Below are 72,089 nucleotides of genomic sequence, written 5' to 3'. Positions count from 1 at the left end.
TAGTGGTTGCTTAGGGTGGGGGATAATAGGGAGATACAGGAGTGATAGCTAAAGTATATGGGGTTCTTTTCGAAGTAATGCAAACATTCTAAAATTGATTATGGTGATGGTTGTGAGTATACGAAAAGCCACTGAATTGTACACTTTGGGTGAGTTGTACGGTATGTTAATGACATATCAATAAATCAATTTTTAAACTATGAAAAGATATTCAACTTCATTCATAATAAGATAAATGAACATTAAAACAACAGTGAGCAGTGCTCGCGTCAGCAGCACATATGCTAAAATTGGAACGATACAGAGAAGATTAGTGACATTAAACATTTATGTAAAAGAAAACCCAACAGTGACCAACCATTTTTCACTCATCAGAGTAGCAAACATTTAAAAGTCTGAAATATTTATCCTGGGCAAGAGTGTGGGAAAGTTGGTGCTCTTGTGCACCACTGGTGGGAGTTATAAATTGTGGCAGCTCTCTTAGAGGGAAGTTTGCTAAGATCTCTCTTTTTTTTTTTTTTTGATAAAACCTTTTTGTTTTTTGATAAAACCTTTTTTTTTTTATTTTTATTTTTTTGAGATGGAGTCTTGCTCTGTTGCCCAGGCTAGAGTGCAGTGGTGTGATCTTGGCTAAATGCAATCTCCGTCTCCCGGGTTCAAGAGATTCTCCTGCCTCAGCCTCCCAAGTAGCTGGGATTACAGGTGCCCACCACCATGCCTGGCTAATTTTTTGTATTTTTAGTAGAGATGGGGTTTCACCATGTTGGCCAGGCTGGTCTTGAACTCCTAACCTCATTATCCACCTGCCTCAACTTCCCAAAGTGCGGGGATTACAGGTGTGAGCCACCGGGCCTGGCTGCTAAGGTATTTTATGATTCAATATACATGTACATTTTGATTTAGCCACTCCACTTCTAGGAATTTATCGTACCATGTATTTATCAAGCATGAAAATGATTACTGCAACATTGTTTGCAATAACAAAAACTGAAACAACCAAAAGTCTATCAACACAGAATTGAGTAAAATAAATTATAAATCCATTTATAAAATTTATAAATAAATAACACTATGCTGTTAAAAGAATTAAGGTGCAGAACAGTTTGTACAAAAAGGGAAGAAAATGAGAATAGGAATATATATGGGCCGGGCATGGTGGCTCATGCCTGTAATCTCTGCACTTTGGGAGGCCGAGGCAGAGGGATCACAAGGTCAGGAGTTCGAGACCAGCCTGGTCAACATTGCAAAACCCCGTCTCTACTAAAAATACAAAAAATTAGCGGGCATGGTGGCAGGCGCCTGTAATCTCAGCTACTCGGGAGGCTGAGGCAAGAGAATTGCTTGAACCTGGGAGGCGGAGGTTGCAGTGAGCCGAGATTGCGCCACTGCCCTCCAGCCTGGGTGACAGAGTGAGACTCCATCTCAAAAAAAAAAAAAAAAAAAAAAGAATACATATGTATGGCTGGGCGCGGTGGCTCACACCTGTAATTCCAGCACTTTGGGAGGCCAAGGCGGGCAGATCATGAAGTCAGGAGTTCAAGACCAGCCTGGCCAACATGGTGAAACCCTTTCTCTACTAAAAATACAAAAAAAATTAGCCGGGCGTGGTGGTATGCACCCGCAATCCCAGCTACACAGGAGGCTGAGGCAAGAGAATCGCCTGAACCCTGGAGGCAGAGGTTGCAGTGAGCTGAGATCACACCATTACACTCCAGCCTGGGCAACAGGGCAAGACTTCGTCTCAAAAACAAAAACCAAAAACCAAAAGAATATATATGTATGTATTTGCACAAAGGATATGCAATAAACTAATGGGAACGGTTACCTGGTTGTGTGAGAACTAGACAGATGAGAGATAGAAGTGGATGTGAGATTTTTCACTGAATACCTTTTCATATTGTTTTTTGAGCCATGTGAATGTGTAACACAAAGAAAATCAAATTTAAAACATTAAGGATATGACTGAAATAAAGCTTATCCACATATAGTAAAATATAACTTGTATAAGATTAGGTGAAAAATACACGTTGCAGAATAGTACAGAGAGCATTCTTTCATTCATTTCTTTCAATTAATAGATGCTTTTGAGTTCTTAATTTGTGTTCTAGACACTTGGGATATGGAAGTAAACAAAGCAGCCAGGCTCCTGCTCTCATGGAGGTCACATTTTAGCAGTGAATAAGTAAGCAAGCACTTAAATGAACAAAGCAATCTCAAACATAGTGATGGAGAGTGACTTAGATTGGGCAATAGTTTCTTGATGGGTGTCACTACAGGCCTCTGTGAGGGAGTGATATAGGAGCTGACATCTAAGTGAGGGAACCTGGGAAAAGAAAGTGGTCCAGGACCCAGCGCGGTGGCTCACACCTGTAATCCCAGCACTTTGGAAGGCCAAGGTGGGTGTATTGCTTGAGCTCAGGAGTTCAAGACCAGTCTGGGCAACATGGTGAAACCCCATCTCTACAAAAAATACAAAATTAGCTGGGCATGGTGACATGCGCCTATATTCCCAGATACCAGGGAGGCTGAGGTGGGAGGATCCCTTGAGCTCAGGAGGCAGAGGTTGCAGTGAGTGCAGCAGGGCCACAGGTGAGACCCTGTCTCAAAAAAAAAAAAAAAAGAAAAACGAAAAAGAAAGACTAAGTGTCCAGGAAGATAATGTAGTGAGGGCAAGGGTCCTGAGGCTGGAACAAGTTTGACAAGTTTGAAGATCTGAATGGTAGAAGATGAAGTTAGAGTGGTAGTCAGGGGACACATCATGGGTTTGAATTAAAGATTAAACATGAAAATATCTGGAAAGATACACAAAAATCTTATTAACAGTGACTATTTTGTGCGTGCGAATTGGAGATGAGAATCAGTAGGACTCTTTAATTTCCTATATTCTACTAGAGTTTGAATTTTTAAAGCATTTTAATATGCATAAAACAGAAATATGCTTCAAAGTAAAAAACATTAATACAATATTGAGCAGCAATCAGTGAAGGTAAACACTGTACCTAGCAGCTTGATAATTCCTTTGGTTCTGGTCCCCCTAGTGGTAATGATGAGGTAGTGCTGGTGATTATGGCCCAGCACAAACATCCTAGAGCGAGAGCTAAAGTATCCTTAATACAACTCTGAAACACTCGGTCGGGCACGGTGGCTCACGCCTGTAATCCCACCACTCTGGGAGGCCGAGGCGGGTGGATCACCTGAGGTTGGGAGTTTGAGACCAGCCTGACCAACTGACCAACATGAAGAAACCCCGTCTTTACTAAAAATACAAAATTAGCTGCGCGTGGTGGTGCATGCCTGTAGTCCCAGCTACTTGAGAGGCTGAGGCAGGAGAATCGCTTGAACACGGGAGGCGGAGGTTGCGGTGAGCTGAGATTGCACCACTGCACTCCAGCCTAGGCAACAAGAGCGAAACTCCGTCTCAAAAAAAAAGAACTCTGAAACACTCAACAGAAGTTTGAATTCTTGAAATTGTGTAATCCTTGCCAAATGATGGTTGGGAAAAATCATAAAATTGCTATTACAATCACAGCAGTTATCAACTGTATATCATGAAGCAGGGGCCAGCAAAGTCTTTAGTTTTTAAAATTAAAACATTAGGAAAACTCTCCACTGGGATTGTCTTGAAATGGTATGGCTTAAATGCCCAGGACCTGGTCCCTATCTCTTCTGAGGCTTTGCTCGAGCCTATCCTGCCCTGTCTTCTCTCCACTTTGGCAAAACCGCCTTTGCCTCCCTGCTTGGTCAGCTACATAGCTTCTCCAGCAACTCACTTTGCCCCCCACATTAACTCGCCCTTTAGCACTCCCTGATGAGGATAATAATAGCTGACATTTATGAAGCTGTTATTGGGTACCAGATACCATAGTAATTCATGCTATCTTGTTCAATCCTCAAACGAACCCTGCGAGGGAGGTGCTATTTTCATCCTCCCTGTACAGATGAAGAGGGGCAATCTGACACACAGGACCATTCAGTGGGATCCCACAGCTGGTAAGTGGTAGCTGACCAAGAAGAAAGGAAAAAGCCACCCTTTCCTCCCTGCTTGCTCAGCTACCACTTACTAGCTGTGGGATCCCACTTAATGGCCCTGAATCCTTGTCTGACTGTAGACCACATGCATTTAAGCAGCAAGCTGTATTTGAATGTGCTGTTTTTATTTGGATACTGAATATATATTTTAATAAGTGTAAATCATGGGTCATCATAAATCCAAATGTCTATAGGGGCCAGAATGTGAGTCCAGAGAACTTGATATATTATATATATATATATTTTATATATGTGTGTCTATATATATGTGTGTGTGTGTATATATATATATATGTGTATATATATATATATATTTTTGAGACAAGGTTTCATTCTGCCACCCAGGCTGGAGTGCAGTGGTGAGATCATGGCTCACTGCAGCCTCGACTTCTTGGGCTCAAGTAATCCTCCCACCTCAGCCTCTTGAGTAGCTGGGACTACATGTGTGTGCAACTATGCCTGGCTAATTTTTTTTTTGAGATGGAGTCTCGCTCTGTTGCTCTGCCTCGTGGGTTCATGCCATTCTCCTGCCTCAGCCTCCTGAGTAGCTGGGACTACAGGCGCCCGCCACCACGCCTGGCTAATTTTTTGTATTTTTAGTAGAGATGGGGTTTCACTGTGTTAGGCAGGATGGTCTCAATCTCCTGACCTCGTGATCCACCCGCCTCGGCCTCCCAAAGTGCTGGGATTACAGGTGTGAGCCACCGCGCCCGGCCACATTGGATTCTTTTCTATCTTTTGAGTTTTTACTATGTGAATGTATTTTTCAAAAAAACATTTTAATGATCATAGAAAACTACTTCCAGAAGTTGAGGCCAATAACTTACATATGTGGTCTGATAGGGTGTGTTATAACATCCTCACTGGAAGGAGGACACTCCATGTTCTTATCACAGCAAAACATATGCCACTCACATATGTTCGGAATCGTTTCAAAGCTACATAACTCTTGGTGAAGTTAAACGGATACGTGACAATGCCAGAGTGACAATGCTCTCCTGCAGACCAATTAAAAGGGAGTCTCAGGGCATGGGTATAGGTTGTTTTGTTTTGTTTTGTTGGGACAGAGTCTCGCAGTGTCACCCAGGCTGGAGTGCAGTGGTGCAATCACAGCTCACTGCAGCCTTGACCTCCTGGGCTCAAGCAGTCCTCCCATTGCTCCTGAGTAGCTGGGCCTACAGATGCATGCCACCAGGCTAATTTTTTTTTTTTTTAATTTTTTGTAGAGATAGGGTCTCATTATGTTGCCCAGGCTGGGTCTCGAACCCCTGGGCTCAAGAGATCCTCCCATCTCTGCCTCCCAAAATGCTGGGAGTGTGGGCCACTGTACCTAGTCAGCATGGTTTTTTTTTTTTTTGGCTCCCCTCAATGATTCTAATGTGCAGCAAGGTGTCACGTAGACCAAGGATTAATCCACAGGAAATATTAATGGAATAAAAACAAGAACTTGTAATACATACTTTCTATGCCCTAGGCCTTGTCCTCTGTGGTAAATTCAGAGAATCCATTTGATTCAGTGATAGATTCACAAATGCCATACAATTCTGTGATAGCCCAAGCTTGCCAAATGAATGTCTGCCAAAAGGAAGTGAAATAAATAAATATAGAATAATATTCATGAGCAGATTGATGGCTCAGCAAAAGTTCCTTGAGAACATGGTATATGCCTAGTGCTGCGGGAGGTGTAAAAGGAATCTATTTTAGTGGTTCTTTCCATAAGGAACTTGGATTGCAATTAAAGAGATAAGACGGGGGCTGGGCGCGGTGGCTCACGCCTTGTACTAGGGGCATCTAGTCCCTCCCCCTGAAGGCAGCTACTGTTATGGGTTGCTTGTGAATCCTTCCAGAGACATTATTTTTTATTTTTTTGAGACGGAGTCTCGCTCTGTCACCCAGGCTGGAGTGCAGTGGCACAATCTCGGCTCACTGCAAGCTCCGCCTCCCGGGTTCACGCCATTCTCCTGCCTCAGCCTCTCCCGAGTAGCTGGGACTACAGGCGCCCGCCACCACGCCCGGCTAATTTTTTGTATTTTTAGTAGAGAGTCTGGATCTCCTGACCTTGTGATCCGCCCGCTTCGGCCTCCCAAAGTGTTGGGATTACAGGCGTAAGCCACCGCGCCCAGCCCCAGATGGGAGTTTTCTTTAATCACTCTCTTTTTTGAGAGTTTCCTTATATTTCCTTGATAGTAACGGAGCTACGGTTAGAGGGAAAGACTGATTCATTGTGTTAGAGTGTAAAAGGATCTGGAGGTCATCCTGTCCTTTTCTAATCCAAGTGTGGTCCTTGGATCAACATGGAGCTCACCTGGGTGCTTGCTAGAAAAGAAGAGTCTCGGCCAGGCGCGGTGGCTCACGCTTGTAATCCCAGCACTTTGGGAGGCCGAGGCGGGCGGATCACGAGGTCAGGAGATCGAGACCACGGTGAAACCCCATCTCTAGTAAAAATACAAAAAAATTAGCCGGGCGTGGTGGCGGGCGCCTGTAGTCCCAGCTACTCGGAGAGGCTGAGGCAGGAGAATGGCATGAACCCGGGAGGCGGAGCTTGCAGTGAGCCGAGATTGCGCCACTGCACTCCAGCCTGGGCGACAGAGCGAGACTCCGTCTCAAAAAAAAAAAAAAAAAAAAGAAAAGAAAAGAAGAGTCTCAGACCTCACCCAGATATCCTGAAGCAGAACTTGCAGCTTAACCAGACCTCCAGGTGATTTGTGTGGACCTCTAAGTTTGAGAATCATTGTTTTTGTCCAATCTTAACAAATCAAGGAAGCATGGTTCTGCAAGGAGCCAGTGCAGAAATGGTATTCTACATCAGGTCTTCTGACACCTCGTCTAGTGCATTTCTTTCTTTCCTTTATCTCCCTTTCCTTCCTTCCTTCCTTTCCTCCCCACCACCCTTCTTCCTTTTTTTGAGACAGGGTCTTGCTCTGTCCCCCAGACTGGTGTGCATTGGTGGTGGAATCATAGCTCACTGCAGCCTCGAACTCTAGGGTCCAAGAGACCCTCTTGCCTCATCCTCCCGAGTAGTTAGGACTACAGGCACATGCTATCATGTCTGGCTAATTTATTGTATTCCATTTTTAGTAGAGATAAGATCGCACTTTGTTGCCCAGTTTGGTCTTGAACTCCCGGCTTCAAGCGATCCTCCTGCCTTGGGATTACAAGCATTTTCTAATATGCCACAATTCTGGCCAGATAATTTGATGTAACATTTTAAACATTTTCTTCATCAGGGACTTTGGAGTCAGACACAGCAGAGTTCAAGTCCCAGCTTTATCACTGGCACATAATAAGAGCTCAATAATGGTGTTAAATAAAATTTATAGGCCATTGGTTTGAACTGAGCTCCTGCACTAGGCCCAATAGACAAAACCAAAATGAAGTTACTCATGCCGAACTACCATGTCACCAAACCAAAACTAAGTTGCTTATTCCACCTTCCAAGAAATCAGGACAGAGACCCACACAGGCCAGTTTCAGCTGGCATGATAAGAAAGTCGGCTGTGCTTTAACTTTACAAGGAAAGTAACTTTGAAACGACCAATCTGCTTTTTGTTATCTGTTTCTGCTTTCTTCAGCCCCTTTTTGGCTTATAAAGCCAGCCTCCTGCCCAGATCAGCAGAACACTCAATTTATTTTACCGAATGAGGTGTTATGATTTTTTTATTGCAAATAAAAGCCAATTAAGATCTTTAAATTTGTTGTAATTGTATCTGATGAGTGGTAATTATACTTTTAATTTTTTTTTTTTTTTTGAGACAGAGTTTCGCTCTTGTTGCCCAGGCTGGAGTGCAGTGGTGCGAGCTTGGCTCACTGCAACCTCCGCCTCCCGGGTTCAAGTGATTCTCCTGCCTCAGTCTCTGGAGTAGCTGGAATTACAGGTGCCCACCATCACGCCCAGCTAATTTTTGTATTTTTAGTGAAGACGGGGTTTCACTATGTTGGTAAGGCTGGTCTTGAAACTCCTGACCTCAATTGATCCACACGCCTTGGCCTCCCAAAGTGCTGGAATTACAGGCGTGAACCATCGTGCCCGGCCTATTATACTTCTTATTGTTACTTAAAAACAAACAAACTACTTTTAGAGCAGTTTAGTTTCACAGCAAAATTGAGCGGGAAAGTACAGAGTTCACATACCCCATCTCCCTTCCTCCCAGAATAACCTATTAACATCCTGCACTTACTATTCTTAATAATGGCATTAATAGCATTCATCATCGCATCTGATTATAACTTGAAAACGCTATTTCTTTCTTTTTTTTTTTGAGACGGAGTCTCCCTCTGTCCCCCAGGCTGGAGTGCAGTGGCGCGATCTCGGCTCACTGCAAGCTCCGCCTCCCGGGTTCACACCATTCTCCTGCCTCAGCCTCCGGAGTAGCTGGGACTACAGGCGCCCGCCATCACGCCCGGCTAATTTTTTGTATTTTCAGTAGAGACGGGGTTTCAGCGTGTTAGCCGGGATGGTCTCCATCTCCTGACCTCAGGTGATCCGCCTCGGCCTCCCAAAGTGCTGGGATTACAGGTGTTAGCCACCGCGCCCGGCCTGAAAACGCTATTTCAACAGCCTTTCAAGAATCATTTACGAATTTCTAGGTATTCATATATTCTATATCTGACTCAACAGTAACGCCTTTTGACTCATCCGGTTCTTGGACCAGGACGCTGTTTTGCTCTGTAAGCCAGGGAGAGATTTTGTTAGGCTATTTTACAAATGCAGGGTCTGAAACATAAAAAAGGTTATGGTCCGGGCAGGCTATGTTTTCTGTCTACTGGATCTTAAGCTGGACCGGATAAGTAGATTGAGGAGCAGGCTTTGAGAGCCCAGTGTCTATCTGGAATCGAAACCCTTCTATCAGAGCGCAAAACTCGTGTCCAGGACCCCAGCCTTAGCGGGGAGCAGGGGCCCGTGTGTCGGGAAATAAGGACGAATGGTTGCAGGCACAATTTCTGGAACCTGCGTTTTGTGCCTCCTTTGCTCGTATTTGGAAAAACCGCTGGGGAAAGGCGCCGATTTCTTTCTGCAATACAGAACTTTGAAGCGAGACTGGAAGGAAAAACGAGAGGCGGAAAGGGTCAAGTCAGAGTGCGACTTTCGGGGCCGCGCAGAGCCCACCTGTGGGCTGGCGAACTTTCATCCTCGCTCGGAGCTTCTGGAGCTCTGGCCTCTTGTTTTCCAGCCTTTTTCCTTTTGATTTGAGCTTAGTTGTAGTTTACCTATTTCCAGACTAGGGCATTCGATGTAAAAATAGCACTTACGGAGGCCGGGGGACGAAGCGGGTCAGTGTTCCTGAAGTATGAAAGTAACTGGCTTCTTTCCGGTTCCTCTGTGGTGCCGTTCTCGCGATGCCTTATGGGAGTTGTAGTCTCGGGTGAGAGACGCTTCCCGGGAGGGAGCAACAGGCCCCCAAGGCCTAGGATCGAGCATGGGACTCTCCGTGTCTTGTGTGTGTGGTCCTCTCCTCTCCCCTCTGCCCTCTCCCCTCTGCCCTCTCCCCTCTGCCCTCTCCCCTCTCCCTCTCCCCTCTCCCACTCCCCTCTCCCCTCTCCCACTCCCCTCTCCACTCTCCCCACTCCCCTCTCCCCTCTCCCCTCCCCCGTCCCCTCCCCCCTCCCCTCCCCCTCTCCCCTCTCACCCCTCTCTCCCCGCCGCCCCTCTCCTCTCCTTTTTTTTCTGACAGAGTGTCACTCTGTTGCCCAGGCTGGAGTGCAGTGGCGCGGTCTGCAACCTCCGCCTGCCTGGTCAAGCAATTCTCCTGCCTCAGACGCCCGAGTAGCCGGGACTATAGGCGCCCGCCACCACACCCGGCTAGTTTCTGTATTTTTAGTAGAGATGGGGTTTCACCATTCTGGTCAGGCTGGTCTGGAACTCTTGACCTCAAGTGATCCACCCACCTCAGCCTCCCAAAGTGCTGGGATTACAGGCGTGAGCCACCGCGCCCGGCCTCCACAGAGCTTTAACTCTGTTAAAAAGGTCCACATAATTTCTACTATACACTATATTCTTCCATACAGAAGAAAAATTATGGGATGACTACATTGACTTCACACAGTTTAAAAAAGTATAAAAGGAAATGAAAATCTTCTTTTGAGTACCTGCGCAGTTCCTCCCCTAAAAGAATACTGTTGCTTGCTTTTTTTTTTGAGACTGACTTTGGCTCTTGTTGTCCAAGCTGGAATGCAATGGCGCGATCTCGGCTCACTGCAACCTCCGCCTCCCGGGTTCAAGTGATTCTCCTGCCTCAGCCTCCCTAGAAGCTGAGATTACAGGTGTGCACCACCACTCCCAGCTAATTATTATTATTAGTAGTAGTAGAGACGGAGTTTCACTATGTTGGCCAGGCTATTCTCGAACTCCTGACCTCAATCAGGTGATCCACCCGCCTCGGCCTCCCAAAGTTCTGGGATTATAGGCATGAGCCACTTCGCCCGGCCTGCTGCTTGCTTTTTTTTTTTTTTTTGAGACGGAGTCTCGGTCTGTAATCCAGGCTGGAGTTCAGTGGCACGATCTTGGCTTACTGCACCTCCACCTCCCGGGTCCTGGTTAAAAAAATTCACCTGCATCAGTCTCCTGAGTAGCTGGGATTACAGGAACGAACCACCATGCCACGCTAATTTTTGCTTTTTTTTTTTTTTTTTTTAGTAGAGATGGGGATTTCACCCTTTTGGCCAGGCTGGTCTTGAACTCCTGACCTCATGATCTGCCCACCTCGGCCTTCCAAAGTGCTGGGATTATAGGCGTGAGCCACCGCTCCCAGCCTGTTGCTTGCTTTTTAAAGGCAGTTCTCTTTAGAAAAAATTACAAGTGCAAATGTACATACTATTAAAAAGTACACAATAGAGATAATACTGTGATACTCTTCTCAAACCTGTTTTTTCATTTGATAGCACTCGTTAGACATCCTTCCATACTTGCACATAAAAAGCTATCTTTATTCTCTTTTCGCTGGCAATACAGTAGTTCATCCTACAAATAGCATAATTTATTCATCTCCTGCCCTCCTCCACTCCACCGATGAACATTTTGTTGTGTATATATTTTTTCCTGTTGCAAACAAAGCTGCAGTGGTCCTCTTGAACATATTTTGGTGTATAACCACAAGCTGAATTTGTAGAGACAAAATTGCCCTGTCAAGGATAGATATGCTTTATAAAAGGTGATAAATACACCAAATTGCCAAATTGTACCAATTTACACTCTCATCTAGCAATGTATGGAAATGCTTTCTTCCTCATTTCTGTTTTCTAGCATGGATATTATCAAACCTTTGCTAATCTGAGAGGTGAACAACTTTATCCTCTTTGGATTGATTTGCAGTTTCATAATTATTAGTGAGGTTGCACTATTATTTGTATGTTTATTGGCCGTTTGTATTTCTGAAAGTAGTTGTATTTTTGGCTTAGTTTTCTTTTCTTTTTTTTTTTTTTGAGACGGAGTCTTGCTCTGTCGCCCAGGCTGGAGTGCAGTGGCACCATCTCCGCTCACTGCAAGCTCCGCCTCCTGAGTTCACGCCATTCTCCTTCCTCAGCCTCCCGAGTAGCTGGGACTACAGGCACCTGCCACCACGCCCGGCTCATTTTGTTTTTTTGTATTTTTAGTAGAGACGGGGTTTCACCATGTTAGCCAAGATGGCCTCGATCTCCTGACCTGGTGATCCGCCCGCCTCGGCCTCCTAAAGTGCTAGGATTACAGGTGTGAGCCACCAAGCCCAGTACTTTTGGCTTAATTTTCTATTGTGTTGTTCATCTTTTTAAAATTGATTTGTCTGCACTTGTATATTAAGGAAGTTAGTCTTTTGTCTGTTATGAGAATTATGAAATTTTTTTCTTTGTATATTATTTGCCTTCTGATTTTGCTTTTGTATTTTTTTGGTCACATGAATGTGCTTACTTTTTTTTTTTTTTGAGACAGGGTCTTGCTCTGTCGCCCAGGCTGGAATGCAGTGGCATGATCTCAGCTCACTGCAGCTTGGGCTTCCCCAGACTCAAGTGATCCTCCTGCCTCAGCCTCGCAAGTAGCTAGCTGGGATACAAGTGCTTTTTTTTTTTGTAGAGACTGAGTCTTGCCATATTGCCTAGGCTGGTCTCAAACTCTGGGGCTCAAGCAATCCACTTGCCTTGACCTCCCAAAGTGCTGGGATTACAGGCATGGGCCACCGCGCCAAGCCACTTAATTTTTATATAGTTATGCTCATGAGATTTTTTTCCATGGCTTTTGAGTTATTTGATTTTTCTGTAATTTATTTTGGTGTAAGGAGGAGTGGCTCTAGCTTTATTATTTATCACTTCTCCAAAAGATTAGCTAGTGGTCTTGTCATGATTTTTGTTACCTCTATATAGATGGGGAGAAAATCCCAAAGAATATTAAAATTATACCCTACCATGAGATGCTGCAACAGGTTTGAAGGTTAGTTTTGGGGAAAAGAGCAGGAATAACAAAGTGGCACTCCAACTTTCCTCAAAACATCTGCTCATCTTGTATTATTGCTTTTTCTGAACAATATCCAATGCCAATATTTATTAAAATAAGTAATGAAAATTTTCTAATCCATACGCAACTTAAAAAAGACACTGGTTAGGCCGGGCATGGTGGCTCACACCTGTAATCCCAGCACTTTGGGAGGCTGAGGCGGGCGGATCACGAGGTCAGGAGATCGAGACCACACTGGCTAACACAGTGAAACCCCTCTACTAAAAATACAAAAAATTAGCTGGGTGTGGTGACACGTGCCTGTAGTCCCAGCTACTGGGGAGGCTGAGGTGGGAGAATCACTTGAACCCAGGAGGCGGAGGTTGCAGTGAGCTGAGATCGCACCACTGCACTCCAGCCTGGGCGACAGAGCGAGACTCCATCTCAAAAAAAAGACACTTAAATAAAGTATTGTATGACCAGGGTGGAATGCTGTGCAGATGTTGAAAAGAATGAGACAATCAAGTGAAAAGGAAAAAAGAGCACTAAGATTCAGAAGTGTATTACTATGGTTTGAGTGTGTCCCTCCAAAATTTATGTTGGAATTGAATCCTCATTGTGATGGAATTAAGAAGTTGGGCCTTTTGGGAAGTGATTAAATCACGAGGGCTCTGTGTTCATGAATGGGATTAGTGCCCTTATAAAAGGTTGAAGGGAGCTGCCCTTTTCATCATGTCAGGACACAGTAACAAGGTGTCATTTATGAAGCAAAGAGTAAGCCTTACCAGACACTGAATCTGCTGGCACCTTTATCTTGAACTTCCAAGCCTCCATAAATGTATGAAATAAATTTATATTATTATTATTATTATTATTTTTTCAGATGGAGCCTCGCTCTGTTGCCCAGGCTGGAGTGCAGTGGTGTGATCTCAGCTCACTGCAACCCCTGCCTCCTGGGTTCAAGTGATCCCCCGAGTAGCTGTGATGACAGGTGTGAGCCACCATGCCTGGCTAATTTTTGTATTTTTAGTGGAGACGGGGTTTCACCATGTTGGTCAGGTTGGTCTTGAACCCCTGGCCTCGTGATCTACCCGCCTCAGCTTCCCAAAGTGCTAGGATTACAGGCGTGAGCCACCGCGCCTGGCTGACCAGACTAATCTTAAAAGCTCTAAGTTTAACATGTTATTCACGTGCTCAAGAACCTACAACAGTTCCTGATGCATCCATACTCACTCAGTGTCTTCCACCTGATCATCAAGGCTTTCTACATTCTGGCCCAGGTCTTCTGTTCAATCCCAGCATTAAAGGCATTCTCTCCAACATACCTTGCCATAAGGTCATTTTCCTTACCTTTAACTGAACATGCAATGGACATTTCCATCTCTGTATGATAGCTTTGGTGTTTTGCTCCTTCCTCCTGCTTTTCGTTTGTTTTGTGACTGCTTCTGTGAATTCCTGGGTTAAAATGTTCCTAAAAGTCACATTGTCTTAGGCCTTACTTGCATTGCTATGAGGGAATACCTGAACCTGGGTAATTTATAAAGAATATATATATATTTTTACTTTTAATTGAGACAGGGTCTCACTCTGTCACCCAGACTGGGGTGCAGTAGCGTGATTGTGGCTCACTGCAGCCTTGAGCTCCTGGGCTCAAGTGATCCTCCCACCTTGGCCTCTGGAATAGCTGGGACTACAGGCATATGCCACCATGCCCAGCTAATTTTTGTATTTTTTGTAGAGATGGGGTTTTGCCATGTTGCCCAGCTGGTTTTGAACTCGTGAGCTCAAGTGATCCACCCGCCTTGGCCTCCCAAAGTGCTACAACTACAGGCATGAGCTGTGGCACTCAGCCAAGAAGAGTTTTAATTGGCTCATGGTCCTGAAGGCTGTACAAGCATGGAGCCAGCATCTGCTTGGCTACTGGGGAGGGCTCAGAGAGCTTTTACTCATGGCAGAAGGCAAAGCAGGAGCAGGAATGTCACATGGCAAGAACAGGAACAAGAGAGTGAGGGGGAAGATGCCATGCCACACACTTTTAAACAGCCAGATCTTATGAGAATTCACTCACTATTCTGAGGACAGCACCAGGAGGATGACACTAAACCATTCATGAGAAATCTGGCTCCATGATCCTATCATCTCCTACCAGGCCCTATCTCCAGCATTGGGGATTACAATTCAGCATGAGATTTAGAGGGGACAACATCTAAACTGCATCATTCTACCTTGACCCCTCGAATCTCATATTATTCTCACATTGCTGAATACAATTATCTCCTGCCCATAGTTCCCCAAAGTCTTAATTCATTCTAGCATTAACTCAAAGGTCCCAAGTCCAAAGTCTTATCTGAGACTCAAGCCAAGTTCCTTCCACCTATGAACTTGTAAAATCAAACACAAATTATTTACTTCCAAGATACATGGAGATACAGGCATTGGGTAAACATTCCCTTTCCAAAAGGAAGAAATCAGCTAAAAGAAAGGAGCAACAAGCTGGGTGCTGTGGCTCATGCTTGTAATCCCAGCACCTTGGGAGGCTGAGGAGGGTGGATCACCTAGGTCAGGAGTTGGAAACCAGCCTGGCCAACATGGTGAAACCCCGTCTCTACTAAAAATACAAAAATTAGCCAGGTGTGGTGGCACATGCCTGTAATCTCAGCTACTCAGGGAGGATGAGGCAGGGGAATAGCTTGAACCTGGGAGGTGCAGGTTGCAGTGAGCCAAGATCGTGCCACTGCACTTCAGCCTGGGCAACAGAGCAAGACTCCGTCTCAAAAAAAAAAAAAAAAAAAAAGGAAAAAAAAGAAAGGAGCAACAAGTCCCAAGCAAGCCTGAAACCTAGCAGGACACTCATGAAATCTTAAAGCTCCAAAATAATTATTAACTCATGTCTCACATCCTTGGCAGACTGCTGTGAGGGGTGGGCAGCCCTGCCCTTGTGGCTTTGCAGGCTGCTCTCCTGGGTTGGAGTTGAGTGCCTGTGACTTTTCCAGGTGCAGGGTGTGAGCTGCCAGTCGATCTACCATTCTGGGCCTGGAAGGTGGGGGCCCTATTCCCACAGCTTCACTAGGCAGTGCCCCAGTGGGGACTCTGTGTGGGGGTTTGTATTAGGCCATTCCCACATTTTTATAAAGAAATACTTGGCCAGGTGCGGTGGCTCACATCTGTAATCCCAGCACTTTGGGATGCTGAGGCGGGCAGATCACAAGGTCAGGAGTTCAAGACCAGACCGGTCAGTATGGTGAAACCTCGTCTCTACTAAAAACACAAAAATTAGCTGGGCATGGTTGCGTGTGCCTGTAGTCCCAGCTACTTGAGAGGCTGAGGCAGAAGAATCACTTGAATCCGGGAAGCGGAGGTTGCGGTGAGCCAAGATTGCGCCATCGCACTCCAGCCTGGGTGACAGAGCGAGACTCCGTCACAAAAAAAAAAAAAAGAAATACCTGAGGCCAGGTGCATTGGCTCATGCCTGTAATCCATCAATTTGGGAGGCCAAGGTGGGTGGATCACGAGGTCAGGAGTTCAAGACCAGCCTGGCCAAGATGGTGAAATCCCATCTCTACTAAAAAATACAAAAAATTAGCCAGGTGTGGTGGCAGGCGCCTGTAATCCCAGCTACTCAGGAGGCTGAAGCAGAGAATTGCTTGAACCCAGGAGGCACAGGTCGCAGTGAGCTGACATTGTGCCATTGCACTCCAGCATGGGCGACAGAGTGAGACTCCGTCTCAAAAAAAAAAAGAAAAGAAAAAAGAAAAGAAATACCTGGGACTGGGTAATTTATAAAGAAAAGAGATTTAATTGGCTTATGGTTATACAGGCTGCACAGGGAACATAACACAGGCATCTGCTTCTGGGGATACCTCAGGAAGCTTCCAATCACGGCAGAAGGTGAAGGGAGAGCAGGCATCTCCTACAGTGGGAGCAGGAGCGAGAGAGAACGAAGTGATACACACTTTTGAACAGTCAGATCTCAGAGAAGTCACTCACTTTTGTGAGGACAGCATCAAGAGGACGGTGCTCAACCATTCATGAGAAATCCAATCCCATGAGCTGATCACTTCCCACCAGGCCTTACCTCCAATACTGAGGATTACAATTCAACATGAGATTCAGGCAGGGACACTTTCCAAACTATATTAAAGTTCCAACCTCCCATTTCCCCTCTGCACTGCCCTAGTAGAGGCTCTTGGTGAGGGCTCTGTCCCTGTGGTAGGCTTCTGCTAGGGTACCCAGGCTTTCATATATATTCTCTGAAATCTAGGAGGAAGCTGCCAAAACTCCTTCACTCTTGCATTCTGAACACCTGCAGGCTTAACACCACATGGAGGCCACCAAGGCTTACAGCTTGCACCCTTCAGAGCTGTGGCCTGAGCTGTACCTGGGCCTCTTTGAGCTGAGGCTGGGGCTGAAGTGGCTGGATGCAGGAAGCAGCCCCCTATGGTGGTACAGGGCAGCAGGACCCTAAGCCTGGCCACCTAAATCATTCTTTTCTCCCAGGCCTCTAGGCCTGTGATGAGAGGGGCTGCCTCTTAAATCTCTGAAATGCCTTTGAGGTTTTTTTCTCATTGTCTTGGCTATCAGCACCTGGCTCCCTTTCATTTATGCAAATTTCTTTAGAAAGTGGTTGCTCTGCAGTCTGCTTAGATTCTTGCCCTGAAAATGGGTTTTTGTTTTCTACCACATGGCTAGGTTGCAAATTTTCCAAACTTTTACATTCTGCTTTCCCTTTAAATATAAGTTCCAACTTTAAGTCATTTCTTTGCTTCTGCATCTGAGGATAGGCTGTTAGAAGCAGCCAGGTCACTTCTTGAACACTTTGCTGCCTAGAAATTTCTTCTGCCAGATACCCTAAGTCATCACTCTTAAGTTCAAACTTCCACAGATTGCTAGGGCATGAATACCATATAGCTATGTTCCTTGGTAAGGCATAACAAGGGTGACCTTTTTTTTTTTTTTTTTTGAGACGGAGTCTCGCTCTGTCGCCCAGGCTGGAGTGCAGTGGCGCAATCTTGGCTCACTGCAAGCTCCGCCTCCCGGGTTCACGCCATTCTCCTGCCTCAGCCTCTCCGAGTAGCTGGGACTACAGGCGCCCGCCACTACGCCCGGCTAATTTTTTTGTATTTTTAGTAGAGACGGGGTTTCACCATGGTCTCGATCTCCTGACCTCGTGATCCGCCCGCCTTGGCCTCCCAAAGTGCTGGGATTACAAGCGTGAGCCACCACGCCCGGCCACAAGGGTGACCTTTATTCCAGTTCTCAATAAGTTCCTCATTTCCATCTGAGACCTCATTAGCCTGGACTTCACTGTCCATATCACCGTCAGCATTTTGGTCACAACCATTTAACCAGTCTCGCAGGAGTTCCAAACTTTCCCTCATCTTCCTGTTTTCTTGTGAGCCCTCCAAAGTCTTCCAGCCTCTGCCCATTACCCAGTTTCAAAGCTGCTCCCACTTTGTCAGGTATCTTTATAGCAAGGCCCCACTCTTTGGTACCAATTTTTTGTGTTAGGCCATTCTTGCATTGCTATGAAGAAATACCTGAGACTTGGTAATTTATACTGAAAAGAGGTTTAATTGGCTCACAGTTCTGCAGAATGTGGAAGCATGGAGCCAGCATCTGTTCAGCTTCTGAGGAGGCTTCAGGGAGCTTTTACTTATGGCAGAAGGTGAAGTGGGAGCAGGCACGTTACGTGGTGAGAACAAGAGTAAGAGAGCCAGGGGGAAGATACCACACACTTTAAAAACTTTTAAGCCGGGTGCAGTGGCTCACCCTTGTAATTCCAGCACTTTGGGAGGCCATGGCAGGTGGAACACCTGAGGTCTGGAGTTCGAGACCAGCCTGACCAACATGGAGAAACCCCATCTCTACTAAAAATACAAAATTAGTTGGGTATGGTGGCACATGCCTGTAATCCCAGCTACTCGGGAGGCTGAGGCAGGAGAATCACTTGAACCCGGGAGGCGGAGGTTGCAGTGAGCCAAGATCCACACCATTGCACTTCAGCATGGGCAACAAGAGTGAAACTCTGTCTCAAAAAAACAAATTATATTATTAATATAAAAATAGGGACAGAGTCTCACTATGTTGCCCAGGCTGGTTTTGGACTGCTGGGCTCAAACAATCCTCCTGCCTTGGTCTCTCAAAGTGCTGGGATTACAGGCGTGAGTGACCACACCTGGCCAATACCACACTTTTTTGTTTGTTTGTTTTAGACAAGGTCTTGCTCTGTCACCCAGGCTGGAGTGCAGAGGTGCGATCTCAGCTCATTGCAGCCTCGACCTCCTGGGTTCAAGCAATTCTCATGCCTCAGCCTCCCAAGTAGCTGAAATTACAGGCATGTGACACCACACCTGGCTAACTTTTTTGTATTTTCAGTAGAGATGAAGTTTTGCCATGTTGGCCAGGCTGGTCTCGAACTCCTGGCCTCAAGTGATCTGCCTGCCTCGGCCTCCCAAAGTTCTGGGATTACAGGTGTGAGCCACCATGCCCAGCCCTAACATTCCATCTGTTTAGTCATCCGTTGATGGACACTTGCATTGCCTCCACTTTTTGGCTATTATGACTAATGCCTTGATGAACATGAGTATATAAATATCTTTTCAAATTCCTGCTTTCAATTCTTTTGTGTATTTACACAGAAGTGGAATTGTGGGGTTCTATGTTTAATTTTTTGAGGAACCACCATACTGCTTTCCACCATGGCAACTTCACATCATTAAAAGGCCATTTATCAGAGATTTAGATCAAGATATTGTGATATGTAAATAGAACTTCAAATACCTTACAGGATGTAGTGAAACTTCTCAAACAAAATTAATTGTACTTTAAAATACTTTTTTTTTTTTTTTTTGAGATGGAGCCTCGCTCTGTCACCCAGGCTGGAGTCCAGTGGCACAATCTCAGCTCACTGCAACCTCCGCCTCCCAGATTCAAGCAATTCTCCTGCCTCAGCCTCCTGAGTAGCTGGGACTACAGGTGTGTGCCACCACACCTGGCTAATTTTTGTATTTTCAGTAGAGACGGGATTTCATCATATTGGTCAGGCTGGTCTCGAACCCCTGTCGTTATGATCCACCTTCTTCGGTCTCCCAAAGTGCTGGGATTATGGCGTGAGCCACCGTGCCTGCCCTTAAAATTCTATATAGAACTTTTAGCAAGACAGCATGTACAATGAAGGATTAGTAAAAATGGTGCTTCAGTGCTTTTTCTTGCTTTTCTTCGGAAATAAACCTTTAAAAAGATATATATATAGGTGGGCTAAAAGGAAAACTATTTTTTCCCCTCAGGTGGGGGAATTTAAAGTGTTAAGGGCCAGGCATGTTGGCTCACATCTGTAATCGTAGCACTTTGGGAGGCCAAAGTGGGAGGATCACTTGAGTCCAGGGGTTTAAGACCAATCTGGGCAATATGGCGAGACCCTGTCTCTCTGAAAAATGAAACAAAAAAAGTGTTAAGGCAGTCAAAGTGTTGTGTCCCTGACCACTCACCTTGTTCTCTAAATCCCAGACCTGAACTGTGTTTCTTAGGGCCAAAATGAACTGAAACATAAATTGCCTGGACCCACCTCAGACCAGAGACACTCCTGAGTCTGGAGAACCAACCCAGGAGAAACAGCACAGCCATCTGACCCGAGTTATCATACAGTTCTTCTCATTGTCCTATTTTATTTTCTCTGAAGCACAAATCACTATTTTATTTTTTTATTTTTTGAGATGGAGTCTTGCTCTGTAGCCCAGTCTGGAGTGCAGTGGCACCATCTCGGCTCACTGCAGCCTCTGCCTCCCGGGTCCAAGTGATTCTTCTGCCTCAGCCTCCCAAATAGCTGGACTACAGGTGTGGGCCACCATGCCCGGCCTACAAATCACTATTTTAAATGATCGTGTTTTTTTTTTTTTTGCATGTTTTTCAGCTGTCTTCCTCCATCAGAACGTAAGCTCCATAAAAATCAAGACTGTGTTATTGGCCAGGCGCCGTGGCTCATGCCTGTAATCCCAGCACGTTGGGAGGCCGAAGCAGGCAGTTTGCTTTGAGCTCATGAGTTCGAGACCAGGCTGGGCAACATGGCAAAACCCCCTTCTCTTAAAACATAACAAAACAAAAACCAAAAATTAGCCAGACATGGTGCTATGTGCCTGTGGTCCCAGTTACTTGGGAGGCTGAGGTGGGAGGATCGCTTGAGCCAGGGAGACAGAGGTTGCAGTGAGCTGAGACTGCACCACTGCACTCCAGCCTGGGCGACAGTGAGACCTTGTCTGAAAATAAACAAATAAATAAAATTAAGTATTTTAAACATTCAGAAAAGCTCCCATTATCCTTATTAACACATCCTAAGATTTTACCACATTGCTTCAAATTTTTTTTCTTTTTTTTTTTAAAGGATAAAGACAAAAATATATAGGAGATGGAGAGGTGGCTAATGTGGCAAGTTTCTGAAAATAGACAGTCTTTATTAACTCATAAGACAAATGGTTCACATGCATCTCTTATATAAACTCAAACTACAGATCCCAGGCAGCACTGCAATAATAGACACGTGGACTGTTCTTTTCTTCTCTGTAAACAGCCAATGAAAGGCAGAGTTTACAAAGGTCTAGGATGACATCTGGTGTGTTGACTGTGGCCAGTCTTAAAGCTAGTTTTTGCTATTTGGAACGTGCTGATCTAATTCAGATTTAAAGAGTTTCTTCCTGTCAATTCGAAGCTCACTGTGCCTCTTGTTTCCGAGGGAAGAAGGACTGATTAAGTCATCTAAATGGATGCAATACTGAATTACAGGTCAGAAGATACTGAAGATTACTACACATTACTGGGATGTGATGAACTATCTTCGGTAAGACAGTGGATAATGTTTTTATCACAATAGTATTCTTTTTCACAATAGTATTTCAAGTTTTTATTTAAGGTTTTAACTTTGAATTTTTAGTCACATTGCCTACAAACCTAACCTTGTGTTGTTTTAAAGCACTTTTGGCTCAGAGAAAGTTAAGAATTTCAATGTATATTGGGTTTTTACTTGAATAGTGTCCTATGGGAATTTTACGGAAGCTTTTGATTAAATATGTATATTCTGGCACATGGCTGTATGCTCTGTTTCACAATATAGTATATTAAAAATAAATATTTGAAATTTTATTGTAATCTCTGATGGCAGTGTTTCACAGTATATATAAGCTATATCTTTATTATGGTGACTCATACTTGAGGTGAAATGAAATTTCTTATAAAATTAGGGATTTTAACATATTCTATTAAAATGTGTACTCCTGTGTGAGCAGTCAAAATATAAACCAAGAAGCATCCTTTTATGTTAATATTTCACATTGTGTGACAGAAATTACTTCTTGAAAGGGTGCCTTCTGAAACAAAACGTGAAAATTCTGTAGCTGTTCACTGGATCTGTAAGAAAACAAAATTTTTAACGTTCCCAATAAAAACAATTATAAAGGCTGTAGAGGTTTTTTAAATTATGGAAAAATCATTTATAATTCTCTCTCCCAAGGATAACACTATTAATATTTTGGCATATTAATCTCCAGTCTTCTATCTATATTCTTTAAAGACATGTTTGGGAGGATATTATATGTACTTGTTGATTCCTGCTTTTTACCCATTCATATTATAACAAGAAATTTTCCATGCTATTAAACTTTCCTTGTACACTTTTTAGTGGTTGCAAAATATTTTATTTTGCTGTGTTACCACAGTTGAATTATTCTCTTATTGTTAAATATTTTATTTCCAATTTTTCAATATTTCAAATAATGTTGAGATTAATATAAAATATGTTCATTATTAAATGATATATTATTAAATCATGTTATTAGGATATATTTATGTTTTATAATTAATATATTTTATTTTATTTATTTTTATTAAAATCTAAGTAGTAAAATTAACATTTTAAAGCAAAATGTTTTTATATTTATTGTTGTTTCATAAAGGCAGTAGTTCATTAATAAAATGTACTTAGTTTTGTTTAAAGAATAGAATGCATTATTGGACACAAAGTATTAAAATCTCTATTTTTGCCATGCTGAGGAAGTTATCTTAGACATGTTGAAATTAAAAAAACTGCCCCGCCCCCAGAATAGCTTATAATGGTCTTTTAGTTGCATATTTCTTCTCAAGAATGTGTTACTCTTGTTTATGTTGGTGGTGATTTGCTTATAGCAATTGAGAAAGCTTATTACCATTTTTACCATGTGTTATTCACAGTTGAAATTATACTATTATCAAACAATTTTTGAAGGAATAATTTAAAATCAAAGGAATATAATTTAACTTGATAAGCCTCACAATTCGGATTAAAAAAAATACATGCTAGCTTATATAGTAAGGGTCATTATATCTCCATAATCTTGTGACCTATTTAGTCTGTGCTTTTTTTTTTTTTTAATTTTACTTTAAGTTCTGGGATCCATGTGTAGAATGTGCAAGTTTGTTACATAGGTATACATGTGCCATGGTGGTTTGCTGCACCTATCAACCCGTCATCTAGGGGTTAAGCTCCGCATACATTAGGTATTTGTCCTAATGCTGTCCCTCCCCTTCTCCCCCACCCCCCAACAGGCCCCAGTGTGTGATGTTCCCCTCCTTGTGTCCATGTATTCTCATTGTTCAGCTCCCACTTATGAGTGAGAACATGCGGTGTTTGGTTTTCTGTTCCTGTGTTAGTTTGCTGAGAACTAAATAAATAATAGAACTAAATAAAAAATAGTACAACAGAGTTCCTATATACCCTTAACCCAGCTTCCCTTTATGTTAACATCATACCTAATGAAAGTACAATGATCAAAATCAGAAATTAAAAAAATTTATAGCTCTGAGGCATTTTATTATAAAAACTTGGTACTCATGTACATAACTAAAATGAACTTAAAATTCATCATACATGATGGTTTCCAGCTTCATCCATGTCCCTGCAAAGGACATGAACTCATTCTTTTTTATGGCTGCATAGTCAGTCTTTTGAAGTTATGCTGTTGTCTTTTCAGTCTACATAGAAGGAGGATTCATTTTGGAAAGCCTCACAGAAAATAATCTCATTGTTAATGTGCAATATTCAAAATGTGGTTACCCGGTAGAGTCATACTTCCTTGTGTCAACATTCCTTTTACTGGATGTATTTTACTGGTCTGTCAATGGCATATCATATCTAGATAACAATTATTTATTTTTAATGAAACGTTTGTCATAATATTGTCACTTCTTTATATATATATATATATCATTTTTTCTTTTTCTTTTTTTTTTTTTTGAGACGGAGTCTCGCTCTGTTGCCAGGCTGGAGTGCAGTGGCGCAATCTCGGGTCACTGCAACCTCTGCCTCCTGGGTTCAAGCGATTCTCCTGCCTCAGCCTCCTGAATAGCTGGGACTACAGGCTAGGACTACAGCCACCATGCCTAGCTAATTTTTGTATTTTTAGTAGAGATGGGGTTTCACCGTGTTGGCCAGGGTGGTCTTGATCTCTTGACCTCGTGATCTGCCTACCTCGGCCTCCTAAAATGCTGGGATTACAGGCGTGAGCCACCACGCCTGGCTTTTCTCTTCTTTTTATAGGTATGCTTCTCATTTAAAAAATATTTTTATGACATTTTTGACTAATATGACATTTCCTTTACTTGATTTGTATTGGATAGATTGCCTTTACTTCAGGTACTCCTTCATTTGATGGTCTAAAATTAACCAGAACTCATCATGCCTGAAAGCGTTTTAGCTGTTATAATTTCAAAACAATTTGATATTCTAATTTTACTTATCACAATTGAATTGAGACACCCACATAATACATTTGCTTTGGTATATAGTTCTTACAATTTAAAGTTTGTGTTAGAAATTGATTAAAGTAAAATTATGTATTTTCTAATGGTTCTAGAGCAGTAATCCTGAAGCTCTTCCTTCTCAGTTTTTAAAATTATCTTTCAGAAATTGAAAATACAACCATGACCATAAGCAATGAGACTAATTTTCTAGTTCACATAATGACATATATAAATTATGGGAGGATTTCCATGTTATATAGAAAACAATATATTCCCCATTTCAAAACAATTTGACAAAGATTGATCCCAAGACAGTTAGCCTTTCTCCCTATATTGGATTTTTTTTTTTTTAATTTTTATTTCTTTGAGATGAAGTCTCACTGTGTCACCCAGGCTGGAGTGCAGTGGCAGGATCTCAGCTCACTGCAGCCTCCGCCTCCTGGGTTCAAGCAATTCTCCTGCTTCAGCCTCCTGAGTAGCAGGGATTATAGGTGCATGCCACCATGCCCAGCTAATTTTTGTACAGACGAGCTTTCACCATGTTGTCCAGGCTGGCCTTGAACTCCTGACCTCAAGTGATCCACCCACCTCAGCCTCCCAAAGTGCAGGGATTACAGGTGTGAGCCACCGTGCCCGGCCTCTATGCCTCAGTTTTCTAACCTGTAAATGGGAGTAAATACTACCCACCTCACAGAGTTGTGGGGATTACATAATACACGATATATAAAGCACTTTGAACAGTGCCTGGTGCAGAGCGCTAAGTTGTTGTGGTTGTGGTTGTGTTTGTGGTTGTGGCTGTTTTGGCCCCCACAGTGTTACTGTGCACTTGGAACTTAGTACACTTATCCTATCCTTGAGTTTGCATTATTTTTAAGATATTTTATTTTGCAATAATTTTTGACTTACAGAAAAGTTGTAAAAATAGTACAACAGAGTTCCTATATACCCTTAACCCAGCTTCCCTTTATGTTAACATCATACCTAATGAAAGTACAATGATCAAAATCAGAAATTAAAAAAATTTATAGCTCTGAGGCATTTTATTATAAAAACTTGGTACTCATGTACATAACTAAAATGAACTTAAAATTCATCATACATTTACTTCATTTTTTAGCTTGACCTTCTAGTAAATCTCTAGCTTCACTGATTTTTGCTGCTACGATTTAAGAGTATAATTTATCAATGAGCATCTCTTATTTTCCCTTTATTGGCAGTAGGGCTTACCCCTAGTATTAATGCTGCTTCTTGTTTTGTCATTTTGGGTTCAAACTCACCTCAGTAATAGCCACCACTGAAGGCAGATTTTGATAGACTTTGAAAAACTTGCTTTACTTGACGCACCATGTGCACCATGGCTTGCAAAACATAATATCCTGCAAATCCTGCAGCAGCAATGGTCAGTCCAACTGCTACCATTATACTGGCCATGGCTCTAGCTGGGCTCCCCTACCTCTACCGAGAGCATGGATCATCCCAGCCCAGAGGTCACTGCCAACAAATGCACACCTTTATCAGAGAGTGATGCAGCCACCGACCGCAAGCACAAACCGCCAAAAAATCAGAAAATTAACATTGCTACAGTTAACCCTACCATGGTCCGGCAAACATTTTTTTGTAAAGGACCAGATAGAGTCAGGACTAGAATGAGGCAAGTAGGGTGTGTAGGATGCAAAATTTAAGGAGGCACTAACATTTAGGGTTGTGCACATACAGAAATTTGAGAGAGACAGAGAGAGAGAGAAAGAGAGAGAGGGAGAGGGAGAGAGAGAGAGGGTATTTCCTTAAACCTAGGTGTCCTGCTTGCCTCACCTAGTGCTGATCCTGAGATAGCAAATATTTTTGGCTTTGCAGACCTTACAGTCTCTGTCCTAACAGCTCTGCCATTGGAGAAAACAGCCATAGACAATACGTAAGTGAATGATCTTGGCTGTCTTCCAATAAAACTTTAATTAAAAAACAGGCAGCAGCAGGCCAGAGTCAGTCAATCCCTGATCTAAATTATAATTCTTATCTAATTTCATCAGTTTTCCTACTAATGCCCTTTTTCTGTTCCAGGATCCAAGCCAGGATCCCTTATTACACTTTGTCATCATATTCCCTTAGTGACCTCCAATCTGATGCTTTCTGCTACCTTCTTTGTCTTTCATGACCTGGACACTTTGAAGAGTACTGGTCAGTTATTTTGTAGAATGTCCCTCAATTTGACTTTGTTTGATATTTTCTCATGACTAGTTCGAGGTTATGCATTTTTGGAAAGAACTCCTCAGAAGTGATGTTGTGCCTTTCTTAGTTTCTCATGTGGGGGTGCATGATATGGATGTGCTTTATTGGCCTTGAGCACTTCGTTAAGGTGATGTCTGTCAGGTATCTTCTGCTAGGGTTTTCCATGGTAGGGTTATTATTTTTCCTTTTGTAATTAACAAATATCTTGGGGAACATACTTTGAGACTGTACTGTTTCTCCTCAAACTTTTACTCACTAAGTTTAGCATCCTTCCGTGGATCTTGCCTGTAACAGTTACTACTATGGTGTTTGCCTAATGGTGACTTTCTTTTTCTCATTAATTTTACATTTATTAGTATTCTACAGTAAGGAAATTTCTTCAGTAAGGAAAAACTATCCCTTCTCCCACATTTATTTGTTTATTCGGCTTAGTTTTATCACTATCAATTAATAGTTATTGTATTTTAAGTGTTATAATCCAAATATTACTGTTATTTATTTTGTGTCTCAAATTGTTTCTATGCCTCATATCTTAATTAATTATCATTTGATTAGAGTGATGTAGGAGGATCTCTCATTTATTTCAGGAATATTGCTAATATCTGGAATTTTGTGGGAAAAATCTAGTTTTAAACCAAGTGAATTAAAATCATAGCTATCAATTAAATCAGTATTAAAATGAATCTTCTTTTCTTTTCTTTTTTTGAGATGGAGTTTCACTCTTGTTGCCCAGGCTGGAGTGCAGTGACGCAATCTGAGCTCACTGCAACCTTTGCCTCCTGGGTTCAAGCAATTCTTCTGCCTCAGCCTCCCGAGTAGCTGGGATTACAGGCATGTACCACCACACCCAGCTAATTTTTTGTATTTAGTAGAGATGGGGTTTCACCATGTTGGTCAGGCCGGTCTCAGACTCCTGACCAAAGGTGATCTGCCCACCTCGGCCTCTCAAAGTGTTGAGATTACAGGCGTGAGCCACTACGCCCAGCCAAATCTTCTCTTTTCTGCAACACATTCTGCATCATATGAATTTCCATCACTGGAACCAATTCACTCTTAATGAATTAGCCATAATTTTCAGAAAGCTCCTATTACACTATAGTTATGTTACTTGAAGAACATCTGTCAGTCTATGATCAAGTATTTATTGAACATTTCCTATTGGGCCAGTACTAGAAGTGATATAGGGTGGGGAACAAAACAAAACAAAACAAAAAGGTAAGACATGATGCTAGTGTATAAAGAACCTGGTATCCAATTGAGGAGCCAAAGCTAATACACAGGAAGCAATTTGAGAACAATTAAGTATTGTGCTGTGTACTGTCTATAAGTGCAGCAGAAATTAAAGAAAGAATATCTGAATAGACTTCAGAAAAAGATGGGGCTTGAAATGGCCTTACTAGATGGCTATAATTTTAATGCACTGTGGGAGAGACAGGGCATTTGTATGGCTAGGAAATCTTGGAGAAGATTCATCCAAGTAGGAATTGGATTAATCTCCATGGCACACTAGAGTATTTCCTTGCTTAGACAAAAATATTTTGCTAGCAGAATATGGAAAAGATAAGTTTCTAAGTTTTAAAATTTAGGTTCTAAAATTAATATATGTTCAATAAGGAAATGTGGAATACAAAGAAAGCACAAATAAAAATGTTAACCTACATGTTTAACATTTTGGAGTATGACTTATACATGTTAATTATCTGTGCATATATGCTACATCTGTATATGTATATAAATAAGTAAATGCATATGTGTATATGTACGTATGTATGTATGTTTTTTTGAGACGGATTCTTGCCATGTGGCCCAGGCTGCAGTGCAATGGTGTGATCTCAGCTCACTGCAACCTCTGCCTCCCGGGTTCAAGTGATTCTCCTGCCTCAGCCTCCCAAGTAGCTGGGACTACAGGCATGCGCTACCAGGCCTGGCTAATTTTTTGTATCTTTAGTAGAGATGAGGTTTCACCATGTTGGTCAGCCTCGTCTCGAATTCCTGACCTTGTGATCTGCCCACCTTGGCCTCCCAAAGTGTTGGGATTACAGGCGTGAGCCACCACACCTGGCCTATGTGTATGTATTTATATGTGTATTTTTGTATGTATTTGGAGTCAGACTGCATGGGTTCAATTCCTAGATGTGCTACTTATTAGCTGTATGACCTTGGGAGAATTCCTTAATTTTTCTATGTCTTGATTTCCTAATCTGCAAAATGAGAATAATGATAGTATTAATCTCATACAGTTGTGGGAATTAAATGAAACACTCTATGTAAAGTGCTTAGAAAAGTGCCTGGCACCTATTAAGTATCAAAAAATCTATTTATTTATTTATTTATTTATTTTTTGAGATGGAGTCTTGCTCTGTCGCCCAGGCTGGAGTGCAGTGGCGGGATCTCGGCTCACTGCAAGCTCCGCCTCCCGGGTTCACGCCCTTCTCCTGCCTCAGCCTCCTGAGTAGCTGGGACTACAGGCGCCTGCCACCACGCCCAGCTAATTTTTTATATTTTTAGTAGAGACGGGGTTTCACTGTGTTAGCCAGGATGGTCTCGATCTCCTGACCTCGTGATTTGCCCGCCTCAGCCTCCCAAAGTGCTGGGATTACAAGCGTGCGCCACTGAGCCCGGCCTATTTATTTATTTTTTGAGACGGAGTCTTGCTCTGTCACTTAGGCTGGAGTGCAGTGGTGCGATCTCAGCTCACTGCAACCTCCGCCTCCCAGGCTCAAGCGATTCTTGTGTCTCAGCCTCCCAAGAAGCTGGGAACACAGGCCATTCCAGGCTAATTTTTTTATTTTTAGTAGAGACAGGGTTTTGCCATTTGGCTATTGGCCAGGCTGGTCTTGAACTCCTGACCTCAGGTGATCTGCCCGCCTTAGCATCCCAAAGTGCTGGGATTACAGGTGTGAGCCACTGCACCCGGGTCAATAAATTTAAAATTATAATAATTATCATTATTATATATATATGTTACATAATCCCTTTTGAGATAAGACATGGATTTAAATTGCACAAAATACTTATATATTATTATACGCAGTATAACAATATATTGCACATAATATCTTACCTTTTCTCATAGAAATATTTACATTTTCTCAGGTTTTTTGTTTTTTTTTTGAGACGGAGTCTCGCTCTGTCGCCCAGGCTGGAGTGCAGTGGCGCAATCTCGGCTCACTGCAAGCTCCACCTCCCGGGTTCACGCCATTCTCCTGCCTCAGCCTCTCTGAGTAGCTGGGACTACAGGCGCCCGCCACCACGCCTGGCTAATTTTTTGTATTTTTAGTAGAGACGGGGTTTCATTGTGGTCTTGATCTCCTGACTTTGTGATCCGCCTGCCTCGGCCTCCCAAAGTGCTGGGATTACAAGCGTGAGCCACCGCACCCAGCCTCTCAAGTTGTTAAAAATCTTTTATGACAAGATAATTTTTTAAATGACTAAGGTATTCTAACCTACAGTTACATTACAATCAACTGTAACAAACATCCTATTATTGGACATATAGGTTGTAAGAATTAAAGAAAGAGGAGAGAAACACGAAGGGCGGCTCGACAGTCAACAGGGACAGGTTTGTTTATTTATTTTTATTTTTCATTTTTCATTTTTTGAGATGGAGTCTTACTCTGTCGCCCAGGCTGGAGTGCAATGGCACAATCTCGGCTCACTGCAAGCTCCGCCTCCCAGATTCACGCCGTTCTCCTTCCTCAGCCTCTGGAGTAGCTGGGACTACAGGCGCCTGACACCACGCCCGGCTAATTTTTTTGTATTTTTAGTAGAGAGAGGGTTTCATTGTTTTAGCCAGGATGGTCTCGATCTCCTGACCTCGTGATCCACCCGCCTCGGCCTCCCCAAGTGCTGGGATTACAGGTGTGAACCACCGCGCCTGGCCTGACAGGTTTATTTTGAATAAACCTGAGAGGGGCGGCTGGCTGAGTTAGGTTAGAGACACACTCTCTTACAGACTAAGAGTTTTATTTTATTTTATTTTTTATTGTATTTTAAGTTTTAGGGTACATGTGCACAAGAGTTTTTAAGGCTTCAGGGTGGGAGAGTTTATCAGAGGCTTTGGACTGCTTCTCTGTCTCTTTGTTGTGCGTATCTGGGACGGAGAGTTGTGTGTCTGTTCCCATCCATCTTTCTGCAGCTGCAGGCATACCCCCCGACCCGAGTCTGCTTTTTGCTTCCCTATCTTGGTACACCTCAAGGGAAAGAAATGTGCTTATTAAAGCCCACTGTTTTACTGGGGCCCATTGTATGAGGGTGAAGTTTGGCAGTTACTCCAGAGACTGTCCCCCAACCTCCCTCTGCGCCTGAGCTGTCTTATTTGTGTTTTACTGTCTGCTCTTTCTGGCTGCTTGTAGTTCGAAGAGAAGTGATTTCCTTGAAATAAATGCATGAGGCTAGAAAGGGAGCTGGAATTTAAAGTGGTGGTGTCTGTCCGAGTTGATGGTGCTCTTGCTCTATCATAGGTTTTTGTTTAAAATTTATATTTTATTATTGGACCTTCTTACAGCTATTCTTTTCTTACCTCTGATTATCTCCTTAGACAAATTCTTATAATTGGAATTGTTGAATGAAAGGCTAGGAAATAAACTAAAGGCTCTTCATATATATGTATGTATCTATATATAAAGAGAAATTAGAATATTTAACACTTTAAAATTTAAAAACAAGTCTAATTCTCAGTTTTAATTGTTATATAAGCAGATTATGGTGACTGATGGTTAAAGACAGCACCCACGAAGAGGAAACACATAGTTAATTACAGTTCCTAACAGGAAGTCATCTTTTCCTATTATTCGAAGGTGTTCTCAGAAGTTTAACAAGGAAGAGGCCGGGCGCGGTGGCTGACGCTTGTAATCCCAGCACTTTGGGAGGCCGAGGCGGGCGGATCACGAGGTCAGGAGATCGAGACCACGGTGAAACGCCGTCTCTACTAAAAAATACAAAAAATTAGCCGGGCGTGGTGGCGGGCGCCTACTTGGAGAGGCTGAGGCAGGAGAATGGCGTGAACCCGGGAGGCGGAGCTTGCAGTGAGCCGAGATATTGCGCCACTGCACTCCAGCCTGGGGGACAAAGCGAGATTCCGTCTCGGAAAAAAAAAAAAAAAAAGAAGTTTAACAAGGAAAATAATAGTTATTAGTCTGGGTTTTATACATATGCCCATCTAATACAGCCTGAATGTGATTGTAAAAGTGAAGACATTCCTAATGCCTTATGAGAGTTGACTAAGGATGACATGGAGCTGATCTACATATAGAGAGATAGATACACAAATATATCTACATATATAGAGAGATAGATACACACACATATATATACACACACACATACAAACATATATGTCTCAATTTTTTTCAAGAAAGTCTGTACCTATTTACATTCTCACCAGCAGAGCATGAATGTTCATTTTTTCGCACTCTCAGTAACACTGGTCATTACTATCCTTTGGATATTTTGATTTATTTGATTATGAGTAGAGTTGAACATTTTTTGTATGTTTACAGGACAACAGGGTAGGCAGTTTTGCAGACTACTGGACTTGGGTCAGGAAGGCAGGATTTAGTGGACCTTGACATGGAGGGTGTCAGCTCCAATGGACTGCACTTGGCAGTGGGCACATGGAGTAGGGAGGCCAGAAGATAAATACAATGTGTTCAAGATAAACTAACCCACTTTACCAGTTTACATAGAGCCAGCTCTATGGAAGCTTTGTAATAAACTTTATGATAGTAAGGCTGTGAAAAATAATGAAAGAAAGATAGACTTTCTTAATTTTTAAAATGTGAAATTGGTAAAACCTAGAAAATATAAAGAAGAAAATAACAATCATGCATGTAAACAAACTGAGAATCAACCATTTTGACACATTTGCTTCCATGTACTAAATACCAGTACATTTTTTTTTTTTTTTGAGATGGAGTTTCACTCTTGTTGCCCAGGCTGGAGTGCAATGGAGTGATCTCGGCTCACTGCAACCTCTGTCTCCTGGGTTCAAGCAATTCTCCGGCCTCAGCCTCCTGAGTAGCTGAGATTACAGGTGCCCATCACCACACCTGGCTAATTTTTGTATTTTAGTGGAGACGGGGTTTCACCATGTTGGTCAGGCTGGTCTCTTAACTCCTGATCTCAGATGATCCACCTACCTTGGCCTCCCAAAGTGCTGGGATTACAGGCGTGAGCCACTGTGCCCAGCCCAGATTTTTTTTTTTTGAGACAGAGCCCTGCTCTGTCACCCAGGCTAGAATGCAGTGTCAAAATCTTGGCTCACTGCAACCTCCACCTCCTGGGCTCAAGGGATTCTCCTGCCTCAGCCTCCTGAGTAACTGGGATTACAGGCTCGTGCCACCATGCCCAGCTAATTTTTGTATTTTTGTATTTTTTTTTTTTGAGGCGGAGTCTCGCTCTGTCGCCCAGGCTGGAGTGCAGTGGCACGATCTCCGCTCACTGCAAGCTCCACCTCCTGGGTTCACGCCCTTCTCCTGCCTCAGGCTCCCGAGCAGCTGGGACTACAGGCGCCTGCCACCGTGCCCGGCTAATTTTTTGTATTTTTAGTAGAGACGGGGTTTCACCGTGCTAGCCAGGATGGTCTCGATCTCCTGACCTCGTGATCCACCCACCTCGGCCTCCCAAAGTGCTGGGATTACAGGCGTGAGCCACAGCGCCCGGCCCTAATTTTTGTGTTTTTAGTAGAGACAGGGTTTCACCATGTTTGCCAGGCTGGTATCGAACTCCTGACCTCAAGTGATCCACCCACCTCAGCCTCCCAAAGTGAAGGGATTACAGGCGTGAGCCACCGCACCCAGCCCAGAATGTTTTCTAGTGGGATAGGAATTAAAAATAAAACAACAGCAACAATAAAACTCCAAAACTTTCCATCTTTGATATATAGGTATAATTTTATCTATTTATTTAAAAGCCCTAATATATATATATGTATGTGTATATATAAGATATATATATAAGATATATGATATATATATGCATACATATGTATGCATATATATAAGATGCTTATATATATGCATATATATGCATATATATATGCATTAAAAGTGCATCTTTAGGCCTGGCATGGTGACTCATGCCTGTAATCTCAGCACTTTGGGATGCCAAGGCAGGCAGATTGCTTGGGCCCAGGAGTTCAAGACCAGCCTGGACAACATGGCAAAACCCCATCTCTACAAAACATACAAAATTAGCTGGGTGTGGTTGCCTGTGTCTGTAGTCCTAGCTTTTTGGGAGGCTGACGTGGGAGGATTGCTTGAGCCCAGGAGGTGGAGGTTGCAGTGAACAGAGATGGCACCACTGCACTCCAGCCTGGGTGACAGAGCAAGAAGCTGACTCAAAAAAAAAAAAAGGTATGTCCTCAAGGATATAACCTGTTCTCTTGGGTATATTCCTTGGATGAGGAATAAAAGGATTTTGACTTTTTTACTTTTTTTCTGTAGTGATAGAACGTTTTTCAAAGAGAGTTTGTAAGTATTTATAAATGACTTACTAATTTAAAAATGCTTACTACTACACTGTATAGAATATTTAATACTTTAAAATTTAAAAACAAGTCTAATTCTCAGTTTTATTTGTTATATAAGTAGGTTATGGTGACTGATGGTTAAAGACAGCACCCAGGAAGAGGAAACACATAGTTAATTACAGTTCCTAACAGGAAGTCATCTTTTCCTATTGTTCGAAGGTGTTCTCAGAAGTTTAACAAAGAAAATAATAGAGTTATTAGTCTGGGTTTTATACATATGCCTATCTAATACAGCCTGACTTTGACTGTAAAAGTGAAGACATTCCTTATGAGAGTTGACTGAGGATGACACGGAACTGGTAAAAATATGTTTCTACCATGAATCTTATGACAAAATTCAGCTGAGTTGCTTGAGATTTAATTTCTCAAACAAGAGCTAATTTATTTTCATTTATTAGTGGTTAGTAAATATGGAAGCCCATGAGAATTTCCTAAGCCTGATGAATTTGGCCATAGGGCATGGTGACACATGCCTGTAATCTCAGCTCCTTGGCAGGCTGAAGCAAGAGGATTGCTTGAGCCCAGGAGTTCTGGGCTGTAGTGCTGTTCCAACGAGGTGTCCACACTAAGTTCGGCATCAATATGGTGACCTCCCGGGACTGGGAGACCACCAGGTTGCCTAAGGAGGGGTGAACGTGCCCAGGTTGGAAATGGAGCAGGTCAAAACACCTGCGTTGATCAGTAGTGGGATCGTGCCTGTGGATAGCCACTGCACTCCAGCCTGGGCAACATAGCAAGACTGTCTCTGGAAGAAAAAAAAAAAAGAAAGAAAGAAAAACAAAGTTTGACTGCTAAGTGAACAAAAAACTCAGCTCTTTTTAGTAACTAGCTGAATGACTTTGGACAGGTTACTTAACCAACTATATTTAATAATAGCCACTATTATTGAGTTCTTATTATGATCAGGTTTTGTGTTAAGTGCTCTACTTATATTATTCATCTGATGTAAAGATGAGTAAACCTAGACACATGGATGTTATGTAATTTGCCTAAAGCCTTGTGGCAGAATTGGGATTTCAAACCAAGCCGTCTGCCCAGGTGTGGTGGCTCACGCCTATAATCCCAGCACTTTGGGAGGCTGAGGTGGGTGGATCACCTGAGGTCAGGAGTTCGAGACCAGCCTGGCCAACACGGTGAAACCCCCATCTCTACTAAAAATACAAAAATTAGCCAGGCGTGGTGGTGGGCACCTGTAATCCCAGCTACTTGGGAGGCTGAGGCAGGAGAATCACTTGAAGCCAGGAGGTGGAGATTGCAGTGAGCCAAGATCACGCCACTGCACTCCAGACTGGTTGACAGAGTGAGACTCTGTCTCAAAAATAAAAATAAATAAATAAATAAAATAAATAAAATAAAATCAAGCAGTCAGATTGTAGAGCCACATAACCACTATTGTTTCCTGCTTCTGTCATTACAATTACAATTAATAAAGCCAAGTCTTAATAATTCATAATAATAGGGATTAGATGGGTAAGTGAAATCAAATCAAATCATTGATGCCCCTCACATCTCATTTTAGTTTGGGCTGGAGTATCTGTTTTCCCAATCAAAATCTCTAATGGAGCTCCTAGTTGGTAACAAAATTATCAGGTTTGAATTACGTTCTTTTTCATTTAATTTTGAAATTCTTAATATAAAAGAAAAAGACCAAAAGACAGGAAGAAGGAGCTTTATAATAGATAATTTATAAATTATAACTTATAATTCAGAGGCAGTTATCCTTGAGTAATGGTGGCTAAGCATCTTTGAAGAATTTGGATATTTTATATATTCCTAGGAGAAACCTACCTGGCCATTTTGGATATTTACATTTTATTTTATTTTATTTTTTTTTGAGACAGACTCTCACTCTGTCACCCAGGCTGGAGTGCAGTGGTGTGATCTTGGCTCATTGCAACCTCTACCTCCCAGGTTCAAGCGATTTTCCTGCCTCAGCCTCCTGAGTAGCTGGGATTACAGGTGCCTGCCACCATGTCTGGCTAATTTTTGTATTTTTAGTAGAGACGGGGTTTCACCATGTTGGCTAGGCTGGCCTCGAACTCCTGACCTTGTGATCTGCCCACCTCAGCCTCCCAAAGTGCTGGGATTACAGGCGTGAGCCACCACGTCTGGACTGGATATTTAAATATTTTGAGCTCATAGGTATCTTGGGCCATAATTTAAATTAAGTAGTTAAATTGTCATCACAATGACTATTTCAATGGGAGCGTTTATTGGATGCTTTCTGAATTTTATTATTGAGGAAATTATTTCTTAGAGGAAAAAGTCAAAATAGAAATATAAGGATCAAGAAAAGTTGGGTTGATCATGGCTGTTTTGGCGGGGGGATTGATGCCCCAACTTCTTCCTTCATGCCATTTAAGTTTGACCTTTTTTTTTTTTTTTTGAGATAGGGTCTTGCTGTGTTACCCAGGCAGGAGTGCAGTGGTGCCATCATAGCTCACTGCAGCCTTGAATTCCTGGGCTTAAGGGGTCCTCCTGCCTCAGCCTTCCAAGTAACTGGGACTACTGACGTGTGTCACCATGCCCAGCTAATTATTTTATATTTTGTAGAGTCGGTCTCGCTTTGTTGTCCAGGCTGGTCTTATTCCTGGCGATCCGCTTGCCTCAGCCTCCCAAAGTGTTGAGATTATAGGCGTGAGCCACTGCGCCTGGCATGACTCCTTATTTTAAACATTGATTTTTGTTTTAGGTTGAACAAATCCTGGCAGAATTTAAAGTCAGAGCTCTGGAATGTCACCCAGACAAGCATCCTGAAAACCCCAAAGCTGGTAAGTATTTAATAAAGGCTATTTCTCAAGAAAATGAGTAGTATATAGAACCAAAAGCCAGTGAATAGTAACTTAATTTTCTCTTGTCTATTATACTCAAATGTATTCTTTCTTTGCATTATCGGATGATAGAAAGGGAGAGGGCTGTGCAGGATCTTTTCTAATAGTAGTCGTTTAAGATCTATTTTTCTTTCTGCTATACTGTGTTGCTTTGTGGTTTAAAATTCTTCTAGTTCATGCTTTATTTCACCAGCTATTGAGTGTTAACATAACTTAAGTATATTTGTAACCAGGTGGTTGTCTTTTTTTTTTTTTTTTTGAGACAGAGTCTCTGTCGTCCAGGCTGGAGTGCAGTGGTGCAATCATGGCTCACTGCAACCTCTGGCTCCTGGGCTCAAGCGATTCTCCTGCTTCAGCCTCCTGAGTAGCTGAGACTACAGGCGTGCACCACCATGCCCAGCTAATTTTTATTATTTTGTATATTTTTAGTAGACAGGTTTTCACTATTTTGGGCAGGCTGGTCTCGAACTCCTGATCTCCAAGTGATCCACCTGCCTTGGCCTCCCAGTGCTGGGATTACAGGCGTGTGCCCGGCTAGGCGGTTGTCTTCATGAGAAACTTGTTGGGATTTCTTCATTACTGGGGACCTGAATATATCCATATATTCATACTTTTGTTTCTTTCCTTCATTATCACTTAAATATGCTTATTCCTATCCAAGCTTGAGAAAAATATGAACAAACCAATAATCCTTCTGCAACCTGTCTCTCTTCTCTACTTTCCTGCCTTTCTTCTTCTCTTCAGACCCAGACTTCCTGAAAAGGAAGTCCACAGTTGATGTCTCGATTTCCCTTCTCGCTATTTTTCCATTTGTTCCACTCTGACTTCCCTAGTTTCTCAGAAATAGACCAAGGACTGCCTGAGTATCAAATCTAGTAGTTACCTTTTGGTACTTATCTCCCCTGAACTTGCATCAAAATTTGGCCCTGTTGACCATACCTTCCTCCTTGAAACAAAGTTTTTTTCTCTTAGCTGTCAGGATACTATGCACTCATGGTTCTCCTCCAGCCTCTTTGGGCTGCTTTCTCTCAGTCTCCTTTGTGACTCCTCTGTTGCCCCAAGGTTCCCTCCTAAGCTCTCTTCTGAGCCCACTCACCATTTTCCCCTGAAGCCTTGTCCAGGTCTGTAGCTTAAATCACCAGCTCTTTTGATGGCTCTCAAATCTATCCTTAACCTAGTTCTCACTCCCCATCTTAAGACTGTAGTTTTGACTGCTTCTGGGAAATTTCCATTTGGAAACATTGCAACTGTCAAAAATTAGACTCATTATTTTCCTATCACCCTCCTCTAAAATCTTGCTTATTTTTCTGTGTTCTCCCATCTCTATGAAGGACACCACCATCCATTCAGCTGGTGTCATGGAAGCCTTGTCTCCTTCCTCTCCCTCATGTCCATATCTGGGAAATTGCCAAACACTGTTGATTTACCTTTCTCATTTCTCTCCACTGTATCCTCCTCGATTCATGCTGGGTGCCATTGCTGTAGGTAAGCCCCCATCGTTTCATGCCTGGATTGCTACAGCATTCTTTAAGCGCTTCTCATTGCAGATTTTTCTTTTTAATTATGGAAAAAAATATGTACAAAAAAGAATAAAGAATACTCTAACAGATGCCCACATATGTTCCACCCAGCTTAAAACTTTACCAGTGCAGTTGAAATCTCTTGTGTTTTCCTACTCTGATTTTATCCTTAGGGTAGGTAATATTATATCTTAATTTTTTTTTTGAGACGGAGTTTTGCTCTTATTGCCCAGGCTGGAGTGCAATGGCATGATATTGGCTCACTGCAACCTCTGCCTCCTAGGTTTAAGCGATTCTCCTGCCTCAGCCTCCCAAGTAGCTGAGATTACAGGCATGTGCCACCATGCCCAGCTAATTTTGTATTTTTAGTAGAGACAGAGTTTCTCCATGTTGGTCAGGCTGGCCTCAAACTTCCATCCTCAGGTGATCTGCCCGCCTTGGCCTCCCAAAGTGCTGGATTACAGGTGTGAGCCACTGTGCCTGGCCTTATATCTTAAATTTGATGGTTATGTTTACTATATGTGTATAGATGTGTGTATATGTGATTTTTCTATAAGGATAATATCATACTAAGACCTGTCTATAATTACACATTGCACAAATCCAAACTCTTCTTTATTTAGAAAATGTTTTCCTTGGCCGGGTGCGGTGGCTCACGCCTGTAATCCCAGCACTTTGGGAGGCCGAGGCGGGTGGATCACCTGAGGTCGGGAGTTTGAGATCAGCCTGACCAACATGGAGAAACCCTGTCTCTACTAAAAATACAAAATGAGCCAGGTCTAGTGGTGCATGCCTGTAATCCCAGCTACTCGGGAGGCTGAGGCAGGAGAATTGCTTGAACCTAGGAGTCGGAGGTTGCAGTGAGCAGAGGTCACGCCATTGCACTCTAGCCTGGGCAACAAGAGTGAAACTCCATCTCAAAAAAAAAAAAAAAAGAAAAAAGAAAATGTTTTCTTTTCTTAAGGTGCTTTATTAATTTTCTCTAGAAATCATTGATTCCTTTGATTTGCAAAAACAGATCATTTTTCTATATGTGAGGTCATCTTTTTTAGATATTTAACTATTGCTTCTGCTCATTTGATTTTTTTCCCCTTTTTATTAACTTGTTTAAGGTACCATGAGCAAATAATAAGTGTGAGTTTGATAAATTTGTGCATATGTATAACCAGGTCAACCACTGCCCAGACAGATGTGGAACATCTTCAGCACCCCAGAAATCCCTTTTCCCTTCCTGTTCAAAGTCAGCACCCTCTCTCATTTTTTGATCTCTATCACCATTGACTAGTTTTGCAGTTTTGGATTTCATATAAGTAGAATCACACAGTATGTACTCTTTTGTGTGTAGCTTCTTTCGCTTTGCATTATGTCTGTGATGTACTGTGCAGTAGTCCATCATTTGTCATTGTTGAGCCTTTAGGCACAAATCCCTTCATGCTGTGTACCTTAATTCTCCATCCCCTTTTGCCCTCCTTCACCATGCCTAGAATTTCATGTTTCAGCAACTCAGAACTACATTACTTCCTTCATGTGCCCTGCTCTTTCTACACTCCAGCCCTCTATGCTTGATGCTTTCTGCCTGGAACATTCCGTGGCTCATACACGTCCCTGACTACTTGGCCAGGTTGTGCTTCTGTGTCAGGTCTCAGCTGACCATCAGTTGGGAAGTCCCATGTGTCCCACCTAACAAGAGCACCCTGTACGTCAGGCAGCAGACTGTGTGTCACACTGTTTCCTTATTGCATGTTTGCTTATGGTCATTCTGGAAGCTCAGTAAGGCAGACGCCCTGCTTGTCTTGTTCACAGTTGTATGCCCCTAGCATGGCACTTACTGAAGAGGATGCCTATTCTGCACAATTTCTTGAATAAGTGAATGCATAAACATTTCTTTCTTTTTCTTTTTTCTTTTCTTTTTTTTTTTTTGTGTGTGACAGTCTCACTCTGTTGCCCAGGCTGGAGGGCTGTGGCATGATCTCAGCTCACTGCAACCTCTGCTTCCCAGGTTCAAACAATTATCGTGCCTCAGCCTCCTGAGAAGCTGGGATTACAGGCGTGCGCCATCACACCTGGCTAATTTTTGTATTTTTGGTGCAAAAGGGGTTTCACCATGTTTGCCAGGCTAGTCTTGATCTACCGACCTCAGGTGATTCGCCTGCCTCGGCCTCCCTAAGGGCTGGGATTACAGGTATGAGCCACCGAGCCTGGCCCGAACATTTCTTTTTCATTTTTTTTTTTTTTTTTTTGAGACGGCTTCTCACTCTGTCGCCCAGTCTGGAGTACAGTGGCGCTATCTCGGCTCACTGCAAGCTCTGTCTCCCGGGTTCACACCATTCTCCTGCCTCAGCCTCCCGAGTGACTGGGACTACAGGTGCCCACCACCGCACCTGGCTAATTTTTTGTATTTTTAGTAGAGACGGGGTTTCACCCTGTTAGCTAGGATGGTCTCAATCTCCTGACCTCGTGATCCACCCGCCTCGGTCTCCCAAAGTCCTGGGGTTACAGGCGTGAGCCACCATGCCTGGCCCCTGGCCCAAACATTTCTTTAGGGTTCATATTAACTACCTGTCTGAACTGGAGTTAATATTAAGATAGGTGTCCCTGCATAAAATTATAAAAATTTAGGTCAGGCACAGTGGCTCACGCCTGTAATCCCAGCACTTTGGGAGGCCGAGGTGGGTGGTTCACCTGAGGTCAGGAATGTGAGATCAGCCTGACCAACATGGTGAAACTCTGTCTTTACTAAAAATACAAAATTAGCCGGGCGTGGTGGCACATGCCTGTAATCCCAGCTACTTGGGAGGCTGAGGCAGGAAAATTGCTTGAACCTGGGAGCAGATGTTGCAGTGAGCCGAGATCGCGCCACTGCACTCCAGCCTGGGCAACAAGAGTGAAATTATGTCTCAAAAAAAAAAAAATTATAAAAATTTGATAAACACTTAAAAACCACCACCACCCCAGGTTATTCTTTAACTGGGTTCTTTTCAGTGAAGCGTGACTGTGAGTTGTTTCTCTGTCCCTGACAAACAATTTTTATTCAGGATACATGATGAATCACTGTGTAATTATTGCCATTTCTAGTTGCCACAGTGATGGGGGTTTCGTGTATTGGCTGCCTCAAGGCGTCTTGTTCAGAGAAACACTGGACTGTGTAAATATTGTTTAAAATTAAAAGGTACACAGACATCAATATCTTCTCTAGTCAGGCATGCATTTGATATATGATTCAACCTTTGGGTAGAGGTTGTTTTTTAATCTAAGTATCCGTTTACTCAGTTTTCATTAATACAACTTTCTGAACGTTTATGTGGATCTTTACATACTTGGATGATTAAGGTTACTGATGAAAATATTTCAAATGTATATACGAGACAGGATCTCGCTCTGTCTCCCAGGCTGGAGTGCAGTGGTGTGATCTTGGTTCACTGCAGGCCTCAACCTCCCAGGCTCAAGCAGTTCTCCCACCTCAGTCTCCCAAGTAGCTGGGACCACACATGTGCGCCACCACACCTGAGTAATTTTTTTGTATTTTTAGTACAGACAGGGTTTTGCCATGTTGCCCAGGCTGGTCTCAAACTCCTGGACTCAAGTAGTCTGCCTTCCTTGGCCTCCCAAAGTGCTGGGATTACAGGAATAAGCTGCTGTGCCTGGCCAGACTATTTCAAAATCTCTTTTTTTATTTTTTGTTTTTTTGGGGGGTTGGAGTCTTGCTCTGTCGCCCTGACTGGAGTGCAGTGGTACAATCTCAGCTCACTGCAACTTCTGTCTCCTGGGTTTAAGTGATTCTCTTGCCTCAGCCTTCTGAGTGGCTGGAACTATAAGCGTGTGCCACCACATCCAGCTGATTTTTTTATTTTTAGTGGAAACGGGGTTTCACCATGTTGGCCAGGATGGTCTCAAACTCCTGACCTCAAGTGATCCACCTGCCTCGGCCTCCCAAAGTGCTGGGATTACAGGAGTGAGCTACTGCAACTAGCCTCAAAATATCTTTAAAAATTCACCTGGATACTGAAGTTTAGCTTGACAGAAATCCAGAATATAATGGACAGATTTTGAAATGTATCTAATTAAAGCAAAAAGCTAGACAGTAGAGGAACTTTGGGTAGGATAAATTAAACTCATATCTATACCTTTTTCGTCCACTAAATATAGTCTCAACTGTTGCTATTGAAATTACTGATGTGGTAGCATGATGGAGTAGTGGATATAAACACAGGCTTGTTTGTCTGGATTGCTCCCATTCCACTTACAGTCTAGTTGACCTTGGGCAATCTCTCCAAGCCTCAGCATTCTCATAGGTAAAACAGGTAGACTAGTAGTATATTACTTCATGCATCTGCTGTGAAGTAAATGAGGAGTCCTGCATGTGGAAAGTGCTTAATGGATGCTGGCAATTTTAATTCAGTGGATTGTCTTTCCTTGTTTTTATGTAGCAGCCCAAGGTAAACATTTAACATGATGGGATAGTTTTCTCTTTTTATAAGTAATGATTAGATCATTCTTTTATTCCCTAAAAAAAAAAAAAAGTAAATCTAAGGCCACCAGAAATTCCCTCCCCTCCCCAGATGTGGGTGCTGCATACAGGACTGACTTTGCTATAGAAATAGTATCACTGAGCCCCAGAGCTCCTGGCTGGTGCTCATGCCAGCGCTTTGTATGGGTGACAGTAACTGTTTCAGATTAACACTTTATTAACTTCTCCATGGCCATGAAGAAAGTAGACTTAAGGCCGGTGTGATGGCTCACACCTGTAATCCCAGCACTTCGGGAGGCCAAGGTGGGCAGATCACATGAGGTCAGGAGTTTGAGACAAGCCTGGCCAACATGGTGAAACCTCGTCTCTACTAAAAGTACAAAAAATTAGCTGAGTGTGGTGGCGGGTGCCTGTAATCCCAGCTACTGTGGAGGCTGAGGCAGGAGAATCACTTGAACCCAGGAGGCGGTGGTTGCAGTAAGCTGAGATCGTGTCACAGTGCTCCAGCCTGGGCTATAGAGAGTGACTCTGTCTCAAAAAAAAAGAAAGTAAACTTCAGACTAAATTAAGAACCTGTGGAATGGTATTTTTGTTACTGATGTGCAAACTTCAAGGATATTTGGATATTAGAAGAAGGGGAGCAATTTGTCCTTTGTTAACTAACATCTTTTAATGTTTCAATTTTTTTTACTTTACAGTCTTTACTGTTTTTCCCCTATAATAAAAATAACATAATTAATAAATAATGTTGGAAGAAAAAGTCTGCTTTTATCTTTCCGTCATAGGGAACCACTATTTACAGTTGGTATATTTTCTTCCAGATTTTTTCAAAGCATATTTTGACATCATATTATTATTTCTTAAGTAATTGTAAATGGCATACATTTAAAATGTGACTGTTGTAATACAAATTCTATTGTGAAATATGAATTTAAAATAACCTCTATATTTTGAAGGTAGATCCATGAGTTAAATCAGAATGTCTTGCAAGACTTCCAGCATCATTTGCTCCTATAAGCTTACAAAATGAGATCTCTCTTCCCAGAACTGGCAAGTGTTTACCTTGCGTGACTCATTTGATTAGTTGCTACATTAATGGAAAAATATAAACCCAAACTCACTCTTGTTAAATGTGGTGAAGTGGATGGAACAAGAGAAAGGTCGCATTATGGGAAAGATAAGGTTTCTTTTTTCTTTCTGCTTATCAACTGTTGTTGAGGGACTCACATCAGAATAATTCTAAGCAGCTTCTTTCATTCCAGGAATTCTAGAAAGTGAAGCCAACAATGATGTGAAAAGAGAAGGTGACTCACAGATAAATACATAAATTTTTACAAGCACCACACGAGTAGCAACTGGCATGTGCATCCTTGGTGGTAATTTAATAAGCTTTTTATTCCCATTGGAAAAAGTGACGTTTCATTTATACAATGAGGCATTTACATTGTCGTCAGCAACAGGAAGGATTGCTTTCACTGGACCAAGCTGCTATGGCAAGATACTTTTATTTGTTCATTTGTTTTCCTGTAGCTTTCAATAGCCTCATCTTTTTTTTTTTGAGACGAAGTATTGTTCTTGTTGCCCAGGCTGGAGCGCAATGGTGTGATCATGGCTCACCAAAACCTCCACCTCCTGGGTTCAAGCGATTCTCCTGCCTCAGCTTCCCAAGTAGCTGGGATTACAGGCATGCACCACCACGCCCAGCTAATTTTGTACTTTTAATAGAGATGGAGTTTCTCTATGTTGGTCAGGCTGGTCTCGAACTCCTGACCTCAGGTGATCCGCCCACCTTTGCCTCCCAAAGTGCTGGGATTATGGGCGTGAGCCACCGTGCCCAGTCTCATTTAGCATATTTTCAAGACTCATTCATGTTGTAGCACATATCAACATTTCATTCCTTTTTATGGCTGCTGAATGATAATTCTTTTATGTGGATATACCACATTTTGTTTATCAATTCACAGTTGATGGACATTTGTGTTATTTTCACTTTTGACTATTATAAATAATGCTGCTATCATATACAAGTTTTTGTGTGGACATATGTTTTCAATTCTCATGGGTATATACCTAGGATTATAATAGTTGGGTCATATGGCAACTCTGCTTAATATTTTTGAAGAACAGCCAAACTACTTTTCATAGTAGTTTTCATATAAAGTGAGTATGTAGTAGTAGTTTTCTACTATTATAGTAGTAGTTTTCATATAAAGTGGCTATATAACACTTTACATTCCCACCTGTCATGTGTGACAGTTCCAATTTTTTCACATTCTAGACAATTATTATCCTTTAATTTTAGCCATCCTAGTAGGTATAAAGTGGTATCTCACTATGGTTTTGATTTTTATTTCCTCGAGGACTAATACCGTTCAGGATCTTTTCAGGTGCTTATTGGCTATTTGTATATCTTCTTTGGAGAAGTGTTCATTCAAGCCCTTTGTCCATTTTGCATTTGGGTTATTTGTCTTATTATTGAGTTGTATATGTTCTCTATAAATTCTAGATATGAAGTACCTTATCAGATACATTATTTGCAAATATTTTTTCCCATTCCATGGCTTGTCATTTCACTTTCTTCATGGTATTCTCTGAGGCACAAAAGTTTTAATTTTGATGTAGTCCAATTTATCTATTTCTTCTTTTGTTGCTTGTGCTTTGGGTGTCATATCTAAGGAATTCTGGCCTAAGCTGAGGTCACAAAGATTTATTCCTATGCTTTTTTTTTCTCAGTTTTTTATGGTTTTAACTCTTACATTTGGATCTGTGATCCATTTGAGTCAATATTTGTTTATAGCTTAAGGTAGAAATCTAAATTCATGCTTTTTATATATTGACATTCAGTTGTCCTAGCACCATTTGTTGAAAAGACTGTTTTTTTCTTCATTAAATTGTCTTGGCACTCTTGTTGAAATCAATTGGCTGTAAATGTAAGGGTTTGTTTCTGGATTCTCAATTCTATTCCATTTATAAGTATGTCTATCCTTATGTTAGTACCACACTGTTTTCACTACTGTAGCTTCGTAGTGTAAGTTTTGAAATTCAGAAGTGTGAATTCTCCAACTTTGCTCTTATTTTTTTCAAGAGTTTTTTTTTTTTGGCAATTCTGGGTCCCTTGTATTTGCAAACAGATTTTAGGACTAGATTGTCAATTTCTGCAAAAAAGGCAACTGGGATTTTGATAGAGATTATGTTGAATCTGCACATCAGTTTGGGGGGTATTATTTTAGCAATAGTAAATCTTTATGAACATGGGATGTCTTTTCATTTATTTAGATCTTCTTTAGCTTCTTTTGACAATATTGTGTAGTTCCTTCTTTTGTTCAATTTTTAAAAAATATTATATTCTTCTTTTTTTTTTTTTTTTGAGACGGAGTCTTGCTCTGTCACCCAGGCTGGAGTGCAGTGGCGCAATCTCGGCTCACTGCAAGCTCCGCCTCCCGGGTTCACACCATTCTCCTGCCTCAGCCTCTCCGAGTAGCTGGGACTACAGGCGCCCGCCACCACGCCCGGCTAATTTTTTGTATTTTTAGTAGAGATGGGGTTTCACCGTGGTCTCGATCTCCTGACCTTGTGATCCGCCCGCCTCGGCCTCCCAAAGTGCTGGGATTACAAGCATGAGCCACCGCACCCGGCCTATTATATTCTTCTTGAAGCTTTTTTTTTTTCTTTAGAGACAGAGTCTCGCTCTGTCACCCAGGCAGGAATGTAATGGCATGGTCTCAGCTCACTGCAACCTCCGCCTCCCAGGTTCAAGTGATTCTTCTGCCTCAGCCTCCTGAGTAGCTGGGATTACAGGCGCCCACCACCACGCCCAGCTAATTTTTTTTTTTTTTTGTATTTTTATTAGAGACGGGGTTTCACCATGTTGGCCAGACTGGTCTGGAACTCCTAACCTCATGATCCGCCCACTTCGGACTCCCAAAGTGCTGGGATTACAGGCATAAGTCACTGGGTCCAGCTCTTGATGCTCTTATAAATGGAATTTTCTTAATTTCACTTTCAGATTGTTCATTGCTAAGGTGTAGAGACATCACTGATATTTGTATATTGATTTTTTATCTTTTGGAGACGGAGTCTTGCTCTGTCATCTAGGCTGGAGTGCAGTGGTGTGATCTTGGCTCACTGCGACCTGCACCTCCCAGATTCATGCAATTCTCCTACCTCAGCCTCCCAAATAGCTGGGATTGCAGGCGCCCGCCGCCATGCCTAGCTAATTGTCTTCTTGCTATGTTTTCATATAGGGGAAACAGAGTGAGCAAGTTGTCCGGGTTTCTTTTATTAGGGCACTGATTCCATTCGTGAGGGTTCCACCCTCATGACCTAATCATATCTCAAAAGCCCCACCTCCTAATACTATCATTTTGGGAGTTAGGAATTCAACATGTGAATTTTTGTTTGTTTGTTTTGAGACGGAGTCTTGCTCTGTCGGACAGGCTGGAGTGCAGTGGTCCAAACTCAGCTCACTGTAAGCTCTGCCTTACGGGTTCCAACGATTTTCCTGCCTCAGGCTCCCGAGTAGCTGGGATTACAGATGTGCGCCACCGTGCCTGGCTAATTTTTTTTGGTTTTTTTTTGAAATGGAGTCTTGCTCTGTCGCTCAGGCTGGAGTCCAGTGGCACAGTCTCGGCTCACTGCAACTTCCGCCTCCCAGGTTCAAGCAATTCTCTGCCTCAGCCTCTCGAGTAGCTGGGAATACAGGCGCCTGCCACCACCCCCAGCTATTTTTTTTTTTTTTTTTTTGTATTTTTAGCAGAGATGGGGTTTCACCATCTTGGCCAGGCTGGGTCTTGAATTCCTGACCTCGTGATCCACCCACCTGGGCCTTCTGAAGTGCTGGGATTACAGGCGTGAGCCACTGCACCCGGCCTGTGTATAAATCTTGTATTCTGCTCTGCAGGAAGTTTTTACTTCCCTGAGGAGCAGAAGAGACTTTGGAGGTGTTTCTAACAGAGCCATAAAAGGTTTCTATTATACGCCATCTGGTCGAGCAGATTAGTGACAAGCTACCATTTGTCCCAGCATCTACCATGTTTATTATACTTAAAGCCTCTCGTTTCTCTTACGACAAAAAGCAGACCAGCATCCTTAACATGACATCTCAGGCCCTGGTTGATTGAGCTATTGTCTATCTATTCTACAGCCCCATCCCTCATCGTTCTTCCCCTAGCCTTGTGTCCTCCAGTCACAATGGCAATTCCTACTTCCTCTAAGTCACCGTGCTCCTTCCTGCTTTATAGTCTTCAGTTTTACCGTCCCTCTTGCCTAATTACTGCCCTGTCTCACACCCAGCACTAAAAAAGGTAGTTTTCTTCCTATAAGGTGGAATAGTATTTTTTCAATGTTTACAAATATTTCTTTCCCCTGCTAATAATGTCTATTATTCACATCTGTGTCATCAGCAACGAGAGTAGCCTCTGGCACATGACTGAGGCACAATACAGGGAAAGGATAAACTGTGCCAAGCACTTTACATCCATGATCTTGCTTGTCCTTATGATACCCTTTAGAAAAGCTTGATGAGGTAAATTGGCCCAAGGTCACATAGCTATTAAGTGGCAGAGTCATGGTTCTAGTAAGATCAGTTGGATAGTTTTGGAGTTTAAAATATCCCCTCCAAGAGAGAAGTGCTCATTTCTTGATTTGTTTTCCAGTGGAGACTTTTCAGAAACTGCAGAAGGCAAAGGAGATTCTGACCAATGAAGAGAGTCGAGCCCGCTATGACCACTGGCGAAGGAGCCAGATGTCGATGCCATTCCAGCAGTGGGAAGCTTTGAATGACTCAGTGAAGATGGTGGGTTTCTCGCTGGGAATGACTTGAATTTGTGAAGCTCAGGATGCCCGTGGATTAGACTCATGTAGTAGCTTAAAGAGTCATTAGGCGATAGGAGGGAGAAAACCAAGAAGTTAGCAGAGTCTGGATATAATTCAGTGTCCATAAATCCCACGAAGAGAAGCTCACCAGAATAGAGGCAATGAATTTGTGCCAGAAGAGCCTGTGACTACATTTTTTTCAATCTCTTTGGCTGTTTGTTTCAGTATACACACTCCCTGTTATTGCTTACTATTTTATGAGCTCTAATAAATGTGCTTCTCAAGTTGCTCATGAATTGCTGAGTTTTAACCATTATAAATTCACATTCTTCATCTTTTTAGTTTATGTCTGCTTGCTGTCTTTTCAAGGCTTAGAATTTTCATTAAAAAGGCAGGATCTGATTAGTCAAAGAAAGCCATGAATTATTCCTATTAAACATTCTGGTGAAAGAATTGTTAGACTTTAAAAACATAGTGTTATCTTTCTTCATGTCATTAAAAGGCATAAATATCAAAATATTCACCATAATTACTGTCATATGTTATTTTGTTCAACATTGACCTTTATATATTATAAACAAAATGTAATTTTAAAGATTTAGGCATGATTTATTACCTAGATTCTCTCCATTGGAACACTTTTCTCTGACATGGGGCTTATAATACAGAAATTACCTCATAGGTAAATTTTCAGGGACAGTTGTTAGAATTAGTGTATAAAATGATTCACATCTCTTAAATTATAGCCCTTCAGGGTTACATTTAGATTTCCTTCTTCATAGTTTTTATTTTAGAAGACTTGAGCAAATTGTTGATAAAAGACCCATAATATTGAAGGGCGCTTTTGAAATAATTGGGAAGAGAAAGGCAAAACTTCCAAAGTATATGATTAAAGCCACTCTACATAAAGTGTAAGCTGTTTTCTTCATTGCATTTTGGAAAGAAGTGTGCATTCATGTGGATTTGTTTAAGATGGGCTAATTATTTATGAGAGACTAACCAAATGATTATTGTATAAATGCATAAAATTACTAGAGGGAATCTTCCAAAAAATTGTGACTTTATATATTGAAAAATAAGATTTTTGTTATTTTCATTGTGTAAATTCAAAATTCCTTTTTGACACTAGCTAAATATTGTTCTACCAACTCTGCATAACCATATTTCCCAGTCTCCTAAGTGTGACACACTGTAACTGCAACTGGATTAGTGACTCTTGCAGTTCTAACACTTTCTGATTTATAGTTCATTTTTCTGGGTGATCCACTCAACTGTGTCACTTAAGTTTTAATAGCTAATATCCAGTTAGCTGTGAAGTTTCCAAAAACTCTTCTCCAAATCCTCACTTGGGTATATATTGCCAACGTCTTTCCATTAAATGCTAATTTCCGGTCTCCAAACACATCATTTCTGCTTTGAATGTAGCTTAACTGTGAACTGTTCAAGGTTTTATAATAATTACATTTTAGATCTTACTGGCTACATCATTTGTCTTGTCAGCAAAGTTGAAATAGGATGCTGGGCTATATTTGGCTTCGAATTTATTTTTATTAGTGGTACAAAAATGATGAGATGCATATCTCTCTGCTTCAAATCAGCAGTGATTTTTTTCTCATATAGTCCTCTTCCTTGGGGCTAAACCTTATTATTTCTGATATCCTTCTATTTCTCTTCCACAGTGGACTTTGAATCCTATATACCAAGTATTACCTGTTCTATACCTCATTTGATAGACGTTCTATAACTTTCCTTTCATTCCTTTTTTGTTTATTTATTTATTTATGTATTTATTTTTGAGATGGAGTCTCGCTCTGTCGCCAGGCTAGAGTGCAGTGGCACGATATCGACTCACTGCAACCTCCGCCTCCTGGGTTCAAGTGATTCTCCTGCCTCAGACTCCTGGGTAGCTGGGACTACAGGCACACACCACCCATCCAGCTAATTTTTTTGTATTTTTAGTAGAGACAGGGTTTCACCATGTTGGCCAGGATAGTCTCCATCTCCTGACCTCATGATCCGCCTGCCTCGGCCTCCCAAAATGCTGGGATTACAGATGTGAGCCACTGCGCCCGGCCTCCTTTCTGTTCTATGCCTTACAGTAGCTTTTGCATATGACAGTCTCACTTCTCTCTATAACATTTTAATTGTCGCCTTGTCTTTTTGCGTATTTCATCTGTTCATCATTTTGCATTCGCTACTCTAGAGAAATTAATAACCATTATCATACCTAGTATTGTTCACCTAAGAGATCATTGTCTATCGTTTTGTAGATAAATGTCGCCATTAGGGTGTTTGCGTCAGATATTCAGTAGTGTCTCCCCTTATCCCCAGTTTTGTATCTCTTGGTTTTAGTTACCTGCAATCAACCCCAGTGCAAAAATAGGTGAGTACAGTACAATAAAATATTTTGAGAGAGAGTGTGAGAGCACATTCACATAACTTTTATTACTTTTATTGTTATAATTATCCTAGTTTATTATTGGTTATTGTTATTAATCTTTTACTGTGCCTAATTTGTAGCTGTGGCCATGCGGGCATAGTAGGAAGCTTTCCTGATAGGTAGTCTATGGCCAGTTGAACCCACCCCAAAGACACCTTGCCCAGCTGGGAACCCAGAAACAATCAGCAGACAAATAGGCCCACATGGGGCTGATCCAACAAGCCCTCCCAGAGGCAATCAATTTATCAAATGATCAATTCACCAAAAATGTGTTTCTATTAACTCTTTATAAAATTTATAGCAAATGAAGTGGCAGAGATAATTTTAACAGCTTATGAGAACTATACCTGCATGGCCACAGTTATAAATTAGGCACAGTAAGAGATTAATAACAATAACTAATAATAAACTAGAACAATTGTAACAACATGTGTAATAAAAGTTATGTGAATGTGCTCTTACACTCTCCCAAAATATTTTATTCTACTATACTCACCTAGTTTTGGACTGGGGTTGAACTATAAACTTTATCATAGGTGTGTATATATCAGAAAAAGCCTAGTATATGTAGGGTTTGCTACTACCCAAGTTTCAGGCATCCACAGGGGGTCTTGGAATACCCCTTGAGGATAAGGGCAGACTATCATATTATATGTGCCATTCTGACAATAAAATGATTATAACTTTATGATTTCAATTTCAGTAACATGTGTCTAAAACGCATGCCCAGCACATGTATAGTTTTTCTTTTCTTTTTTTTTTTTTTTAGACGGAGTTTTGCTCTTGTTGCCCAGGCTGGAGTGCAATGGCACAATCTCGGCTCGCTGCAACCTCCACCTCCCAGGTTCAAGCAATTCTCCTGCCTCAGCCTCCCAAGTAGCTGGGACTACAGGCATGCACCACCATGCCTGGCTAATTTTGTATTTTTAGTAGAGATGGGGTTTCTCCATGTTGGTCAGGCTGGTCTTGAACTCCCAACTTCAGGTGATCCGCCTGCCTCGGCCTCCCAAAGTGCTGGGATTACAGGCGTGAGCCATCGCGCCTGGCTAGATTGTTAAATCTCATAAATTCCCTTTCCTTTACACCATCAACTCTGTGTTTCTGCTTTTTATTTAAACAGTATAATCCCTCTGGAATGGAAAAGCATTGTTTGGGAGCATTATTAGTCCCTATAGCCACAAGGCAGGACAAATCACAGTGTACTTTTGTAGCATCACACACAGGATCGTATCTTGGGAATTTCCTTCGGGAGAATTCCTCAAATGAGCCACAGCCTCAGGGGTGCCACATTTTTTTAAATTAAAAACTTTAAAAAATTTTCAACAGCTTTTGGGGTACAAGTGGTGATATGGTTTGGATTTGTGTCCTGCCCAAATCTCATGTTGAATTGGATGAGGGTCCTGATGGGAGGTGATTGGATCATGGGGGCGGATTTCCCCCTTGCTTTTCTCATGATAGTGAGTTCTCATGAGATCTGATGGTTTAAAAGTGTGTGGCAGTTCTCCCTTCTCTCTCTTTCCTGCCACCACACGAAGAAGGCCCTTTCTTCCCCTTCAGCTTCCTCCATGATTGTAAGTTTCCTGAGGCCTCCCAGTCATGCTTTCTGTTAAGCCTGAGGAACCATGAGTCAATTAAACCTCTTTTCATCATAAATTACGCAGTCTCAGGTAGTTCTTTACAGCAGTGTGAAACGGACTGATACAAGTGGTTTTTAGTCACATGGATGAATTGTATGGTGGTGAAGTCTGAAATTTTAGTGCACCCATCACCTGAGTAGTATACATTGTACCCATTATGTAGTTTTTTTATCCTTCACTCTCCCTCCCAGCCTCCCACTTTCTGAGTCTCTGAAGTCCATTATATTATACCACTCTGTATGCTTTTGTGTACCCATAGCTTAGCTCCCATTTATAATGGAGAGCATACAATATTTGGTTTTCCATCACTAAGTTACTTCCCTTAGAACAATGGCCTCCAGCTCCATCTAAGTTGCTGCAAAAGATATTATTTTCCTCTTTTTTAGGGCTGAGTAATATTCCATGGTGTATATATACACCACATTTCTATCATCCAGAAGTGATGCAACTGAACTAGTATTTTTTCCCCACACTAAGTCTGTCACTTTACTACCTACTTGTTTATTTCTCTTTTTGTTTTCTAGAATTTCCTCCTGATAGTTTAATTGGTAAAAATATTTTAAGACCTCACCCAGGTCAATGAATATGTGGGCAATTTAAATTTAGACATGTAGTATTGGTTTGAAAAAAAAGGTTTGGAGTGAGGATTCAGTAATCCAGGCCTTTGGGATCCTGGGATAACCTGAAGAGTTATCCCAGGATTCCAAAGAATCTTAGGGAAATGTATCTTTGTCATGCTAAACGGTTTTACCCAAAGAGACCCAGGGTGTGGATGGCTCTCCCTCTAGCACCAAAATATATGGCAGCATGGATTTAGGATGCCTATGGGAAAAAGAAGCCACAGCAAAGGCACAGTCAAAATGAATGGCTAAAAAAAATTCTCATAAGCCATTAAAACTATCTCATGCCACTTCAATTGCTATAAATTTTATAAAGAGTTAATAGAAACACATTTTTGGTAAATTGATCATTTGATAAATTGATTGCCTCTGGGAGGGCTTGTTGGGTCAGCCCCGTGTGGGCCTATTTGTCTGCTGATTGTTTCTGGGTTCCCAGCTGGGCAAGGTGTCTTTGGGGTGGGTTCAACTGGCCATAGACTACCTATCAGGAAACTTCCTACACTATGCCCACATGGCCACGGTTTCACCAGCCAGATGGGAAACAGACACCTTCTGCTGGTTCAAAAGGCAATCTGTCTTAATTGGATGTTATCCAAAAGCAGGTCAGAAATCACCCTGACAAGTAAAAACTTCACTCATGGTGATTGCTGATCCAGGATAATAATAACCAGTCAATTTTGTATAGCTATTCAGCTGATCTATGGCTTATCTGAGTCCATGGATTTAAAAAAATGTTGTGCCAATGTTTACTGGAAAGTAAACAAAATTTTTTATTTCCGTGTGTGTGTGTGTGTGTGTGTGTGTGTGTGTTTTAATGGAATGCTTCACGAACGTGCCTGTTATCTTTGCACAGGGACCGTGATAATCTTCTTTCCAATTTTGGTATATGTGCTGCTGAGGCGAGCACTATTTCCTAGTATTGACCAAGGTCTAGAATGTAAGAAAACGACTTCCTAGAGAAAAAAAACCAACTCATTCAAGAAAGCTGGTAAACAAGTTAATTGTGAAGGCAGAATAACAACATAGCAATTTCACAAACTGTTAAGATTAGTGGCCTTTGCACCTAGGCTTGCTGTCTGTTTAGCGTTAGTTCCTTCCATGCATATATAGATTTTCTGTCTTGTGCATTTTATTATCTTGCTGTACAGACTCTCCCCTTTCTAGTCTCTCTCTTAGTCTGTATCAATTGCTGTCATTTGATATCTTTTATTGATGCTGATTCTACTGAAATGAGTAGCTGCACAATAGACTAGTTCGCTTGATGTTAAATGTTGTTCTGTGCAACTAATGCCCTTGTGGAGTTGAGAAATGTGCTTGTGAACACAGAAATGAGTGATTTGCAGACTATCTGTGTCCCAGCAAACCAGGCTGCTTAGCATCACTCTGATGTTAGTCCTTTGATTGAACTGCAAAGCATGAGAAGCACTTGTATCTAAGGTTAGATACAGTTTGGATATTTCTTCTGTATATTTCTTTAATGAGGATCAGCAGATGTGGAAGTCTGAATGATAACATATTTTATTCTGATTTACTCACAATGGAGATGGATAAGACTACTATTTCAGAACATCTTTTCACTGAGGACCTTTAAAGGATTTACTGTGGATTAGACATTAATCCTAATCTATCTAAGACAGACCACAGGTACTTTGATTTCAAGAGAGAAGTACTGAGGCACAGAGATCAATAAATCATGTACAGGCCACCTTGCTGGCTTGTGAAGCTCACAGTTTACATTTTCAGCTCTCTGGGCTCTGAATTCTTGAATGTTTTATTCCTTGTTTTTCACTAACCTTCCTAATATCCTTTTCACTCTGCAGAGGAAGTCACTGGCAGCCGCTTTTATTTTGTGCATATGCAAAAACCAAACCAAAACAACAAACCTAAACCAACCAAACAAAAGTCAATTTTTTTCAATACCAGCTGAGGCATTGCCTCTTTTAAAAGTTACCATTTTTATTTTGAAATAAAATCTACAGAGAAATGGGTAATACTTGCATTTACAATTTAGCAAATGGTTTTGAAGTGTTTACTCTGTAACTATTCCCTTCCCACACATATTGTTGGCACCAGAAATCTCCCTCCTTATATGTTTTTGCATCGAAACTTCATCTAATTTTTAAAATAGAATATTTTCTTTTTTTTTTTTGAGACAGAGTCTTGCTCTGTCACCCAGGCTGGAGTGCAATGGTGCGATACCAGCTCACTACAACCTCCGCCTCCCGGATTCAAGTGATTCTTGTGCCTCAGCCTCCCGGGTAGCTGGGATTACAGGCACACACTACCTTGCCCAGCTAATTTTTGTTTTTTTAAGTAGAGATGAGGTTTCACCATGTTGGCCAGGCTGGTTTGGAACTCCTGACCTCGTGATCCAACCACCTCGGCCTCCCAAAGTGCTGGGATTACAGGTGTGAGCCACTGCGCCCAGCCTAAAATACAATGTTTTTTAATTGTACATGTATATAATCTTCTCATAGAAAATTTGGGAAATACAAAAACAAAAGATGTAATTCTGTTACACAGGCATAACTACAGTTACATTTTGGTGCCTTTCCTTCCCATTTCTTTTTCTTTTTTTTTTTTGAGATCAAGTCTTGCTCTGTTGCCCAGGCTGGAGTGCAATGGTGCAATCTCGGCTCACTGCAACCTCTGCCTCCTGGGTTCAAGCGATTCTCCTGCCTCAGCCTCCTGAGTAGCTGGGATTACAGGTGTGCACCACCACGCCCAGCTAATTTTTGTATTTTTAGTAGAGACGTGGTTTCACCATGTTGGCCAAGGATGGTCTCGAACTGCTTGCCTCGAGTGATCCACCCACCTTGGCTTCCCAAAGTGCTGGGATTACAAGCATGAGCCACTGTGCGCAGCCTCTTTTCTTTTTCTTGTTAGGGTGAGAGGTGATTACATTTATTGGTGGCAATGACTGCTTTATGGGGTGGTTCTTGGATCTTGGGGTTGATTAGCCTGTGGACTGGTTATATTTGGAGAAGAGGATTCAGGATGACACTTCTTTGTAGTTGGGAAGCGATAGGTTGAAGGTGGGAATAAATGACTTCTTTGATTTGATCAGGGCAGAGAGCTAGAATATTTATAATTTTAGGGTGTTAAAGGCTATGTTTCCCTCTAGTCTTAAGTTGCGGTAATAGAGGTAGTGTGTCACTGTTTCTTAGTACTTCAGGAATAGCTTCCCACAATATCCCGATGAGGTTTTAAGAAATAGTTATGCATTATTTTGGTTCATGGTAGGGCTAATGATTCCGCTTGAAATATTCTTGATACAGCAAACTCAAAAGCGCTCTTTTTCACTGTATTCATTTGTTAGTTTGTCCATCCATCCCTCCATTCATTCATCCATCTGTCCAATTTTTAGATCTAGTAGGAAATACATATACAGAACAGAAAATGAAAAAGGTACAAAAGGGTGTATGGTGAAAAGTAACTATTAATAGTTGGATTAATTAATATCTGGATTAATTTATGAGTATCTTGTTAATAGTCAACTCTAACGTGCTGTTAATTAGCACTACAGTAGTAGGTCAGGTGTTACCACATATCAAACTTTAAATGTAGAAAATCACATAATATCAATTTAACTTTTATATCTCTGCTTTACATTAATTTAGTCAATGCACTGGGCTGTCAGAGGTAAAAAAGACCTGATGCTGGAAGAATCTGACAAGACTCATACCAACAAGATTGAAAATGAGCAATGGAATGAGCAAAGAGAAAGAAAGAAAGAGGAGCTGGCTTCAACCACAGAGAAAATGGAGCAGAAAGAACCCAAGCCCCTGGAGAAGTCAGTCTCCCCGCAAAATTCAGATTCTTCAAGTAAGTCATGTTATATAACTGCAGAACGGAGAAGGTCTGAAATTAAAGAGCTTTGTTTATATTGCATTTATTCTTAACCTTTTCAATCTGCACAGCAGTGCCAAGTTTAAAGATTGGCTTAGCATCTTAAAAGACACTTAGCATTGACACCGAAACTAGAAGGTATTCCTCAGAAGGGAAACCTTGAGACAATTCTCAGTGTCTTTGGCTTTACTGAAATAATGCTAGCTAACATTGATTGAATGTTTACTATGTGCAGGAACACTCTTTGCATATATTAGTTTACATTTATTATCTCATTTAATATTAATTTTATATATATTAACTTGTTCTCACTACAAGCTTGTGAGGCTGATATCAATATTATTCTCATTTTGTAGATGAGAAAACCAAAGACCAGGAGGTTGAGTAATTTGCTTAAAGCCATACAGCTTGTATGGGAAGGGAAAGGGTCTGGACCAAGGCAGGTTGGCTTCAGAGTCAGTGTTCCAAGGCATTGCCTTATCCTATGATAATGCCTTATTGAATTTAATTTAATTTTTTTTTTTTTTTTTGAGACGGAGTCTCACTCTGTCGTCTAGGCTGGAGTGCAGTGGTGTAATCTCAGCTCATTGCAGTCTCTGCCTCCTGGGTTCAAGCGATTCTTGTGCCTCAGACTCCCCAGTAGCTGGGACTACAGGCGCCTGCCACGATGCCTGGCTAATTTTTGTATTTTTAGTAGAGATGGGGTTTCATCATGTTGGCCAGGCTGGTCTCGAACTCCTGACCTCAGGTGATCCTCCTGCCTGGGCCTCCCAAAGTGCTGGGATTACAGGCGTGAGCCACCACGCCCGGCCCAATAATGCCTTATCTGTAAATAGCTCTGTAGACATTCTGAATCATTTATAAATCCACTGAAGCAGAGTATTATAGAAGTTTACCTCCTGGCTACCAAGGTACACTACCTGAGTTCACTTCCTAGCTCTACTACTTATTATCTGTATTACGTGGCAAAGTTACTTAACTTCTCCAGACCTCAGTTTCTGCATCTATAAAATAGGGGTTATAATAGTACTTGCTCATCTAGGTGCATTGCTGTGCACCTGTAGTCCTAGCTACTCAAGAGGCTGAGGCAGGAGGCTGGCTTGAGGCCAGGAGTTCAAAGTTGCTGTGTGTGATGATCACTCCTGTGATTAGGTGCTTGCATTCCATCCTGGGTGACATAGTGAGGCTCCAACTCTTAAATAAAAAATAGTACCTTCTTATAGGGTTACCATGAGGATTAAATGGGGAGATACATACAAAATGCTTAGCACAGCGGTTCACCTCTAGGAAGCCCTAGGTAAATGTTAGCTGTTTGTATCATTTGTCTATCTGACTATCTATCTAGCCATCCAACTAGTTTGGATGTGTTATATATACACACATTGTATACACACATTGTAACTGTCCTTCAAATTACTATGTGTTGATTCTCAGGGTTGTGATGTAGCACCCTATTAGAATTTAGCCTTTAAACAGAACGTTCCTGAACACCCTAGAACACTTGTATTCAAAAGAAGATAGTTAGATGGCTTGTGGTGGATTATAGTCTTTTGAGAAATAGTCACTTCAAATCTCTCTTTGGGGAGAACTTTTACGTGTTCTCTTCTTGCTGGGAATGAAGATTCATAGAGTTTGTTTCAGATGTGTCTGTTGGTTACCCAGGAGATGGCTGTGGAGTCTGCACATTGATTGCATCACCCAGTAACTGGAAATGGTTATAATGTAACAAACTGATCAAAGGAGAAGCCCGAAATGTAGAAAAACAGTGTTTTAAGCAAACACAGGAGTAGAATCACTCCCCTACATGTAAACACGATGAATGTTCAATTCCGTGTGTCTTGAACCCCTGGGGGTTCCCCGAGTCTTTCTGTTTCTGTCAGATTCAGACCAAGTCTGTGCACACCAGAATTAGGTGTAGTGTGGGTGGGAGATACTTCAGAGACTCAGGAATGATGCTGAGGCCTCTTGAGCCCCTCTCATGGGATTCTATGAAATTTTCCTTCTTTTTAAAAAAACAGTCATTTAGACACTGAATAAAAACAAAAGTAGTATAGACTTGCTGTTAAAAAATTCAAAGAATCGGCCGGGCGCGGTGGCTCACGCTTGTAATCCCAGCACTTTGGGAGGCCGAGGCGGGCGGATCACGAGGTCAGGAGATCGAGACCACAGTGAAACCCCGTCTCTACTAAAAATACAAAAAATTAGCCGGGCGTGGTGGCGGGCGCCTGTAGTCCCAGCTACTCGGAGAGGCTGAGGCAGGAGAATGGCGTGAACCCGGGAGGCGGAGCTTGCAGTGAGCCAAGATTGTGCCACTGCATTCCAGCCTGGGCAACAGAGCAAGATTCCGTCTCAAAAAAAAAAAAAAAAAAAAAATTCAAAGAGTCATATATAGCCAGGCTGCCAACCTTCTCTGCTTTCTATTTCTTGAAGTAACCAAGGCTGACACTCAGGTGTGTTTCCTTCCACTATTCTCTATGCTAACACAGGTGTGTATATGTGCACTTATGAGAGCTTTAAAAGTAAAGAATGGGGTTATACTATACACATTTCTCTGTGTTACACAGTGGTTAAGAAGGTGGGCCCAGCTTTTCACTGATAAGTTGTATGACCTTGGGCAAGCTAGTTAACCCCTCTGCATCTATGTCTTCTTAGTTATATAATTGTCAAAATATTAGTGTCTACCTCGTAAGATTTTTTTTTTTTTGAGGAGTAAATAACTTAATTGTCCAGGTGCAGTGGCTCACATCTGTAATCCTAGCAATTAGGGAGGATGAGGTGGGCAGATTGCTTGAGGCTGGGAATTTGAGACCAGCCTGGGCAACATGGTGAAACCATCTCTAAAAAAAACATGAAAATTAGCCAGGAGTGGTGGTGCGTGCCTGTAATCCCAGTTACTTGAGCCCGGGTGTGTGTGTGTGGGGATGTTGAGGCTGCAGTGAGCTGCGATTGCACCACTGTACTCCAGCCTGGGTGACAGAATGAGATCCTGTCACAGACACACACACACACACGCACACACACACACACACACACACACAATAACTTAATATATGTAAAATATTTAGACCAGTACCAGGCACATTGTAAACACTTTTTTAGTGTTAACTTTTATTATTAAGGGACTTCTCTTTAAATGCTTACATTCAGAATGAATTCCTGCCTTTTAACAGCTGATAACATTCCACAGTGTAGATATATATTATGTCAAAGTCAAACAAAAATATAGATTCGAATCTCTATGTAAAACATTTTACTTGGGAAAATATGTAAAAACTACATTGCAATTCAAGGCATACACACAGATGGGATGGTCTTTGGTGTGTCTGAAGAACAAATAAAATGTTGGAGGTTTTATTAGAAAGAGAAATGTTACATATTGTTATGAAAGAAAACTCTTTGGCACTAGCAAAGTTTCTGGGAGCTAGCAAGCTCTAATTGGTGAGTGATGGCAATAGGTAAAACTAGCCTTAGAGGCAAGGCAGGTCATTTTGGCAGCTGGCTTGTGATAGAATTCTTGGGCAGGCATTTGTGTCCTGAGTGCTTTTCTTTTCCTCTCCCTGGTTCTCGGCTCTAATTTACTTGGGTAATAACAGATAATGCCAATTCATATAATCAATTTTCACATATAATTTACTCAGAACAAATTGTGATGCCAGTTTTGGTGTCTTCATATTGTTATATGTATGCTATTGTTTAAGAATGAAGTGGCCTGAGCCTGTACTCCTAGAACTTTGGGAGGCTGAGATGGGAGGATCGCTTGAGTCCAGGAGTTCGAGACCAGCTTGAGCAACATAACAAGAGCCCTGTCTCTACGAAATTAAAAAACCATTAGCTAGGTATGGTGGCGTGCACCTGTAGTCCCAGCTACTTGGGAGGCTGAGGCAGGAGGATTGCTTGAGCCCAGGAGTTTGAAGCTGCTGTAAGCTATGATCCTGCCACTGCACTCCAGCCTGGGTGACAGAGCAAGACCCTGTGTCTCCCTGTGTCAAAAAAAAAAAAAAAAAAAAAAAAAAAAGAATGAAGTGGAGGCGATGAGAATCATTGTTCTTTTTTTTTGAAACAGAGTTTCGCTCTTGTTGCCCAGGCTGGAGTGCAGTGGCACCATCTCGGTTCACTGAAACCTCTGCCTCCCGGGTCAAGCTATTCTCCTGCCTGAGCCTCCCGAGTAGCTGGGATTTCAGGCACCTGCCACCATGCCCGGCTAATTTTTTGTGTTTTTAGTAGAGATGGAGTTTCACCATGTTGGCCAGGCTGGTCTCGAACTCCTGACCTCATGATCTGCCCACCTTGGCCCCCCAAAGCACTGGGATTACAGGCATGAGCCGCCGCGTCCCACCAAGAAAAATTTAAATGTACGCAATGATTTTGGTGTGCTGCCATGTCCCTGGGCACTATCTTCCTAGGCATTGCCAACCCTGTGGCTCCAGCCACAAACATTGTGACTCTGCCAGAGGGCTTGCTCTGGCAATGGAGCCTACTTGGCAGCAAATCAGCAGGCAGTAAGTGTCAGGGAGTAAATGCCCTTTAGATGACAATAATGAGTGGAAGTGGGAAGCTAAATTCTCCAGGTCCTTCACCCCTCACATGAGATAACTCTAAGAAGTTTTATATTGTCTCCCAGGGTTCCCCAGTGGGATCATTTGCAGTTACCCATGGCGGTTAGTTGTTTGATAATGTACCTTTTATAGCTTTGGTTCTCATTCTGCTAAGGTGCCACCTGGGATCAAATTAGCCACTTGGTTTCAAATTCTTTTTTTTTTTTTTGAGACAGAATCTCACTCTGTCACCCAGGCTGGAGTGCAGTGGTGCGATCACAACTCACTGCAGCCTCGACCTCCTGGGCTCAGATGATCCTCCCACCCCCACCCCCAAATAGCCGGGACTGCAGGCGTGCACCACCACATCCGGCTAATTTTTTATAGAGATGGAGTTTCGCCATGTTGCCCAGGCTGGTCTCAAACTCCTGCGGTCAAGTGATCCATTGGCCTCAGCCTCCCAAAGTGCTGGGATTATAGGTGTGGGCCACTGTGCTCAACCTGTTTCAAGTTCTTGTCTACATGTCTGTTTCTATGGGAACCCAAACTAGAAACTACATCTTTTTTTTTTTTTTTTTTAACAGACTTGCTCTGTCGCCCAGGCTGGAGTGCACTGGCGTGATCCTGGCTCACTGCAACCTCCACCTCCTGGGTTCAAGCCATTCTCCTGCCTCAGCCTCCTGAGTAGCTGGGATTACAGGTGCGTGCTACCACGCCCAGCTAATTTTTGTATTTTTAGTAGAGACGGGGTTTCACCATGTTGGTCAGGCTGGTCTCGAATTCCCCACCTCGTGATCCGCCCGCCTCGGCCTCCCAACGTGCTGGGATCACAGGCATGAGCCACCGCACCTGGCCAGAAACTACATGTTTTTAAACAAAAATGACACTTACTTACTGTATAAAATGTGAGAAAATATGATCAAGCAAAAGGAAGAACATATAACTCATAATTTTATCATTTAGAGAAATATGTCTTATCGATATTTTGGTATATTTTCATTTGTGTTAGTATATCTAAAAGGATCATACTATACATATTTTGTGAGTAAGTTTTAATTATAGAAACAATTATAGCAATCAGAAACAATTTCTTTTACTTTTTCCCCAAATGAAAATTCTTCAGATTTGTTTTCTCCAATAATTCTTTAAAAAGTATCAGTGTAATCTGTTTTTCTGAGATAACCATTGTTAACTATTCTGTATATGCTTTTTCTGACTACATATTTATATACTATATTAAAATATCAATGGAAGTGTATTTTATATATTATTCTGTAACCTGCTTTTTCATTAGCAATATTATTAACATAAAAAGACAAAAAGCATAGTTGTTTATTGCAGAAAAATAAGAAAGTACAGATAAACAAAAAAGAGTACAAAAAATGAAAATTGGCCGGGCACGGTGGCTGACGCCTGTAATCCCAGCACTTTGGGAGGCTGAGGCGGGCGGATCACCTGAGGTCAGGAATTTGAGACCAGCCTGACCAACATGGAGAAACCCCGACTCTACTAAAAATACAAAAATTAGCCAGGTGTGTTGGCTCATGCCTGTAATCCCAGCACTTGGGAGGCTGAGGCAGGAGAATCGCTTGAACCTGGGAGGTGGAGGTTGTGGTGAGCTGAGATTGCGCCATTGCACTCCAGCCTGGGCAACAAGAGTGAAACTCCGTCTCAGAAAAAAGAAAAAAAAAAAGGAAAATCACATCTATTGTAACAATCCAGGGATAAATACTATTAATTTTGGTGTACCTTTTCTTAACTGTTTGTTTGTTTTTTGAGAGAGTCTCACTCTATTACCCAGGCTCGAGTGCAGTGGCACCCTCTCGGCTCACTGCAACCTCCGCCTCTGGGGCTCTTGTCTTAGTCTCCTGAGTAGCTGGGACCACGGGCACATGCCACCACGCCCGCCTAATTTTTTGTATTTTTTTGTAGAGACAGGGTTTTGCCATGTTGCCCATGCTGGTCTCAAACTCCTGAGCTCAAGAGAGGCACCTGCCTCGGCCTCCCAAAGTGCTAGGATTACAGGCGTGAGCCACCATGCTGGGCCTTCTTTTTTTAGACTTAAAAAAATTTCACATAAATATTCATGTAAATAATGAGTTTAGGAATGAGATCATACTATATAAACAGTTTTGTTAACTGTCACTTAGCAATATGCTGTGAGCATTTTTCTATGATGGTAAATATTAAAATATTGTTAATGACGATATCAAAACCTTTTAACCAGCTTCCATTTGCTAAAGTTTAGAATGTTTGTTGGTTTGCAAAAAAAATTTATAAATGGTATCATTATAAACATCCTTACAGTTAAATCGTTGGGTGCATCCATTATTATTTCCTTAGGATATGTTTTAAGAAGTAAAATTATTGGGTCAAAGGTTTATACTTTTTTTTTTTTTTTGAGACAGAATCTCGCTCTGTTGCCCAGGCCTGAGTGCAGTGGTGCCATCTTGGCTCACTGCAACCTCTGCATGCCAGGTTCACGCCATTCTCCTGCCTCAGCCTCCCGAGTAGCTGGGACTACAGGCGCCCACCACCACACCCAGCTAATTTTTTGTATTTTTAGTAGAGATGGGGTTTCACCATGTTAGCCAGGATGGTCTTGATCTCCTGACCTCGTGATCCGCCCGCCTTGGCCTCCCAAAGTGCTGGGATTACAGGTGTGAGCCACCACGCCCGGCAAAGGTTTATACATTTTAACAAGTTTGATAAATATTGCCAAATGGCCTGCCAGAGGAGTTTTGCCAATTTATACTTCTAGTAGGGAAGGAAAATTATCTTCTTTTCCTCTGGTTTTCAACAATGTTGTTTATTATAACTAAAAAAAAAATCTTATTACCATGGAATTCAATTATAGTACTTGTATTTCAAGCGATCCTTTTGCCATTGACTTTTAACTTTTGAAAGGTTTCTGAAGACTGTGAAATTTGTTTCGAATTTCTTTGCATGTGAATTGTCAAAATCCCCACCACCAGAGGCATCTATGTATTTCCTCTTATTAAGTATTTAAGCATGTGAGGTCTTATCATCCATATAAATTGTAATTCCTGTTCATAAGAATTCCAGTCTGTTTAAATTAATCCATTTCTCTAAGATGTTAATAATTCATACCGAAGTCTTACCCTTAAATTGTACCTGTTGCAGTGAAATATTATCCCCAAGCTGTTTTACTATAACAAGATTGACTTTTCCTATTTCTGATTTTAAATATTTACTTTCTTTCCTTTAAAGGTTTTTCAGATGTGAATGGTTGGCACCTTCGTTTCCGCTGGTCCAAGGATGCTCCCTCAGAACTCCTGAGGAAGTTCAGAAACTATGAAATATGAAATATCTCTGCTTCAAAAATGAGGAAGAGCAAGACTGTCCCCTATGCTGCCAACATGCAGTCTTTGTTTATGTCTTAAAAATGTCATTTTTATGTCATGTCTGTGAATTGCTGAGTACTAATTGATTCCTCCATCCTTGAATCAGTTCTTATAATGCTTTTTAAATGAGAAAAATTCAGAAGACGAATTTCTTCCAATATTTGAATAAATTAAAGCTCTTAGATACAGAGTAGATTGTATTATATGCTTTTTCCTATTAATACTACTTATATAAATCCATTAAAAATCAATCTCTGTACAGTGTATTTAAATATTTCATTGACATACTGTGATCTCTATTAGTGATAGATGTATAAAAAATGTTTTCTTACCCTTGACTTACAATGAGATGTGAAATTACTTGTCTGAACCCCGTGGAGAGAAATAAATAATTTTCCCAAAGTTCTTAAATGAATTTATAATTCAAATTTTTTAGGGTCTTGCTCTGTCACCCAGGCTATGCAGTGGCATATTTACTTTTTAGCTTGCAAACAAGTGAATGAAAAATAAAGAAAAAAAGGATTTTAGAGTAGAGTTTCCTTAGTCAGTGACAGAGTTTTCACTGGACTACCGAACACTGAGAAAGATAAGAGTATATTAAGTGCTGTGGTCTGAATGTTTATGTTCCTCCCAAATTCACATGTTGAAATCCTAACACCCAAGGTGATGGTATTAGGAGGTGATGCCTTTGGGAGGTGATTATGTCATGCGGGCTCACCCTCATGAATGGGATTAGTGCTCTTATGAAAGAGGATTGAGAGAGAGAGAGACCCCTTGCTTTCCTTCCACCATGTGAGGACACAGCAGGAAGTCACCATCTGTAAGCCAGAAAGTGGGGCCTCACCAGATAATGAATCTGCCCTGATCTTGGACTTCCCGGTCTCCAGAAATGTGAGAAACAAAATATTGTTTATAAGCTACCCCGTTTATGGTATTTTGTTAAGTAGCCCAGTGGACTAAGACAACAACTTTGTTTTCCATTTTTTCCCCACTCCCCTCCCCCACAGGCAGTGTCCTTTAAAAAGCTAAATTTATTCAGTATAAAGGGCTGTCTGTTATTTAGATGTCATGTCCTTCCAACCATTGTAGCTTGTTTATTTATTTATTTATTTTTAATTTATTTTTTTGAGACGGAGTCTCTCTCTGTTGCCCAGGCTGGAGTACAGTGGCACAATCTTGGCTCACTGCAACCTCCGCCTCCAGGGTTCAAGCAATTCTCCCTGGCTCAGCCTCCTGAGTAGCTAGGATTGCAGGTGCCCACCACCACAGCTGGCTAAATTTTGTATTTTTAGTAGTTACTCAAGGTTTTACCATGTTAACCAGTCTGGTCTCAACCAGTCCTGATCTCAGGTGATCCGCCTGCCTCGGCCTCTCAAAGTGCTGGGATTACAGGCGTGAGCCACCTCCCCCGGCCACCTGTTTTTTTTTAATTTAAATTTTTGTAAATTATTTTATTTCTTCCATGGTGATTTAGAGGGACTATCTTCAAACCAGCACAAATATTTCATAAATAATATCTGGCTATTTTGTAACCAATTGAGTAATTTGTTGCACAATAAGCCACCTCACATCTTTCAGCAAGAAATACATTAAATTTGAATAGTAAAGACGTTGCACAATGAATTAGGACACGATTAAAATTTGCTTTAAATATTTCTTTGGGGGAAGGGACACCACACTTCTACTCAATGAAGAGAAACATTTTTACAGTTCAGAGGTCTTTTATTATTTTTTACACCTATTATGCCATGAATTCATAGGCAATAGGTTCCAGCAGCTCAGGCGCCTTCCCATTGGTTCCCACAAAGTGCACTTCTCTGGGTGGAGCAGGCTGGTGCTTCAGTTGAACCCAGGTACCTTTCTCATTGGCTTCATTCTTTTTCTGATCATTTTCCTTCATGCGTTTCAGGAAGCTATCTCGGCTCTTAGAGTGTTTAATGTGCTCAACACGTACATTAATTCTCCTGGCAAGAATCTTGCCCTTAACTCATGTGTTTATAACAATGCCAACAGCATGCAGTAACGCTGTAGAGTCTTCCAGTTTTGCCCTGGTAACACTTGTGGGGCATTCCTTTTTGAACAGTACCCATTCCCTTATGTCTACAATGTCACCTTTCTAATAGATTCGCATATACGGGGTCAAAGGAAAAAGTCCATGTTTTTTAAAAGGCCTAGAGAACATCTATGGGTGCCTCTCCTCTTTCCCTTTGTGTTTGTTATTTTGGCGAATTACTGGAAAAGAGCGGTTCCCGCCAAAAGGCAACAATTGCATGTTATAATGCCTGCCTCACCCATGTAGGCACCCAAATAAATACCATATTGAACAAGTGAATTTTTGAACCTAAGAATCAGGGTTTTATTTTTTATTTTCTCTTTCCCCAGACTGTCTGATTTATAACGCTGATGACTTTTAATGACTTGTCAAAGGCAAAAACACTTCACTCCCACGTTCCACTCTATTTTTGTTACAGACTCATTTCCCAATTGTCGACAAGATTGAGCACCAGCTCTTGTTTACTTTTCTCTCCCATAATGCCTGAAGCCTCCAACATGAAAAAGAGACGTTGCTCCACTTTAAGGGAGCTTTATGGCGGGGCAGGCTTGTACTAAGCACTTTATGTATTTGATCCCATTTAACTTAGTAGCATTCCTTTTAAACTAAAGCACTTAAAAATACTCCCCTGAACTCAAAGTATAAAAAGGGAGGGGACTGTGCTATGATAATGCAGTCTTTTGAATGGAAAGTAAGAGGAAAACAGGACGTTTCTTCAATAATTCAGTTCAGTTCCCCAGTGTGTCCAGCACAACTAAAACTGGGTGTACATATATAGAACAGCGCCCTTTCAATGCCACTTATTTTTGCATTGTGGCTCAACTTCATGCCATAGCAAACTCATTATGAAAAGATATTTTTACTTAAAGATTATTAACCTCTAAGATCAGCAGCTCTAAATGAAGATGTTTTCTCTTATATTTGATAGTGACTGAATGAGACACATACTTCTTGAGAATACTATGTGATAAATATACTAGCATTTGTGTAGGATACACACACACACACACATATATATATATCACACACAATACACATATTTTGTAGAGATGGGGTCTTGCTGTATTGCCCAGGCTGGTCTCAAACTCCTGGCCTCAAGTGATCCTCCTGCCTTGGCTTCCCAAACTGCTGGGATTTTAGGTGTGAGCCACAACACCTGGCCTTTGTAGCATATAAAAAGGCTTATGTCATGTTTATGCCCTCAAGGAGCTGATATTCCAGTGAAGTAAGACAGGTATGTGAATATCTGTCAGTTTAAAAGGAGTGTACTGAATTAGTTTAAATATGTAATGTGCTTAGAACATGAGGAGTAAGCATTATGTGTATTAGTTCCCATTCTTACTGCATTAGTTTGTGTTGAGGCACTATTTCTTGCATATCTTTCCTTAGATATCCCATGCATTTACACACACATATGTGTTTCTGTTCTTTACACAAATGGTAGCACAGTATATCCACTGCTGAATAACTCCCATTTACTCAGTTAATATATCTTGGGAGTTTTTTCATTTTAGTGTGTGAATCCTACTTTATTCTTTTTACCTGCTACATAGCATTCCATTGTGTGGATGAACCATACTTTTTTCTTTTCTTTTCTTTTCTTTTTTGTTTGAGACAGAGCTTCGCTCTTGTCGCCCAGACTGCAGTGCAATGGCGCCATCTCGGCTCACTGCAACCTTTGCCTTCCGGTTTCGAGCGATTCTCCTGCCTTAGCCTCCCAAGTAGCTGGGATTACAGGTGCCCACACCATGCCCAGATAAGTTTTGGAACCACACTCTTTTTTTTAACTTGTCCTCTATTGATGCCTTTTCAAGCTATTTACAATTTTTTGCAATCACAAATAGCACTGTAATGAACAGCTTTGTAAAAAGTATTTCTTCTATGTAAAGTGTACCTGTGGGATAAATGTCTAGCACTGGAATTTCTGGATTAAAGAGTATGTATGCGCATTTAGAATTTGATTACCATGTTCTCAGGAAAGCAATACGTGCAATTTGACAGGTTTCAGAGATCTTAGGGCCAGTGGATTAAAAAACCCAGGAAACAACACTTATTCATTGAGATTCTTGCCTTTAGATTTTTTTTCACTCTATACTGGACTTTGTTGAATGGCTCAGTCTGAAGCACGGTGCTTATGGAATAATTTACCCAGCATCTTTCCTAGCCCCTAATACCAGCGACTGCCCAAGATATAAAGCAATAATAAAACCAGAGTACACATTTCTTCTGGCACCTTCCACAGAGAGAGAGGAGAACAGGTTTTTGTTTTGTTTTGTTTTGTTTTGTTTCAGTGCTGTGGCTACTTGCCTTCTGGGTATCCTGAAATGTTGAAATACAATTCTAGAACATTTTTGTTCTTTTAAGTAAAGGGCAATTCAACAGAGCAATGCTGGGAAACCTAGGTAGAATTCACAATTTCCAATGAATACAAATAATTTTCAGTACCTGGACATATTCCCAGCCTGACAAAAATATGCTCCTTGATGAGCAAATTAGAAATACAGAAAAGACTTTGCAGATATTCCTTCTATATCACAGAGCTGGATAAGGAGAAGATAAGGTTGTTTTCCTGCTTATGAATTTTCATATCCTTTCACTGCCCAGATCTGATGGTGGTTACAAGATCAATCACAGCAGCAAGCGTTGATGACTAATACAGTTATTGAGAGGAGTCTTTAATTTCCTGGAGGCAAACACCATTACTTGCCACTTCTACACCACAGATGGGAGTTGCCAGGACTACTGGGGAGTCAGTGATGGAAGAAATTATAAAACTGATGCAATTACTGAGAAAATGATGAAATGTCTCACAATGAAAGGCTTCAATTCCCTTCAATTTCAAGTTCTGTGATATGCATCAGTGTGGCCTTGTCCACAGTATTATTACTTCTCAGCTCTCTGTGGCAACTCACTCTCATTGTGGGAGAATATTTTGCATCAGGCAGTTCATTCTTACCCTTTCTCCTCCCACCTGGCCTCTTTTGTTTCTTCCAATATTTTTGCCTTGATTATTTCTTATTTGTGGAATTTAAGAGAGGTTTGTGAAGCAGTGAATCTTTCTCTGGTTCTAAAGTACTGTGGGACTTAGGGCAAATTACTTGCGCTCCCTGATACAGTTTCTTCTACCTGTGGCTAGATAAAAGAATCTCCCCTTTGTAGAACATAGGATCTTGGCCAAGGACTAGCCCCAAAGTTGGCCAGTTTAGGACCTTGGGTGGGAGCCAGGACACTGTGGGAACTGGCAAGGAATTTGTAGGCCAAAAGTGGAAGTCGAGGATTCTCAGGGGCATGGAAAGCAGAGAAAGAGGATATGTTTTCTCCATCATTCCTTACTAATAACTCGTCCTTTCTTACTAGTCTTTTAAGTAAAAGGACAGAGACGAAAGGGAAAGATTATACTTAATTAGGTACATCTATATACAACAGCCCCAAACACCTCAATTATCTTTTCACATTCAGCTGAGTTTGATGCCATTCTAGACAGCATCCCAACTTTAAAGACAAGAGTGAAATTTCTATAGTAAATACTTTCCAGCTCATTAGCGCTGGAAATGAGGCTCTAAACCAGGTCTAATAATAATACCAACAGTAACTACTACCTTTAATATTAATAATTTCCAAAGCATTTCCTGATATAACTTGTTTGAATCTCACAACTAATCTCATTTCAGTGTAGCTTTTGTTACATTTTAAAAACCACAATAGAATGGAAAACATTTTTTTCATTCTATTTTTTTTTCTTAAACCACTGGTTCTCAACCTTGGATTCAATGGGGAATATGAAAACCCTGGTTCTCACCAGCGACATTGTGAATTATGTATTTGGTCTTTGTTTCTATTTCCTGTCATAGGGCTCTTAAAACCCTTGGAGTCTCTGGAATGATGTGTCTTTTGTATGCTAATGAGATGACTGGTGGCAGGATGCAGCTTGGTCCCTGGAAAGACCATGGCATGATTAGAAGGTTGGGACTTTCAGCCTTACCCCCCAGGAGAAGACAGAAGGGCTGAAGGTTGAGTTGATCACCAATGGCCAATGATGTAATCAATGATGCCTACCTAACGAATCCTGCATAAAAACACAAAAGGACAGGGCTTGGGGAACGGCTTCTGGATAGCTGAACACATGGAAGTTCTTGAAGGGTGGTGCCTGGAGAGAACACAGAAGCTCCATGCCCCTTCCCACATACCTTGCCCTATGCATCTCTTCCACCTGGCTGTTCACCTTGGGAAAGAAAAGAAAGAAACTTTTTTTTTTTAATTTTTTTTGAGATGGAGTCTTGCTCTGTCCCTAGGCTGGAGTGCAGTGGCACGATCTCGGCTCACTGCAACCTCTGTCTTCCAGGTTCAAGCAATTCTCCTGCCTCAGCCTCCCGAGTAGCTGGGATTACAGGCACGCACCACAACGCTCAGCTAATTTTTGTATTTTTAGTAGAAACAGGGTTTCACCATGTTGGCCAGGATGGTCTTGATCACCTGACCTTGTGACCCACCCTCCTTGGCCTCCCAAAGTGCTGGGATTACAGGCGTGAGCCACTGTGCCCGGCCGAAAAATAAACTCTTTTTATTAATTTTGCCTCAGTCTTTTTTTAGGTCGACAACCTGTATTCTTTGTAACATCATATATAATAAATGAGTAAATGTAAGTAAAGGATTTCTCTGATTTCTCTGAGCCACTCTAGCAAATTAATGAAACTGAAGGAGGGGGATGGTGGGAACCCTGATTTACAGTCAGTCGGTCAGAACCATAGGACACAAGCTGCGGCTTGCAATTAGTATCTGAAGTCGGGGAGAATCTTGTGGGACTGAGTCCTCGCTCTATGGGATCTCATGCTATCTCCAGGTAGACAGTGTCACAACTAAGTTGAATTTGAGGACACCTTGCTGGAGAATCTGCTGGATAATTGACTAGTTGGTGGTGGGGAGAAATCCCCACACATTTTAGTTACCAGAGGTGAAGCATTCTGCATAATAGAGGAGTGTGGGCAAAACGCTTGGGTTTTCCCAGTA

General features: G+C 41.7%; 1 protein-coding gene, 1 non-coding gene and 2 pseudogenes across 2 annotated transcripts; 2 read left to right on the top strand and 2 right to left on the bottom strand.

The window, feature by feature from the left end:
* The first annotated feature begins 260 nt into the window (after positions 1 to 260).
* Positions 261 to 365, top strand: LOC115831335. Its single transcript, XR_004026853.1, has one exon. It is a non-coding gene; the product is annotated as a U6 spliceosomal RNA (small nuclear RNA).
* Positions 366 to 20,985: 20,620 nt separating this feature from the next.
* Positions 20,986 to 65,444, top strand: DNAJC12 (DnaJ heat shock protein family (Hsp40) member C12). Its single transcript, XM_003258217.2, has 5 exons — positions 20,986 to 21,260; positions 36,643 to 36,721; positions 48,424 to 48,563; positions 56,901 to 57,105; positions 64,896 to 65,444. The coding sequence occupies exons 1-5, from the start codon at positions 21,183 to 21,185 to the stop codon at positions 64,988 to 64,990; spliced, it is 597 nt and encodes a 198-aa protein (XP_003258265.1). The 5' UTR covers positions 20,986 to 21,182; the 3' UTR covers positions 64,991 to 65,444.
* Positions 25,300 to 25,624, bottom strand: LOC100606389 (annotated as a pseudogene).
* Positions 54,089 to 54,187, bottom strand: LOC115831334 (annotated as a pseudogene).
* Positions 65,445 to 72,089: the final 6,645 nt, after the last annotated feature.

This window comes from Nomascus leucogenys, chromosome 18, assembly GCF_006542625.1.
Source record: "Nomascus leucogenys isolate Asia chromosome 18, Asia_NLE_v1, whole genome shotgun sequence".
Lineage (NCBI taxonomy): Eukaryota > Metazoa > Chordata > Mammalia > Primates > Hylobatidae > Nomascus > Nomascus leucogenys.
The sequence above is the reverse complement of the archived record's forward strand: the minus strand, read 5'-3'. Positions and strand labels throughout refer to the sequence as shown.

Bases quoted from the DNA above. Each gene is read 5' to 3' on its own strand.
- DNAJC12 (XM_003258217.2), top strand. From the start codon at position 21,183: ATGGATGCAATACTGAATTACAGGTCAGAAGATACTGAAGATTACTAC. The intron at 36,722-48,423 runs GTAAGTATTTAA...TTTGTTTTCCAG, and splicing joins TCCTGAAAACCCCAAAGCTG to TGGAGACTTTTCAGAAACTG. The intron at 48,564-56,900 runs GTGGGTTTCTCG...ACATTAATTTAG, and splicing joins TGAATGACTCAGTGAAGATG to TCAATGCACTGGGCTGTCAG.